This window comes from Calliphora vicina, chromosome 5 (assembly GCF_958450345.1).
Source record: "Calliphora vicina chromosome 5, idCalVici1.1, whole genome shotgun sequence".
In the NCBI taxonomy this organism is placed as follows: domain Eukaryota; kingdom Metazoa; phylum Arthropoda; class Insecta; order Diptera; family Calliphoridae; genus Calliphora; species Calliphora vicina.
In genome coordinates, this window is record NC_088784.1 from 50,514,923 (window position 1) to 50,587,011 (window position 72,089).

The window sequence follows — 72,089 nt, forward strand, 5'->3', positions numbered from 1 at the left end:
TGAAGTTTCAATATTTTTTAGGACTGATTTAGCAGCTTTGCTGTAGATCACTAGACCGTAATCAATTTTCGCCATAATTATTGATTTAACTAGTCTAAGTAGACTGTTAGTGTGCATATAACTCCTTTTCGATGATAGATATTTTATGATATTTAGTCTGTTATTTAAATCTTTTTTGATGCTATTGCAATGAGTCTTAAAACTATATTTACAATCAATGTTTATACCTAAAATCTTACAATAATCTACATTCTTAATATTTATGTTATTGTATACTAAATTAATGTTAGTACAGTTGCGTTTTTTACAGACATGCAAATGACTCGTTTTTTCGAAAGATATATCTGCACCTGAAGTTTTTGACCAATTTTCTATAGAGCAAATAATTTCTGTGAAATCTTGTTCAATTTTTCCAATTTCCTGTTCTTTTGCTATTATGTAAAGGTCGTCGGCATACAAACAATGATCAACCCTGTTATTACTGCTTATAATACGAGATAGATCGTCAAAAGCAATAATGAAGAGGGTTACCGATAATGGAGATCCTTGAGGAATCCCATTATGAAGTGGGAATATATTTGAAAAAGTGTCATTTACACGTACCGTAAACTTTCTGTTAATCAAAAAAGACTTAATAAGATTAAACATTTTGGGTCCAAATGACCAACTTGAGAGTTTCTGAAGAACGATGTGCACGCCAATCTTGTCAAATGCCTTTATAAAGTCAATTGACAGAATAGAGGTATGTTTTTTAGTGGATCGATTTTTACACACTATGTGATCTAAGTACAATAGTGCATCTATTGTACCCAGACCAGATTGGAACCCAACTTGATTGTTTGACAAGAGGTTATGTTTTTTTAAATACCACATTAGGCGTCTAGAAACCATTTTTTCAAGAAGTTTTGATGTGCACGGGAGAAGGGAGATGGGGCGGTAGGAGTCAATGCTTTCCAAAGGTTTGTTATTCTTATGTATGGCCAAAACTGAAGCAATTTTGAAATATTGTGGAATTACTCCAGATTCCAATATATTGTTAAATAAATTTAAAATACGGGTTTTGAAAAAATATGGAAGATTTTTCTACATTGAATATGTTATCTTATCCAGCCCTGGTGTTTTGCCTTTAGAAGTGCTTAGACCATATTCTAATTCTTGCATGTTAAAAGGTTTCTCAAGGCATTTCGATTTAGTGGGACAATTCGTTACATTTAAAGAAGAAATTGTTTGTGATTTTGCGTTTTGAAAATGTTGCGAGAAGTTTTTATCATTGGAATTGTCCGACCAGTACTTTGCAAACGACTCAGATATATAATAAGAATCTGTTATTGTGGTACCATTAGCTGAAATAGACCTAATAACATTTGGTCTATATTTGCCTGATATTTTGCGAATATTTTGCCATAAAATTGCTGTAGTTGTAGACGGGTGAAGTTTCTCAGTAAACTCCTTAAAAGAATTAGCTTTTGCTATTTTTTTCCCCTATTAAATAATGCATTTTTTTTCTTGTATAAAAGAAGGTTTTCCGTCGACATTGTCGACGTCTAAATTGTCTCCATAAAGTTTGTTTTTCGTTTCTAAGTTGTTGTAATTCGGATGACCACCAGGGTAACTGTCTAGTTTTTTTTCTGTTGGAAGAGATAGGAATGCTTTCATTGGCAGCAGATCTTATTACATTTCTTATGGAAGCGGCCTCTTTATTTACATTATCAGATACATTAAACTGTTCATTGTACTGGGATATTTTATTCTGATAAACTGCCCAATTGGCCCTATGTGTATTAAATTTGCTCTGAGTAGGGTGACTAATGTAATTATTATTATTACTATTATTCATTAGAATTTCAGTCATAATAGGGTAATGGTCGCTGTTATGCAGATCATCTATGATGTACCATTTGCATAGAGGTATAATAGAGATGGATGCAATTGTCAAATCAATATGTGAGAATGTATTATGAGTGCTACGATGAGTTGGAGATCCGTCATTTAATGTAGAAAGATTATTATTAAGGAAATATGTTTCTATAATTGAACCCTTAGTGTTTGTAACAGCGGAGCCCCAAATAGGATTCCAAACATTAAAATCCCCAATCAGTAGGAAAGGGTTATTAATGTTTGCCACAAGATCATTAAGGTCTGATGATTGAATTGAATCATGAGGAGGAAAATATATAGAAAAAATTGAAAATTTTATGAATGTATTTATTTCCAGTCCAACTATGTTGAGAGACTGATTTGTGTTGAGAATATTGTGAGGTATACTCTTCCTAATTAATATTGCTGAACCTTGTTTAGAACTTGCATTTGGATTGAAGAAATAACCATTGTATTCCTTCGGGGTAATTGGAGTTATATTGTTTTTGCATTTAGTTTCTTGAAGACAAATTATGTCAGGGTTTTTTTCAGATATAAGTAATTGCAAATTAGTAAAATTGTTCTGATAACCGCGAATATTCCACTGTAGAATATTTAGGATCATCTAAGAGAAGGAAAAATAATGCTCTTAAAACTTTTAAAAAATAAAGAATGAATTGAGAACTCTAGAGAGTCTCTTCATCGTCTGTTGCCATAAACTCTATTCCTTGTGTATCAACGTCAGAACTAGACTCTGATAGATTAACTGTATAGTTGGGAGATTCAGAGAGTAAATTATTTATACTCTGAGAGACAGAGAGAGTGAGTGGGGTTGTTGTTTGATTATTTTTTTTTACAGTTTCAGTAATTAATGATTTTATTTTTGTTTGATTTTGACTATTTTTTGTTTTGAATTGAGTTTTTGTGTTTGAGTGATTTTGGGGACTATTTTCACATTCTTCTTTGTTATTATTTGAAAGAGATCTGATTTTAGGTTCTGAGGTTAATGCAGAAGGAATCTCTTGAATTGTCGATGTTTTTACAATATTGGATTTGGTGGATGATTGTGTGATTGCAGTTGATGAAGTTGTTGGTTTGCTGGAATTATTGATAGTATTTTTATTACTTTGGTTAGTGGATGTAACAGATGAAAAATGGGTTACAGGAAGAGAGGTGTTGCTTTGCTCTCTATAAATTTTAATTGCTTCGAGCATAGGACATTTAAGTTTTGTTTTAATTTTGAGAATTTCTTTTTGTTCAATAAATTGTTTGCATTTATTGGAAGACGAGGGGTGATCTTCTGTGCAATTTGCACAATATGATCTAGTGCATTCTGAATCGGCATGAGGGGGTAGGTTGCAGTTAACATATGCTTCAGCACCTTGGCAGCGTTTTTTTGTGTGGCCCAACAATTTACATTTTTTGCATCTCATTGGGTTAGGAATGTACTCGCGTACTTTTACCTTGTACCATGAGACATCGATAGACTCAGGAAGATTGTATAAATCAAAAGTCAATAGCATAACACCCGAAGGCATGCTTTTCCCATCAGTTGTTTTAATATATTTGTAAACATCCACAACACCTTGGGAGTTGAGTTCATCTACAATTTCCTTTTCTGATATGTTTATAAGACATGGTGCAAAAACAGTACCCTTGACAAAATTTAGGTGATCATGTAATTTACATGTAATTTTGCATATACCAAATAATTCTTTTGAATTCAGAAATTTTTTAGCTGTTGATTGATCTTTGACAAGTAATAGTAAATTACCATCTCTTAGTTGAGAAATGGATATAATTTCTTTGCTAATAAGATTGAGGGCTCTATGGATTGCAAAGCATGAATAGTGAGAAAGTGGTTTCTCTGCATTATCAGCGGCAACAACAATGTACTTTGGGTTGACAGGTTTATGGGTTGGAAGGGGGGGGAAGTCAATGAGAGACTCACCTCTGTTTCGTTTCTTTCTCTTACTTTGAGGACTACGGTCAGCTAGTAAAGCAAACCGGTTATCCCCTAAAAGGGGGGGCCCAGGGGGCATTGTAACACTTACGAGCTTTGTGTTATATTTATTAAATTGTGTAGGTACCTACATATGTAAATAATATTTAGTAAATATAAAAAAAACTTCAAAATTAATTGAGTTGATACCAATTTTTATTAAAACATAAGAAATTTTGTACATATGTATGTATATCCATTCATTTACAGAAGTAAAAAGATTTGCTATTATGTTATTTTCAATATCAAAATTTAAGAGTTCATAATTAAGTTTTGTTATTAGTATATTAGAAAGTGACTTTTTGGATAGTTTTGATCTTAATTTTGTAGTTAACATGTACTGCAAGCGAGTGGTCCTTAAATAAAAAAATATGGAACATTTGAAATAAAAACAAGAGAGCTATATTCGGCTGTGCCGAATCGTATATACCCTTCACCAAATTATACTTAAAAATATTTTTATTTAAACAAAATTAATTTTTTCCAATATTGTTTTTTAAAAAAGTTCTTTCCAATTTTTTTTTTTAAAATTTTTAAAATTTTTTTTTTAATTTTTAAAAAAAATTTTTTGGAAAAAACAATTTATGACAAAAAAATTTTTTGGGTGAAAAAAAAATTTGGGTAAAAAATTATTTTTCCCGATTTTGACCCATTATAGGTCCAACTTACTATAGCCTTATATACATCGTTTCAATGGACTTTGAAATATCTATCATTAGATATCCATATTGTCTATAGTAATGACTTAGTAATCTGCACTGACCTCAATAAATCATACCACAACAATGCAAAACAAAATTAAACGCATTGGCCCATAATCATAGTCAAACACTAAAGTCGGTTCTTTTTAAAAACAACTTTAAAATAAAAACCTGCTTTTTATTAATTTGCAACCATAGTCAAAATTAAAGTATGTTTTAAATTGAACCGACTTTAACTGGCTGCCACCGCAAATGTAGAAAATGTTTTCATACAATATACAACAAAATACAGACAAGTGGCAACTCTGAACAGCTGACATACAAAATTAAAAAAAAAAACAAAAAGGTAAACAATAAAAGTAACCGGGACAACTAAAGAAAAAAATTGTTTGTTGTGGAAAAATGAAATATATAAGATGAATATCATAATTAGAATATTTTGGTACTAATTTTATTGATAACTGTTCAATAATGGCAAAATCTCTACCAATATCTTGTAACTTAAACATTTTTTACTTTCTGCCGAACTTTTTTACTTGGTGAAGAACAGCTGATGCTGTTGTTAAACGAGTTAATAACAGCTTCAGCTAGTTTTATATTCAACGTCAGAAGTATACTTTAACTTGTCTATGATAGACCTAAAGTCCACTCTTGAGTAAAGTCGAGTTTAATTCTCTTAAAGTATTCTTTATTTCTGACTATGATTATGGGCCATTGTTATTTTCTTCATGTATGCAGCTTAAAATAAAAAACATTTTTTGCTTTTGATTTTTGAATGTTAGTGCAAAGTAAAACCTAACATTCAAAAATCTAAAAACCAAAGTAAAAAATGTTTCTCTTATTTTCTCAATTTTGCAAGAAAAAAAACATTACAAATCCTATATTACATGAATGAATAAAGCAAAATATTTCGTGTCTCTTCATACACGAATAGAACACAACAAAAATCAAAATTTTTTTTCATGAACATGAGTGACAATTGAATGACTATTTGGTACTCTGAAATATCCCAGCAGTTTGAAAAGTGCCAATTGGAAACCTTACACTAGCTATATTACTACTTGTACAACACACTAGTTCGCTGTGGCTGGTTAATGGTTATCATTTGCACTACATTTCACCAGCATATTCAGTAATAAACAATAGTCAGATATTTGTCTTTAGTTTTTGAAAATAAGTTCAAGCCGTTTGTGTTTTCATTCTCAGTGATGATGTAGAAAATGAAAAAATAGAGAGTAGACTCACATGTTATTCTTAATATCAATTAGAGAGCAGTACAAATAAGAGCTCAGTCAAAGTAAATTAATAAAGTAGCGACAGTACTACAACAAATACAACATTTACAAAAACCACAAGCAATTTTGTTTTTGGTTTAAGGTCTGAGCTGTCAAAGTTGCCTGTTGTTGTTTTTGCATTTGGGCTTGTTGTATTTTTCGCCACAACAACCACAAGTGAATTGACAGTTCAGACCAAAGTATAAAAAATAGTCAGCTGTTCTACTGAGTCTACTTTATTAATTTACTTTGAGCTCAGTGGTTTAGTGGTTATGCATTAAACACATTCAAGACAGCAGGCTACCAACTTCAATCTGTCAAAAATAAAATGCACACGTTTATATGGAGACGATTATTAATTATAACCATATATATATTTTTACTCAAAATAATTGTTTCAATCTTAATTACTTTGGAATTTTGTACGGTTATTTTTTATTAAAGTGGCACCACTGAATTGTAAATCAGCTGTTTAATTGTAGCTGTCGTCTTTAAAATAATTCAGTAGCTGACACACGACTACAACTGTAACCAGCAGAATTTGTGTTCGTGTAGCCTGTTGTCTTGAATGTGTTTAATGCATAATGCATTTAATAAAAAATAACCATACAAAATTCCAAAGTAATTAAGATTGAAACAATTATTTTGAGTAAAAATATATATATGGTTATAATTAATTATGTACCTGTTATTAATTTATTTCAATATGTTTATCAGAAACTTCTCTTAATTAAGTAAAAAAATATATTTTTTTAAACACTAATTTGATTTACATTTTTTTATTATATTGGCAACACTATTTCTGTTTTGTAGTTGTCAAAAATAGAAATTAGCCTAATTCCGCTACATCGGCATGAGTAGTCGTGTGGCCGTGTAGCTGTGCTGTCGTTAAAATAATCGTCTTCATATAAACGTGTGCGTTTTATTTTTGACAGATTGAAGTTGGTAGCCTGCTGTCTTGAATGTGTTTAATGCATTAGAGCATTTGACTAGAAAACGAGAGGTTATGTGCAGGGTTGTCAGATTTTTTTACCTCCATCGCCAAAATCTAAACTAAAAATCGCCAAATATCGCCAAAATAATTTTTTTGAGTTCTTTTTTGTAAAATACATACATACTTATTTTATGTATTATAAAGACAATTTATTTCGGTTTAAATCTAGTGCATTAGTTATTTATATTGAATTGATATCAAAAGTATATATTGTATTACAATTAAACTTTTGTAACATTTTATCTGTAGGCTGAAATGAACTGCAACAAAATTTATTAACATTCTATAACTTATTATTCTCATCAATGAATCTAAAAGTTCATATTGAATTTTTTACGTAAGCGAGTTTTGGAATAAGTTCTACGCAAGGGTTGCTGGTTGGTAAAATTTACATATTTAGAACGGATAAGTCTTTAATCGGTTAAGTCTTTAATCTAACAAAAATCTAACAAATTTTCTCGGAATTTCAGATCTAAGTCCAATTGATATATGCTAATTTTGACCTCTGCAACTTCATATTTCCCTGCAGATACTTTTGTATTTAAAAATAAAGTTAATGATTTTTTAACTACCAAAAATTTCGGTTCCATTTCAATATTGAAAATCGTTAGCTTAGTACGCAAACGACCCAAGTCCCATTTTTTGAATTTTACAGGAGAGACAAAAAACGTTCTATCTTTTTTTGCTTTCAATATTCTTTAGATCTGTAAACGCAGTTCTCTCCTATGATCTGTTAACATTAAGTATCAGTTGAAAAAATAAAATAATTGAAATAACTTTAGAAACTGAAGCCATTTTTAGGGACTTAGCTCTTTTGATTTTTATGATTTTGTGTTTTTTGGCTGGACTTAGCACATTTTCTTATAATAAATTTTAATTTCTCGTTTTATTATTTTACAAATTGGTTTTATTATTTTATATTATTTAAATACATAACAAAAAACAGTCTTATTTCATTGCTGTAAAACAAAATAACTCAAAATCTTAAATAAATTAGTTTTTTATTAATATTTCTTCAAAATTTATTTTTTTTTATTTTACAGTGAATTGTGTAACCATACCAGTGTTGCCAATTTAGCCCTTTTTGGGCTAAATTTAGCACTTTTCAATCTTGTTTAGCCACAAAAAAATTAATTTAGACTTTTTTATTTTCATTTAGCCATATATATTTACTCTAATGAAAATTATATAGTTAGTCTAATGATATGAAATTTTTGCTGCTGAAAATTAGTAAAATCAGTTCAAAAAAATTGGCAGGGATATTATGACAAAAATTAACTAAAAATGTTGAACCAGTAAACAATTTAATTGTTTGAACCTTCCATACATTAAAAAAATGCCATAACTAATATAGAGAAAATGGACGTTATTTGAATAAAAATTGTTAATAAATATGTTAATGTTTTACGCGCGGGTCCGGGCGTTTATAAAATCATATATAGGGTTAAAGAGAATACTTTAAACTTTATCTGGGCGATGTATTTTTTGATCCTTTTGAAGGTTAGGCTCCTCTAAAATTAAAATTTGATGTAAATATAGTACTTTAACAAAAATTGTATAACACATGCCATGTAGTATACCGTTTTCAAAGACTACAATCCAACCAATTTAGAAAGAAAAATTCAGTTCATTATCGATAATAACTTAGCTATGATCATTTCAAATATACATATCTGATCAAATATAAAAAATTAACTTTTATCCAAATTTAAATTAAATATTTATGTTTACATATTTTAGCTACCTTAGTTTTGATATGTTTACTAACTAATGGCAAAATTTATGTTTTTGCCAATGAAAATCAATTCTGTACGGCGACGTGTATAATTTTTATACCCTTCACCTTCGTGAGAAGGGTATATATAAGTTTGTCATTCCGTTTGTAATTTCTACATTTTTCATTTCCGACCCTATAAAGTATATATATTCTGGATCCTTATAGATAGCGGAGTCGATTAAGCCATGTCTGTCTGTCTGTATGTCTGTCTGTCTGTCTGTCTGTCTGTCTGTCTGTCTGTCTGTCTGTCTGTCTGTCTGTCTGTCTGTCTGTCTGTCTGTCTGTCTGTCTGTCTGTCTGTCTGTCTGTCTGTCTGTCTGTCTGTCTGTCTGTCTGTCTGTCTGTCTGTCTGTCTGTCTGTCTGTCTGTCTGTCTGTCTGTCTGTCTGTCTGTCTGTCTGTCTGTCTGTCTGTCTGTCTGTCTGTCTGTCTGTCTGTCTGTCTGTCTGTCTGTCTGTCTGTCTGTCTGTCTGTCTGTCTGTCTGTCTGTCTGTCTGTCTGTCTGTCTGTCTGTCTGTCTGTCTGTCTGTCTGTCTGTCTGTCTGTCTGTCTGTCTGTCTGTCTGTCTGTCTGTCTGTCTGTCTGTCTGTCTGTCTGTCTGTCTGTCCGTCTGTCTGTCTGTTGAAATCAGTTTTCTGAAGACCCCAGATATCTTCGGGATCCAAATCTTCAATAATTCTGTCAGACATGCTTTCGAGAATTTTGCTATTTAAAATCAGCAAAATCGGTCCACAAATGGCTGAGATATGAGGAAAAAACCAAGACAACCTCGATTTTTGACCTATTTTTTACCTATATCTGGATTACTAAGAGCCAGTTTTTGACTTCGTATTTAAATATGAATTATATTTAAGTTCTATTTAAATGCGAAAATGAGTTTCTCAGTGCTTTTTTAAATGATACTTAAATGGCCGACGTTGGTCATTTAAATTCTATTTAAGTTTCATAAACTACCATATGTTTTTGACAGCTGACTTTTGTTGTTTGTTTTTTTTTTCACTCTATTGTAGTAAAAAAAAAAACAAACAACAGCGTCTTGCTAAAAAAAGCGTCTTGCAAAAACTACAATTCCGATGCGGGGCAATTGGAGCTTCTTTTGTGCATTTTCCTACCAATAATTTTATTGTTTAATAAACTTTTATTTCTTATTGGGCAAAATGTATCAATTTTTGTTTTGGTTGAACAGCTGTTTTAAGCAAAACTATCGATAAATTTTTGATATTTAGTAGTGCTACCATACTTATTTAAATAAGACAAATTATGTAGCACTGAAAAACTCAAACTGTATTTAAATACAACTTAACTTTAAGTTAAAATTAACTAAATACGTATTTAAATAACAAGTCAAAAACTGGGCATAAGACATTAATATAGACAATATGGATATCTAATGATATATATTTCAAAGACATTTGCAACGACGTATATAAGACCATAGTAAGTTGGACCTACAATGGGTCAATATCGGGAAAAAATTTTAACCCGAATTTTTTTTTCAAAAAAAAAAAATTTTTTTAAATTTAAAAAAAAAAAATTTTTAATTTAAAAAAAAAAAAATTTTAAATAACAATCGAAAAATTTTTTTTCCAAAAAATTAAAAAAACAACTGGAAAAAAAATTAAATTTTGTTTACCTAAAAATATTTAAAATTTTGAAGTATGATTTGGTGAAGGGTATATAAGATTCGGCACAGCCTACTATAGCACTCTTACTTGTTAGAATATCTTTTTTTCTGCATTACATGAGAGGCATATTTGCCATATATTCACTTATCAAAATATTCTCCATCGAAGTTATCACAAAGGATTACTTTATACATAATTTGTCTTTCATATAAAAAAATTTTCCTAGGAGCATTTTGCAGGCCAGGTGATAAATACGAGGTGATAACAACATCGGCATATGATATACGTGTGGCCCCATATTACGTTGTTGTTGTTGTAGCAGCATGAACAATTTACAATAATCAATCTGGATGTTCTGGTGGTTCTGCATGTTGTTCAAGTCCAAGAAATTGAGCTACTTCAACAGGATGAGTCCATAAATCCATTGGACTGAGTGAAGTAGGGTTGGCTGAACAGTTAAATATGTGGAGGGTGTCATGAGGACCCTGACCACATGCTGGGCATAAGTTAAGGACGGCACGGTCTATGCGAGACCAAAAGGCATTAAGCCTGTTGCTCCATCCTGATCTAAGTTGTGCCAGAACGACTCTTGTTCCACGCGGCAGAACCTTCTCGGCGTCTGCTATCGGTGGTGGGCGACCTCCAAGTACGACATTCATACGGTATCCTGCTACCGCGGAATTGATGGCGTCTCTGTGAATGTCGTTCAAAGCTGTCATATACGAGCGGCGATCAAATGGATCCTGCACATACCTCTGTATGTTCTCCTCGTATTTCCGAAGGTCCTGTCTGACATGCCTCGGGGGAGATTCCAACTGTGTGATGTTGAAGTTTGGATGACTCCTCCGATGACATCCCAGAAGGAACTGTTGCGTCAACATGACGTTGTGTTCCTTGACCGGTAGAACCTTGGTTTCCTCGTGAAGGTGGTGTTCGGAGGTTATTTGAAGGCAGCCTGTGACGGTCCTTAAGGCTGCGTTTTGACAGCTTTGAATATTTCTCCACTGGGTATCACTCAACGAAGGTGACCACACTGGAGCAGCATAGTTGACCACTGACCGGCCAATCGTTTTGTAGGTAGCAAGCAAGGTTTCTTTGTCCATACCCCAAGTACTGCCGGCTAGTGCTTTGAGGACCTTGTTCCTATTTCGCAGTTTATGCGTGATTGCAGTGGCGTGTGCTGAGGAGGTAAAAAGGCTATCAAAAGTGACACCCAAGATTTTCGGGTGGTTCACTGTCGGAATTTGTACGCCGTCGACCATGATGCCTAAATTCAGTTTTACCTCCTTCGTCCAGGTGGTGAAGAGTGTTGCTGATGACTTCGTTGGTGATAACTGCAGGTTACGTGCAGTGAAGAAATTGTGGATTTCATTGAGATAACCATTTACCATACCGCAAAGCTCATCAACGTTGTGACCTGTTGCCAATATAGTACAGTCGTCCGCATACGAGATTATCTCTACGCCCTGTGGGGGCACTGGGAGTTTAGAGAGGTAGAAGTTAAACAGGAGCGGCGACAGGACCCCGCCCTGAGGGACTCCTTGTTTAACTCTACGGGGTTTTGAGCATTTGTCTCTAAACTCCACGAACGACTGCCTGCCACTCAGATAGTTCACTATCCATCTCTTCGTGTTGTTGGGCATTGTGGACTGCAGGATGTCCTGGAAGAGTGTGGCGTGACTGACAGTGTCGAAGGCTTTCGACAGGTCAAGTGCCACTAGTATAGTTCGTTCACAAGGCCTCTGCTGGTTTAAGCCCTGTGAGATCTGAGTGACTATGGCGGATAATGCTGTGGTGGTACTGTGCATTTTACGGAATCCATGCTGGTGACGAGCAGCTGGTAGTTGACGGGTCAGCTGGGGGAGGAGAAGAGCTTCGAGTGTCTTCGCTACAGGTGACAGGAGGGAAATCGGCCTGTACGATTGTCCCTCACTCGCGATTTTCCCAGGTTTTAGCAATGGGATCACTCGACCCATTTTCCAGACATCGGGTATTGTTAAGCTCCTCACTGACAGATTAAAAACCATTGTCAGGTACTCGACTCCCCGCTCGCCTAGGTGTTTTAGCATCAGCATGGATATCCCATCAGGTCCTATTGCCTTTGAAGGCTTAGCTGTGTTGATGGCTTCTGCAACTTCAGTTGGCGTGTAAAGTTGTGGTGTCCGAGACTGGAAGATCGTGTAGTTTGCGGACAATACTTCTTTTCGCCTTGTCTCTCTCGGGGTGCTCAATGAATTGTCGGCAAAAAGCTCGCGCGCACCGTTTAGGGTCGGATATGGTGGTATCTGCAAACTTAATCGCGACCCTATCATCCTTCTTAGTCGGATTGGAGAGAGACCGAACTGTGGACCACAACTTGCCAACTCCAGAACTTAAGTTGCAGTTCTTCAAATGATCCAACCATTTGTTTCGCTTGTCCTCATTTACCAACCTGCTGATATCGCGGTTCAGCTGGGCGATCCTAGGGTCGTCAGGGTTGGTACTTCGGATGTCATCACGCTCATCTGCGAGTCCCGCTGCTTCTGCTGGGAAGTGCGGTCGCACTACGGATATTCTACCAGCGGGAATGAAGCGAGCGGCTGCTGCTGTGATGGTTTCGCGAAACTTCCTCTCTGCTTTGTGTACGTTGGAGGGAATCGGTAGACCATTGAAGATGCGGTCGGTAAATTCTCTGAAGCCGTGCCAGTCTGCTTTCTTTTGGTTGATGTAAGTTCGGCATTCAGAGACGATGAAATCGTTGGGTCTATCCAGACAAACGATTATGGGTAAATGGTCTGATCCTAGAGAAATAACTGCACGCCAGGTTGTGCAGTTAATCAGACCAGGACTCGCTATGGTGATGTCTGGCGAACTTGCGCAATTACCCATAATCCGTGTGGGGGCATCATCATTTAGTGTGCAGAAGGTGGATTCGTCAATCTGTTCCGCCAGTGACGCTCCTCTCTGGTCTTCCCCAAGACTTGAGTGCCAGAGCTGATGGTGAGCGTTAAAATCCCCTAGGACCAAACGAGTATCACCATCTAGTAAGGTCCTAATGTCGGGATGGTAGCCTGTTGGACAACTGGCTACTGGCGGAATGTAGACATTATAGAGCTCCAACTCCGTATCTCCCGATCTGACCGCAATACCCTGAACTTCAAGATATTGGTCTCTAGAATTCAGATCGAGAGAAAGAGCCCTATACTGCACGGTATTGTGTATAATAAACGCGATGCCTCCACCGTTGCCTCTGGTGCGGTCTTTTCGGAGAACGTTGTATCCGTTGCAACTTTGCAGACTGGAATTACTCGTAAGTTTTGTCTCCTGGACCGCAGCGACCACGATGTTGTGTTGGCGCATAAATCTGGTTATCTCAGTTATTTTCCCTTGGAGGCCATTGCAGTTGAACTGCAATATGGATATCACCCCAGGTCTACGGACTGCAATCGATGGTGTGAGCGGCGATGGTTGTTGCTGCTGCTGTTGTTGTATTTGCTGCTGTTGTTGTGATTGCGGTGGGGAGGGTGGAGGTGTGGCGTAGGATGACGACGATGATGCCGAAGACGCCGATGAACTACGTCCCTGGCAGCATGGGGCAACGTAATTCTCCGACCACTCCCTTTCATGATTTAGTCCGGAACAATTCCTAAGGTGACACCAGCCCAAACAAGAGTTGCACCTTAATTGTGTTGACATGTGGTGCAGTCGGTTCTGGCAAACCGTGCAGAACCATGGTCCGGGATTTACTTCAATTCCGGCACGGACCAGTAGGATGCGGAGCAGCAATTCCGGAAGGTGCAGCTCCGTGATTAAAAATTGTAAAGTTGTTGTTGCTGGGTTGACAGCCCTTGGCCGAGTGAGCTCGGGTCATTCCGGTGCGTAGAACCGGCTGTCGTGGGAATGCCCATATTACGTTATTTGTAGTGGTGTGGTGGTCAGCTGTTTGTTTAAGAATGAACAATTACATGTTGGTCTGCCAATATGTATAGTACAATTATTTAACTTTGGTTTCGACTTACTGTAAGATCGGACTAAGAAACATGTTATTATCTTAGGTGTCTAATAACCTCTAGCTTTGTATGGCATAGTTCCCCAAAAGTTCTGATGAGGTTGCACCTAACAATAGGGTAATGACGGTTACAAATGTAACCAGCTAGAAACGTAAGTTTTTAGTCGAACCAAACAAATAATTATTCATTCTAAAAGCTATGGATTTCACGGGTTTATGACAAGAAAGAAAGATAGTACAGAACCCGATACTGCTCATGATACCTCTATAACCCCGCCACACAGTAATTCATTGCAATTAAATAAGAAAATAATTTCAAGAAAAATATGCGATTAGATCTAGCTAATGACCGCGACGGTACTAAAAACAAAAAAAAAACGTAACATCTTCAAGATAATGTTTTCATTAAATGACCATCACCGTATATGTTTTCGACTTTATTTAACTGAAATAATTTTAAATTCTATATTAATGCTGTTGAGTCATACCACATTTTTTATTTTTGATTTGAATTTGAATTTTTTTAATGAATTAATTATTTTAAATCATTGCTAATTACCCTTGCATTTTGACAATTAACTATCTTTGAATTACCTACTCTAATTGTCAGAATGCTTGGGTAATTTTACTTAAGTGTTATATTGTCAAATAGAATAAGAAACCATTTTTAAAAAATAAATTACTCTTGTACTAATATTGAAAGCCACCGGTTTTGTATTTTTTTACTTTTGCGAAATATTAATTTTTTAATTCAGTTCCGAAAACATTTTGAAAAGTTTGCTAAACCTTAAAAATTTTTAATTAAGTGCAAACGGTCCTTAAAAAATATTAAGGAAGAACATTTTGGCGCCCGAGCAGGGACTGTTTTTTAAAATAAATTCGCTATTTACCGAGACCGTACTTTTTACAAGTTTCCGTGAGTTCGTTAATAAAACAACCCCGTTAACAAGTATATTAAAAAACACATAATAAACATTTAAAAAACTAAATAAACAAACAAACAAACCAACCCACAACACATAAACATCAACCAAGGAATCCATCCATCAAGAAGGAAGACCATACCAGATGCCTAATTGCAACTGCATTTTGTGCCAAAAGGAAAGTGCCGAACGTCAACAAAACCCTAACCAGGTATTTAAGAACAAATAATTGTGTGAGACTTTGCATTTTATTTATCTTTGAAATTAAAAAAAAAAATAATTAATTTGATTGCCAAAGTTATTTCCACACCTAAAATTATTTGCTCTTCTAATAATTTTCTTATAAATCTCTTAAGTAGTGAAACACACAAAAATAGTGATAAAGTGCTTTATTGTTGTTTTTTATTTAAATTCAAATACACAAAACTTAATTATTAAGTTAAAATTAAAAACACCACAATTAAAAAGAAAGTCGCCTCCTCGCTGCAATTGTTAAAATCACTTATCGGTCGTTCTCTTATTTTTTTTAACACTCTCACTGTTTTCTTTGGAAAAATAATTAAAGTTTTATTAAAGTGTAAAAATATTTACATCTTTCCAATTTACCTTTTTTGTGCACTTGTTTCTTTTATTAACTCGATTGTTTATTTTTATCAACTCGCTTGTTAAGTTATTTGACACTTGTTTTGATTTATTTTCTTATTATTCGTTACAATAAATAAAACCGTTTACCAACACTGTTGAGTTGTAATGATCAAAGTGGCAACCGCACTGATCATATGGTAACAGACGGACAAATATAAGAACATAAACAAAAGAAAACAATACAAATAAAGGTGACAAAAAATAAATAAAAGTATATAAGTGAAAATAAATAAAAAGAAGTATATGTATACATATAAATAAAAGAAAATATATAAAAACAAATAAGGAATTATAATTGAGAAATTTTATAAGAAAAAAGTGATAAAATAGTGTAATTAAAAATAAAAATCATAAGAGGTAAAATTATTATTATCGGACGGACATTTATAAAAGTGATCGCGAGTAAATTTAATAATAAAAGAGGCAGTGGTAATTAATTGAACAACAACAATAAAATTAAAGCATTAAAAAATAAAATTGCGATAAATTCAATTGTTTACATTTATTTTCTGTTGCTTGCTTTTATTTAACTCTTATTCTTCTTAATTTGTGATACAACCCAACGAACAATTTATCGAAAATTTGAAATATAAAAATAAAATAATATTTTTTGTTATAATTTATAAAATTTGTTCGGGTACGGAAAAAATTTATTTGCGAACTGGTTTATAACCCAGCAAACAATATTGTTCAGAAAATTTTTCCGAGAATTAATAATTGCTATTAATTTATAAATAAATAAGAATATTGGTAGAAAATAATTTGAATAAAAAGTAGTTGAAACCTTAAAGTCAATTGTTGTTTCTGCAAGTGCATTGAAACCGTAAGTTGATCTCGGAAAGTTTATTTATATTATTCTATTTTGTCTTTACGACAAATTTCCTTGAGATCCTTTTGAAAATTGATTTAAAATACAATTCAAAAAGAATTTAAACTTGGTTTCCTATTTTTCTTAGCAAGTTAGTTATTTAAACCTCGACTACAAAATGGGAGGCGGTAAAAAGCAAAAAAGTTCTACTAGTCTTGAGAGTTTATACCAACAGAAAAATAAAATTTTGAATAACGTTTCGAGAATTAGGCGATCTATTAAGGAAAAAACTATTTCGTTTAATCAAAATGAATTACATTGTCGATTAGAAATTTTGAATTCATATATTGAAGATGTAATGGACATTCAAACTGAAATCGATATTTTAGATCCCTCAAACGATGAAAGGTCCGATTTAGAAAATTTATGCGTTTCCACAAAAAGTATGCTTTTGGGTTATTTAACTCCCAGAGAACATAGTATCGCTGAAACTACTCTTGGTTTCTCAAGTCATCATAGCCGACTTCCAAGTATGAAGTTGCCTAAATTTAGCGGTAAATATGCCGAATATAAGAATTTTATTAGTTTATTCGAGAGTTTGGTAGATAGTGATATAACTTTAACTGAAATTGAGAAATTTAATCATTTAATCTCGTGCCTATCAGATGAAGCTCTGGGAACTGTGAAAGCTTATCAGATAAGTGAACAAAATTACTCCAAGGCTCTACAAAGTTTAAAAAGAGTTTATGACAATCCATGTTTAATATTCTTTGATAATATTACTAAATTGTTTGATTTACCGGAAATGTCTAAACCTTCTGCAACTTCCTTGAGGAGCATGATTGATACAGTTTCTGCCATTTATGGCTCACTTTTATCAATCGGAGATGACAAGGCAATTACTAATGCGATAATAATTCACTTAGTAATGACTAAAGTAGATCCAATCACTAGATCCAAATGGGAAGAGCAACTTGATTATGAAAAGTTGCCCTTATGGAGTGATTGTGAGGTAGCTTTGAACAAAAGATACCAACATATTTCAGCTGAAGAAGCTTCAAGTTCGAGATTAAAACCGAATACCAATTTTACGAGAAAAAATGAAAGTTTTAGTAAAAAGAAGAAATCCTCCTTTTCATGTCAAACTGATAACCAACAATCAGTAGCTAAATGCTTATTTTGTAAAGCAGCGCATTACTTATCGAACTGTCCTTCATTCTCTGCAGTGCCGGTGCAACAGAGATTTGACTTTGTCAAAGGCGTTCCCGCCTGTATTAATTGTTTGAAAAAAGGACATACGGTGACAAAATGTAAATCAACAAAATGTAGAGTTTGTAGTGGTTCCCATCATACATTATTACATAAATATGCTGCAAATGATGCACAACCTGAGAATGTTGCAAATTCTGATCCTAATGTAGCTTCAACTTCAAGAGCTTTTGTAAATCATTCATCTTCGGCGAAAGATAATGTAATTTTAGCAACAGCTTTAGTGCAGATCAAGAATAAATCTGGTCAGTATGTTTTAGCTAGAGCTCTTTTGGATTCCGGTTCACAAATAAATTTTGTAACCGAAGAACTATCTCAGCGATTACAATTGCAAAAACAAGAAAGAAATCTCAGTCTTATTGGTATTGGCAGAACGAATTCGTCTGCAAAACATAAACTTCAGGCTACAGTGAAATCTCGAATGAATTCCCATGAATTTTCTGCAGAATTTTGGATTCTTCGATCGATTTCCAACTATCAACCAGATCGTATAATTTCAACAGCTGGATGGAATTTGCCCGATAATATAGAATTCGCTGATCCATATTTTAATAAACCGCAAAGAATTGATATGTTGATCGGCGCTGAGATTTTCTTTGAATTACTATGCGTCGGTCAAATTAAACTGAATCCCAATATCCCAACACTCCAGAAAACACTTCTAGGATGGATAGTTTCGGGAAAATATAAAGAATTAAAACATTTTAATAAGAATGTATGCCATTTAAGTTCACTAACTGAAAACGAAGATTCATTGGATTCAATAGTTCGTAGATTTTGGGAATTAGAAGAAATTCCTAGAGAGGCAAATGTTCTATCAATTGAGCATCAGGAATGTGAGAAAAGCTTTTCGAAATCTGTTCAGCGATTGCCGTCGGGTAGATTTAAAGTGGCGCTACCTTTTAAAGCAGATCCAAATACACTGGGTCTATCTTTTGAAACAGCTAGAAGACGATTCTTATCGTTAGAACGTCGTCTGTCAAAAGAACCACAAACAAAAGAGATGTACAATTCATTCATGAAAGAGTACATTAATTTGGGTCACATGTCTATTGCAGATAATAAAGTACCCGATGTTTCTCATTATTTTATACCTCATCAATGTGTATTACGCCCGCAAAGTTCTACTACAAAACTTCGGGTAGTTTTCGACGCCTCTTGTAAAACATCTACACAACTTTCTCTTAACGATCTACTAATGATTGGTCCTACCATTCAAGAGGAGTTGTATTCAACACTTCTTCGTTTTCGAATGCATAAATACGCTATTACGGCTGACATTGAAAAAATGTACCGTCAGGTTTTAATTGACGAGGCCGATAGAAATTATCAATTAATATTATGGCGTGAAAATCAGTCTCAAAATATTGAGATTTATAAATTAAATACAGTGACTTATGGCACATCATCAGCTCCATTCTTGGCAATACGTTGCCTTACTTATGTGAGCAAATTATTCGAAAAGTCATTGCCAATTGGCTCTAAAGTCATAAAGAGAGACTTTTATGTCGATGATCTTTTAACTGGTGCTGACTCAATAGAAGATCTAAATATAATAAGGTCCCAAGTCACACAAATATTGCAATCGGCAGGTTTTAATCTGACTAAATGGTTTTCAAATTGTTATGATCAAGACTCGATTACAATTCAAAAATCAGTACAGATAAATCAGGATTTCACTAAAACTTTAGGCACTTATTGGATTCCGAAGAGTGACGTATTTAAATACCACTTGGATGATTTGTTTCAAAACTTGAAAGCAACAAAACGAAATATCTTGTCAGTTTCGGCAAGACTTTTCGATCCGCTCGGACTTTTGTGCCCTTTGATTATCAAGGCAAAAATTCTTCTTCAAGAATTATGGCTAATGCAGCTAGATTGGGATGAGTCTATTCCCACGCGCCTTGATACTTCTTTTACAGATTTTAAAGCCAATTTATTGAAAATTGACATAATAGAAATTCCTAGATTTGTTTTGACCTCATCAAATACTGAATGTCAAATTCATGGGTTTTCTGATGCCTCTATGCGAGCTTATGGCTGTTGCATTTATATCCGGAGTAGAGCTTCTGGTAAGACTTCTTGCCGATTACTAACGGCTAAATCGAAAGTTGCTCCTCTGAAGACCAAGTCTTTACCAAGACTTGAACTATGCGCAGCGCATCTACTAAGCAAGTTATGGTCCAAAATAAAGCATACAATATTATTTAAAGTGGAAAACGTTACATTTTGGACTGATTCAGAAATTACGTTGCACTGGATTCAAACTCATCCTTCTACTCTGGCAACATTCGTATCAAATCGAGTTTCAGAAATACAAGAACTATCGGGCCAGGCCACATGGCGTCATGTTCCAACTAAGGAAAATCCGGCCGATATTGTTTCTAGAGGATGTAATGTTGAAGAATTAGTGGACTCTGTTTGGTTTAATGGCCCAAAGTTTCTACTCGAAGAGACTAATATGTGGCCAGTAAATGAGCATTTCGAATTAACTCCCGAACAAAAGTCACTTGAAACAAGGAAAACTAATGTGTTTTTGGCTGTAGAAGAAAACGAAATTAATCCTATTGCGAAGATTATTGAAAGTTACTCATCATACAACAAAATGATTCGAGTATTTTCGTATGTTTTTCGCTTTCTCGATATTGCTCGAGGAAAGCAATTCCGCAATATAGGTATACCTACAGCGAAAGAGATTAATTGGACTTTTCTCCAGCTAATTGAATTTATTCAAAAAAGAGAATACGCCGAAGAGCTGAAAAAGTTAAGCAAATCACAAGTTTTGCCTTCAAATTTGCAACGATTAAATCCTTTTGTCCACCAATACAAAGATGAATACCGCAGTTTTTCACTACTTAGAGTAGGCGGGCGGTTGCTAAATGCACCAATTGCTCACGATGCAAAATTTCCCCTTTTAATGCCTAAAAAATCATATTTTATGGTCCTATATTTACGACACTTGCATTTGGAACACTGTCATGCTGGAGCGAAAGCCTTGGTAGCCATTTTACGTGATAAAATTTGGCTGATAAATGCCAGAGAAGCATGTTCAAGAGTAGTTCGCAAGTGTATTCATTGTTTTCGCTACAAACCTAAACTAATGAATCAAATAATGGGAAATTTGCCCGCCGATAGGGTGAGAGCTCTACGCCCATTTAAAGTATGTGGTGTAGATTTTTGCGGCCCAGTTAATGTAACACTTAAAATACGTGGCCGTCCACCTGTTAAAATGTACATCGCCATATTTGTGTGTTTTACGTCAAAAGCTGTACATATCGAACTTGTTACTGATTTGTCTTCAAATTCTTTTATTCTCTGTCTTCAAAGGTTCGTCGGCAGGAGAGGGCTCCCAGAGCGCGTATACAGCGACAACGCAACGAATTTTGTCGGTGCCAGTCGAGAGCTGCTCCAGCTCAGAGAAGCAATGGCCAACAATGCCGACGCCATGAAAACGTACGCTGCCAACAAAGGAATAGACTTTGTCTTCATTCCTCCTCGAGCTCCACATTTCGGCGGTCTGTGGGAAGCGGCCGTCAAATCCGCCAAAACACTTCTAACCAAAACCGTAGGCAAGGTGCTGTTGACGGTAGAGGAATTACAAACGGTTCTGGTTCAAATAGAGGCAGTCCTGAACTCCAGACCGATCGCTCCCATCAGCAACGATCCCAACGACGGCGAAGCGTTAACTCCAGCGCATCTACTATTCGGAGAGAGCCTTCTAGCGCTGCCGCCAGAATTGCCTCACGAAGAAGTGGACAGGCTGAGGTACTCCAAGAGATGGCGGCTTACCTGCACTCTCAAGCAGATGTTTTGGCAATCTTGGGAGAAAGATTACGTCCGCAGCCTCCAAGCCAAAACCAAGTGGGCGGAAGAAGAGCCAGATCTCGTCGTCGGCAAGCTCGTCGTCGTTCACGAAGACAACATGGCACCCCTGAAGTGGCTGACAGGCCGAGTATTGGCGGTAACCCCAGGCGCGGACGGCAAAGTGAGAGTAGCGGAAGTGAAGACTAGGAATGGTATTTTGAAGAGGCCAATCCATAAACTTGCGCTACTACCAATGGATTGAAGACCGTAGGTCCTTCAATGGGGCCGGTGTTGAGTCATACCACATTTTTTATTTTTGATTTGAATTTGAATTTTTTTAATGAATTAATTATTTTAAATCATTGCTAATTACCCTTGCATTTTGACAATTAACTATCTTTGAATTACCTACTCTAATTGTCAGAATGCTTGGGTAATTTTACTTAAGTGTTATATTGTCAAATAGAATAAGAAACCATTTTTAAAAAATAAATTACTCTTGTACTAATATTGAAAGCCACCGGTTTTGTATTTTTTTACTTTTGCGAAATATTAATTTTTTAATTCAGTTCCGAAAACATTTTGAAAAGTTTGCTAAACCTTAAAAATTTTTAATTAAGTGCAAACGGTCCTTAAAAAATATTAAGGAAGAACATTTTGGCGCCCGAGCAGGGACTGTTTTTTAAAATAAATTCGCTATTTACCGAGACCGTACTTTTTACAAGTTTCCGTGAGTTCGTTAATAAAACAACCCCGTTAACAAGTATATTAAAAAACACATAATAAACATTTAAAAAACTAAATAAACAAACAAACAAACCAACCCACAACACATAAACATCAACCAAGGAATCCATCCATCAAGAAGGAAGACCATACCAGATGCCTAATTGCAACTGCATTTTGTGCCAAAAGGAAAGTGCCGAACGTCAACAAAACCCTAACCAGGTATTTAAGAACAAATAATTGTGTGAGACTTTGCATTTTATTTATCTTTGAAATTAAAAAAAAAAATAATTAATTTGATTGCCAAAGTTATTTCCACACCTAAAATTATTTGCTCTTCTAATAATTTTCTTATAAATCTCTTAAGTAGTGAAACACACAAAAATAGTGATAAAGTGCTTTATTGTTGTTTTTTATTTAAATTCAAATACACAAAACTTAATTATTAAGTTAAAATTAAAAACACCACAATTAAAAAGAAAGTCGCCTCCTCGCTGCAATTGTTAAAATCACTTATCGGTCGTTCTCTTATTTTTTTTAACACTCTCACTGTTTTCTTTGGAAAAATAATTAAAGTTTTATTAAAGTGTAAAAATATTTACATCTTTCCAATTTACCTTTTTTGTGCACTTGTTTCTTTTATTAACTCGATTGTTTATTTTTATCAACTCGCTTGTTAAGTTATTTGACACTTGTTTTGATTTATTTTCTTATTATTCGTTACAATAAATAAAACCGTTTACCAACACTGTTGAGTTGTAATGATCAAAGTGGCAACCGCACTGATCATATGGTAACAGACGGACAAATATAAGAACATAAACAAAAGAAAACAATACAAATAAAGGTGACAAAAAATAAATAAAAGTATATAAGTGAAAATAAATAAAAAGAAGTATATGTATACATATAAATAAAAGAAAATATATAAAAACAAATAAGGAATTATAATTGAGAAATTTTATAAGAAAAAAGTGATAAAATAGTGTAATTAAAAATAAAAATCATAAGAGGTAAAATTATTATTATCGGACGGACATTTATAAAAGTGATCGCGAGTAAATTTAATAATAAAAGAGGCAGTGGTAATTAATTGAACAACAACAATAAAATTAAAGCATTAAAAAATAAAATTGCGATAAATTCAATTGTTTACATTTATTTTCTGTTGCTTGCTTTTATTTAACTCTTATTCTTCTTAATTTGTGATACAACCCAACGAACAATTTATCGAAAATTTGAAATATAAAAATAAAATAATATTTTTTGTTATAATTTATAAAATTTGTTCGGGTACGGAAAAAATTTATTTGCGAACTGGTTTATAATCCAGCAAACAATATTGTTCAGAAAATTTTTCCGAGAATTAATAATTGCTATTAATTTATAAATAAATAAGAATATTGGTATAAAATAATTTGAATAAAAAGTAGTTGAAACCTTAAAGTCAATTGTTGTTTCTGCAAGTGCATTGAAACCGTAAGTTGATCTCGGAAAGTTTATTTATATTATTCTATTTTGTCTTTACGACAAATTTCCTTGAGATCCTTTTGAAAATTGATTTAAAATACAATTCAAAAAGAATTTAAACTTGGTTTCCTATTTTTCTTAGCAAGTTAGTTATTTAAACCTCGACTACAAAATGGGAGGCGGTAAAAAGCAAAAAAGTTCTACTAGTCTTGAGAGTTTATACCAACAGAAAAATAAAATTTTGAATAACGTTTCGAGAATTAGGCGATCTATTAAGGAAAAAACTATTTCGTTTAATCAAAATGAATTACATTGTCGATTAGAAATTTTGAATTCATATATTGAAGATGTAATGGACATTCAAACTGAAATCGATATTTTAGATCCCTCAAACGATGAAAGGTCCGATTTAGAAAATTTATGCGTTTCCACAAAAAGTATGCTTTTGGGTTATTTAACTCCCAGAGAACATAGTATCGCTGAAACTACTCTTGGTTTCTCAAGTCATCATAGCCGACTTCCAAGTATGAAGTTGCCTAAATTTAGCGGTAAATATGCCGAATATAAGAATTTTATTAGTTTATTCGAGAGTTTGGTAGATAGTGATATAACTTTAACTGAAATTGAGAAATTTAATCATTTAATCTCGTGCCTATCAGATGAAGCTCTGGGAACTGTGAAAGCTTATCAGATAAGTGAACAAAATTACTCCAAGGCTCTACAAAGTTTAAAAAGAGTTTATGACAATCCATGTTTAATATTCTTTGATAATATTACTAAATTGTTTGATTTACCGGAAATGTCTAAACCTTCTGCAACTTCCTTGAGGAGCATGATTGATACAGTTTCTGCCATTTATGGCTCACTTTTATCAATCGGAGATGACAAGGCAATTACTAATGCGATAATAATTCACTTAGTAATGACTAAAGTAGATCCAATCACTAGATCCAAATGGGAAGAGCAACTTGATTATGAAAAGTTGCCCTTATGGAGTGATTGTGAGGTAGCTTTGAACAAAAGATACCAACATATTTCAGCTGAAGAAGCTTCAAGTTCGAGATTAAAACCGAATACCAATTTTACGAGAAAAAATGAAAGTTTTAGTAAAAAGAAGAAATCCTCCTTTTCATGTCAAACTGATAACCAACAATCAGTAGCTAAATGCTTATTTTGTAAAGCAGCGCATTACTTATCGAACTGTCCTTCATTCTCTGCAGTGCCGGTGCAACAGAGATTTGACTTTGTCAAAGGCGTTCCCGCCTGTATTAATTGTTTGAAAAAAGGACATACGGTGACAAAATGTAAATCAACAAAATGTAGAGTTTGTAGTGGTTCCCATCATACATTATTACATAAATATGCTGCAAATGATGCACAACCTGAGAATGTTGCAAATTCTGATCCTAATGTAGCTTCAACTTCAAGAGCTTTTGTAAATCATTCATCTTCGGCGAAAGATAATGTAATTTTAGCAACAGCTTTAGTGCAGATCAAGAATAAATCTGGTCAGTATGTTTTAGCTAGAGCTCTTTTGGATTCCGGTTCACAAATAAATTTTGTAACCGAAGAACTATCTCAGCGATTACAATTGCAAAAACAAGAAAGAAATCTCAGTCTTATTGGTATTGGCAGAACGAATTCGTCTGCAAAACATAAACTTCAGGCTACAGTGAAATCTCGAATGAATTCCCATGAATTTTCTGCAGAATTTTGGATTCTTCGATCGATTTCCAACTATCAACCAGATCGTATAATTTCAACAGCTGGATGGAATTTGCCCGATAATATAGAATTCGCTGATCCATATTTTAATAAACCGCAAAGAATTGATATGTTGATCGGCGCTGAGATTTTCTTTGAATTACTATGCGTCGGTCAAATTAAACTGAATCCCAATATCCCAACACTCCAGAAAACACTTCTAGGATGGATAGTTTCGGGAAAATATAAAGAATTAAAACATTTTAATAAGAATGTATGCCATTTAAGTTCACTAACTGAAAACGAAGATTCATTGGATTCAATAGTTCGTAGATTTTGGGAATTAGAAGAAATTCCTAGAGAGGCAAATGTTCTATCAATTGAGCATCAGGAATGTGAGAAAAGCTTTTCGAAATCTGTTCAGCGATTGCCGTCGGGTAGATTTAAAGTGGCGCTACCTTTTAAAGCAGATCCAAATACACTGGGTCTATCTTTTGAAACAGCTAGAAGACGATTCTTATCGTTAGAACGTCGTCTGTCAAAAGAACCACAAACAAAAGAGATGTACAATTCATTCATGAAAGAGTACATTAATTTGGGTCACATGTCTATTGCAGATAATAAAGTACCCGATGTTTCTCATTATTTTATACCTCATCAATGTGTATTACGCCCGCAAAGTTCTACTACAAAACTTCGGGTAGTTTTCGACGCCTCTTGTAAAACATCTACACAACTTTCTCTTAACGATCTACTAATGATTGGTCCTACCATTCAAGAGGAGTTGTATTCAACACTTCTTCGTTTTCGAATGCATAAATACGCTATTACGGCTGACATTGAAAAAATGTACCGTCAGGTTTTAATTGACGAGGCCGATAGAAATTATCAATTAATATTATGGCGTGAAAATCAGTCTCAAAATATTGAGATTTATAAATTAAATACAGTGACTTATGGCACATCATCAGCTCCATTCTTGGCAATACGTTGCCTTACTTATGTGAGCGAATTATTCGAAAAGTCATTGCCAATTGGCTCTAAAGTCATAAAGAGAGACTTTTATGTCGATGATCTTTTAACTGGTGCTGACTCAATAGAAGATCTAAATATAATAAGGTCCCAAGTCACACAAATATTGCAATCGGCAGGTTTTAATCTGACTAAATGGTTTTCAAATTGTTATGATCAAGACTCGATTACAATTCAAAAATCAGTACAGATAAATCAGGATTTCACTAAAACTTTAGGCACTTATTGGATTCCGAAGAGTGACGTATTTAAATACCACTTGGATGATTTGTTTCAAAACTTGAAAGCAACAAAACGAAATATCTTGTCAGTTTCGGCAAGACTTTTCGATCCGCTCGGACTTTTGTGCCCTTTGATTATCAAGGCAAAAATTCTTCTTCAAGAATTATGGCTAATGCAGCTAGATTGGGATGAGTCTATTCCCACGCGCCTTGATACTTCTTTTACAGATTTTAAAGCCAATTTATTGAAAATTGACATAATAGAAATTCCTAGATTTGTTTTGACCTCATCAAATACTGAATGTCAAATTCATGGGTTTTCTGATGCCTCTATGCGAGCTTATGGCTGTTGCATTTATATCCGGAGTAGAGCTTCTGGTAAGACTTCTTGCCGATTACTAACGGCTAAATCGAAAGTTGCTCCTCTGAAGACCAAGTCTTTACCAAGACTTGAACTATGCGCAGCGCATCTACTAAGCAAGTTATGGTCCAAAATAAAGCATACAATATTATTTAAAGTGGAAAACGTTACATTTTGGACTGATTCAGAAATTACGTTGCACTGGATTCAAACTCATCCTTCTACTCTGGCAACATTCGTATCAAATCGAGTTTCAGAAATACAAGAACTATCGGGCCAGGCCACATGGCGTCATGTTCCAACTAAGGAAAATCCGGCCGATATTGTTTCTAGAGGATGTAATGTTGAAGAATTAGTGGACTCTGTTTGGTTTAATGGCCCAAAGTTTCTACTCGAAGAGACTAATATGTGGCCAGTAAATGAGCATTTCGAATTAACTCCCGAACAAAAGTCACTTGAAACAAGGAAAACTAATGTGTTTTTGGCTGTAGAAGAAAACGAAATTAATCCTATTGCGAAGATTATTGAAAGTTACTCATCATACAACAAAATGATTCGAGTATTTTCGTATGTTTTTCGCTTTCTCGATATTGCTCGAGGAAAGCAATTCCGCAATATAGGTATACCTACAGCGAAAGAGATTAATTGGACTTTTCTCCAGCTAATTGAATTTATTCAAAAAAGAGAATACGCCGAAGAGCTGAAAAAGTTAAGCAAATCACAAGTTTTGCCTTCAAATTTGCAACGATTAAATCCTTTTGTCCACCAATACAAAGATGAATACCGCAGTTTTTCACTACTTAGAGTAGGCGGGCGGTTGCTAAATGCACCAATTGATCACGATGCAAAATTTCCCCTTTTAATGCCTAAAAAATCATATTTTATGGTCCTATATTTACGACACTTGCATTTGGAACACTGTCATGCTGGAGCGAAAGCCTTGGTAGCCATTTTACGTGATAAAATTTGGCTGATAAATGCCAGAGAAGCATGTTCAAGAGTAGTTCGCAAGTGTATTCATTGTTTTCGCTACAAACCTAAACTAATGAATCAAATAATGGGAAATTTGCCCGCCGATAGGGTGAGAGCTCTACGCCCATTTAAAGTATGTGGTGTAGATTTTTGCGGCCCAGTTAATGTAACACTTAAAATACGTGGCCGTCCACCTGTTAAAATGTACATCGCCATATTTGTGTGTTTTACGTCAAAAGCTGTACATATCGAACTTGTTACTGATTTGTCTTCAAATTCTTTTATTCTCTGTCTTCAAAGGTTCGTCGGCAGGAGAGGGCTCCCAGAGCGCGTATACAGCGACAACGCAACGAATTTTGTCGGTGCCAGTCGAGAGCTGCTCCAGCTCAGAGAAGCAATGGCCAACAATGCCGACGCCATGAAAACGTACGCTGCCAACAAAGGAATAGACTTTGTCTTCATTCCTCCTCGAGCTCCACATTTCGGCGGTCTGTGGGAAGCGGCCGTCAAATCCGCCAAAACACTTCTAACCAAAACCGTAGGCAAGGTGCTGTTGACGGTAGAGGAATTACAAACGGTTCTGGTTCAAATAGAGGCAGTCCTGAACTCCAGACCGATCGCTCCCATCAGCAACGATCCCAACGACGGCGAAGCGTTAACTCCAGCGCATCTACTATTCGGAGAGAGCCTTCTAGCGCTGCCGCCAGAATTGCCTCACGAAGAAGTGGACAGGCTGAGGTACTCCAAGAGATGGCGGCTTACCTGCACTCTCAAGCAGATGTTTTGGCAATCTTGGGAGAAAGATTACGTCCGCAGCCTCCAAGCCAAAACCAAGTGGGCGGAAGAAGAGCCAGATCTCGTCGTCGGCAAGCTCGTCGTCGTTCACGAAGACAACATGGCACCCCTGAAGTGGCTGACAGGCCGAGTATTGGCGGTAACCCCAGGCGCGGACGGCAAAGTGAGAGTAGCGGAAGTGAAGACTAGGAATGGTATTTTGAAGAGGCCAATCCATAAACTTGCGCTACTACCAATGGATTGAAGACCGTAGGTCCTTCAATGGGGCCGGTGTTGAGTCATACCACATTTTTTATTTTTGATTTGAATTTGAATTTTTTTAATGAATTAATTATTTTAAATCATTGCTAATTACCCTTGCATTTTGACAATTAACTATCTTTGAATTACCTACTCTAATTGTCAGAATGCTTGGGTAATTTTACTTAAGTGTTATATTGTCAAATAGAATAAGAAACCATTTTTAAAAAATAAATTACTCTTGTACTAATATTGAAAGCCACCGGTTTTGTATTTTTTTACTTTTGCGAAATATTAATTTTTTAATTCAGTTCCGAAAACATTTTGAAAAGTTTGCTAAACCTTAAAAATTTTTAATTAAGTGCAAACGGTCCTTAAAAAATATTAAGGAAGAACAAATGCCTTTTTAATGAGAACATCTAGTATTTCATTATGAAATACTGATGATATAAAACATTTTATTTTGCTACAACTTGCTGTAAGATCGGTCTCAAATGAATGTTACCAATCTAAATGCCTAACAGTTCCTTAATGGCATAGTTCCCCAGGGCGTTACTAAGGAATTGCATTTATAGTTTGGTGACGGTTACAAAAAGTAACCAGTTTAGAAACGTTAGCGTTTAGTTGGCAAAACAATGAAAAAGATTTTTAAAGGCACAGTTCAAAAATTAAAATTATTTCAATAAAACAAAGTTGAATTACATATCAGTCATAAGTTATCAATAAAAACATGAAAAGAAAATGATTTTCTTTTCTAAAACGTACGGACTCTCTTGGACAGAAATGTTAGGACTAGAACCACCAAAGATATTAAAGCTATTGCTTTAGATCTTTGGCGTGAAATACCCCTAACGATTTCCCCTGAAAATCTTCGACCTCATATAAACTGTTACCGACTGGTCTTACAATCCGACATTTGAGAAACTTTCGAGCAAATTTAGCATTAAAATTATTCTTAAAGTCACTTTGTTGGAAGTTGCGACGGTACACTTCCTGACCGGGTACGAATTTAACCTGCCGACAGCGCGTGTTATAAGTTTTCTCGTTTCGAGCGTAGGCCTTATGTAGATTTTCGCGTATCTTTTGCCGGATAAGTTCCATTCTTGCTGGTTTAGGGATAACGTTCATTTCCGCGTCGTTTAAACTTTTGAGTTTACGCGCCAAACTATACACACTACCATGTCCAATCATATTCATGCCAAATAAGGCAAAATATGGCGTTATACCAATCGATGTCTGCACCGAAGATCGTAATGAAAACTCAATTTCTGACAATTGCTTGTCCCATTCGGTGTGGTCACCTTGCAGATACGATCTTACGGCTGCCAGAATCGATTGGTTCACGCGTTCTGACGCATTCGCTTGTGGTGAGTGTATAGCCGTGCGAATATGTTTTACCCCAAAGTTTTTTACCATATCCTCAAATTCCTTGCTCACAAACTGTTTTCCGTTGTCGGATACAATTGTTTCTGGAGTACCGAATTTATAAAAAACCTCCGAAATTAAAAATTTGATGACGTTTTTAGCGTTGGCCTTCGGTAAGGCTTTCAAGAAAACATATTTTGTGAGGTGGTCTAAAACGATAAAAATGTACACGTTTCCGTTTTTAGATCGCGGGTAAGGACCAAGAAAATCTATGAATATACGCTGGAATTAGGGTTGCCAGATAACAAAAGTCAAATAACTGGACCATAAGAAAAATTTAACTGGATTTTTAAAAAATAACTGGACAATTTAAAAATGCTCTTAAATTTAAAAAAGTTAAGTTTTTTTACAAAAATTAAAAAATAACATAAAATATAAAGAAACGTTAAATTCAGTTCTACATATGTACATATCGTCACCTTAAATCCAAAACAACGTATCATCAAAAAATTCGAAATTAATTTTATTATCGATTACGATTCACTACATATGAATATGTATGAATAACCAAAATTCAAACAAAATACCATCAATTGCATGATTTTCTCGAATCAAATAACGTATACGCTTTGAGTAATTTATTAATAGAATTTTAGGTAGTTCCTTATATTTTTTAATAAATTTGTTGCAAGATTTTTTTTGACAAACTTTATGAAAATTTAATAAAGTAAATCTTTTTAATTTAAATAAGTTTCTATACAAACTCCTTTTTTATTTAAGATTTTTTTTTCATACAAATTTATATTGATAATACGTTTTTTTGGTTTTAGAAAACATCAACTCAAAATAGTGTATATTTTTACAAAATATATTTATAGTTTTATTGTAATCCAAATTTGAAAATTTTGTTTCAATATCACAAGTAGTTTTAATTTTATATCGTTTTTGGCTTCTTCTATAAACTTGTAAAAAGTGATGTTACGTTATTTTGAATTTTAGGTAAAGATATATTAATTTAAATTACATAAAAATATAGAACTATTTTATTTGCCACATATATTTTGTATTTTTATTTACAAAATGTACTAACTCTTTTGCTTTTAAATGTTTGCAACTTTTATTAAAATTTAGCCTTATTCAAATTTCAGCCTTTCTTATGAGTATAGATCATTTAAAATACTAATAATTCTTTCAATCCTTTATATATATTGTGTAAGTTATTTTTATGGCATTTAAAAAAAATGGACCATATCATATCAATTGGAATATCTTGCGGCAAATTATCAAAGGCTTCTCGCATGCAGCAAAAGTCATTGTACAACATGCCGTCAATTATATTTGATATTTCTTAAACTTTGTAAGCTCTGATAAGTTATCAAACGATAAAAGTAATTGTTTTAAATTTAATGAAATTTTGAAGTAAAGTGATTCATCTCCAAAATCATATCATTGCTCTAAGTACGTAATATCAAATTTTAAAAATTGATTTGCATCGAATTTTAAAGTTTTTGTTTCGAGAGATAAAATATTTTTTAAAATACCTAATACTTTGCTTCATATTTTAACCAATGAAAAGATTACTCATTGTACAGTTCTATAATAATGCAGGAATAACTTTATAGGGCTAAATTAATGCATTACGTTATACATAAAATACAAATATGCCTCTGACAAACCTTCATCTGTATATACTTCATCATCATTATAACAAATTCAAATGACTTTTACCTCTTTACTGCTGGCCAAGAATATATTAATCGGTCGGTTGCTGGCTAGATACTAATCACAACTGACTATACATTTCACAATTGTATAACTATACAATTTGTATTAATAAAAAATATAATTAATACAAAAAAATATTTTTCTAAATGAAAGAAATTATTTTTTAACTGGACAAATTGTATTTTAGCTGGAAACTGGACAAGACACAAAAAACTGGACAATCCAGGCCATTCCAGGCCGTCTGGCAACCCTAGCTGGAATGGTCTTTCACTTCTTGTTTCGGCACCCATTGGTGACCTAAGCGTTATATTCGCAGGTTTAACTTTCTTACAAGTCTGGCAGTTTTTCACAAATTTCTAACATGCACATTCTGATTTGGCCAATAAAAATATTCTTTTACTCTATACAGAGTCTTACCGACGCCTCCATGCGACGCTTGTGGAGAATCATGACATGCTTTAATGATGTCCTCTGTCAGATCTAACGGTACCCATAACTTCCACGCGAAATCTTCATTCGTAGCTATACCGTCGTAAGGCTTAGTACGTTTGTAAACAAAACCATCGACGACCTTTAAATCCGGCAATTGATCAGCATTTTTCTCGACCGTTTCCATCAGACTTAAATAATCTTCGGACCGAAAAGAAACTGAAGTTAGGTCAATGAGTTTAGGTACGTTTAACGAGATTTCATCCATATCATAGCGAGAGAGGGTATCGGGTACTACATTTTGCTTCCCCTGCCTGTGTTCAATCGTAAAATCGTACGATTGCAGATGTAAACTCCATCTAGCTAAACGACCTGTCAAATCTTTATGACTCATGAGCCACTTCAGACTACTATGGTCCGTAATGACGGTAAAAGGCATTAACTCTATGTAGGGCCTAAACTTCTTAATCGCCAAGACTACAGCTAAACATTCTCGTTCAGTTACAGAATAGTTTTTCTGCGCTGACGTTAGTTTGTGTGAAAAGTAGGCTATTGGGTGCTCTCCATCGGAATCATCCTTCTGGAAAAGTACGGCACCAATACCTACGTCAGACGCATCACACTGAACGAAGAAATGTTTGTTGAAGGCAGGATGATTAAGGAGTGGACTCGAAACTAGAGCTTCCTTGAGACGATCAAACGCGACCTCCGAAAACTTGAATTGTTTACCCTTCTTCAGCGTTTCAAAGATTGGGGCTGCAATGGTAGCATAGTCTGGTATAAATTTCCTATACCAGCCTGTTGCTCCCATGAAGCTCCGCACCTGTCTTGCTGTCTTAGGGTAAGCAAAACGAGTAATGGTTTCTACTTTGGACGGATCAGGTTTCAGTTTGCCACCTCCAACTATGTATCCTAGATATCTTAACTCCTTAAAACAAAATTTAGACTTCGCCACATTGATGGTCAGACCTGCGTTTGCTAAACAGATAGATACGCGTTTCAACAATTCCAGATGTGTCTCGAAATCTGGAGATACAATCAAAAGATCGTCCAGATAGACGAAAACCCTATCACGAAGTGCTGCGGGGATCACTTTATCCATTAGACGGCATAACCTTTGGGCAGCATTACACAACCCAAAAGGCATGACCGTAAAATGGTAAAGAGGTCGTCCTGGCACCGTGAATGCGGTTTTCTCCTTACTAGATGATTCTAGTGGTATCTGCCAGAACACGTCTTTTAGGTCGACACTAGAGATGTATATCGTGTCTCCCAAACGACTGAGCAAACCTTCGATGTGCGGCAATGGATAGGCATCCTTGACTGTCAGTGCATTGAGCTTACGTGCGTCCAGGCACAGCCGGTTTTCTCGCCCCTGCGGACCAGAGTAACCGGATGACTCCATGGACTTTCACTAAGCTCAATCACACCAAGGTCAAGCATCCTATCGAGCTCCGCGTACATCAACTTTTGCACTGCCGGGGAGACAGGATAGTGACGATCTTTAACTGGAATTGCATCTCGAGTATCTATCGTATGCATTTCCAAATTTGTTTTTCCTAAGCCTTTTTTACTGAAGCAGGGTAACATTGATACGACGAAATCTAATCTTTGTCGCTGATCCGGGGTCAGCTTATGGGTCACGACATCTAGGGTACTATCAGCCTCTTCGCAGAGACTAACTCCATTGGTTGTAAGACTCTCGAGACTGGCAAACATTTTAAAAACCTTCATAAAATCGACCCCCAAGAAGAGCTCTCGATTCAGAGTAGGCACTAAATAGAATGTGATAACATTTACCGCCTCACGAAACCTAACTTCAGCCCTAACTCGACCGACTATGGGATGGACCGTTCCATCCGGTGTTTTTATTACCGTTCTGAACTCATTTATCGCGAGACCGGTTTTTGTGACAAACTCCATACAATTACGGCCGAGACAAGTTACCGTAGCCCCACTGTCAAGTAGACCTACGATATCTTGACCACCTATATTGATTTTTGTATAAAGTCGAGAATCTTCACCTTCATAAAGCGAAGCTGACGCGATCTCGTTACGCAGTCTTTTCCTAATTCTGTATCGTTCGCGGGACTTTTTAATCTTATTTGATACTTTGCCGAATATTCTATTTTTGGCCTCATTATACTCTCGAATTCGAATATGTAGAGGTTTGAGTTCCCTAAGATCTCGTTACGCAGTCTTTTCATAATTCTGTATCGTTCGCGGGACTTTTTAATCTTATTTGATACTTTGCCGAATATTCTATTTTTGGCCTCATTATACTCTCGAATTCGAATATGTAGAGGTTTGAGTTCCCTAAGCCGAGGCTGCGGTTTTGGCTCAAACTCCGACCTATTCGAATTCTTTAAAACCCTTATTTCCGCTCTCACTTGTTGTTGCTGTTGTTGTAGACCTACTTCTACTGGGCCTACACATCGGTGGACCTCGCCTCCCCAGTTCGAGACGGGTTCCTGGGTCGGTTTCCCTGGCATTTTGGACATTTAGGGGCCACCACATTTTCCCTACCACACCTAAAACAAAATGTCCTAGTTATGGGTTCGGGACAATCCATAAAGCTATGGCCAACGACCTTGCAATTCCAGCAAGTGTAATGACTGGTTGACCGAATACCATCTACCTCCAAGTCTATCAACGACTGCTCAGCTTCCACACAGTACAAATCGTTTACCCGTTGAGCTGACCGTTGATACATTTGTCTCTGGTTGGCTAACAAGTTCTCAGCTCGCCTTACTTCTCTGCAGAATTCTGACAGAGTTTTCAACCTCACTGAGAACATCATCTGCGCCAGCGATGGTTTTAGATTGCCTCTCATGATCTCTACAATCTGCTCTTCAACATATGGATATTGCTGCTGATTTCGCAATTTTATCACAGCATTATAGAACTCCTCGAAGGTTTCTTGTGGCAGCTGCCGGCGATTTAAAATGCGCATTTGTATTTCATGTTCTTGCTCGAACCGACGATACTGTGCCAATAGAGATCTCTCTAGTTCCTCCCAGGTGTTTATATGGACGATTTTTCGGTAGTCCCAGTACCAATCCAGGGCTGGACCTTCCAGCAGTAGATGGAAACTGCGTAGGATCTCGTTGTCTGTGCAGCTGTAATCTCTTCTCAGCGCTCCCACTCTAAAGATAAATTCCTGCACATTCATAGTTTTATTTGTGCCATTAAACTTCACACCCCATTTAGCCAATTTAAATTTGTCTAGTGGCTCAGGTTGTCTTCGCATAGACATTGCCAAGTTGTAGCTTTGTGGTTGTTGTGGCGGTGGTTGAGCTGCTGACCCAGACCAGGCGTCCTGTGGATACCTAGGCTGGGTGTTCTCATACCTTTGATACCCTTGGTATGGAGCTTGGGTTTGTGACGGCGGTAACTGTGGTGGCTGGACATACGTTGGAGCTGGTGGTCGTTGATATGGCAGAGGATTTTGCTGCTGCAGAAGTGACTGTTGATGTTGGTATTGCGTTACTGCTGGTGTTTGGCGTGTATATGCCTCAACCAACTGTGGTGCATGTTGCCCTATTGGTACGCAATTTGGTGCTGGTATCAGTGGTGGTGGCTGGGCATAACTTTGTTGCACATGTGGTACCTCTGGCTGCACATATGGTACCTCAGGATGCACATACCTCGATGTGTTAGCTTCCCGCAAGGTTCCTGATGCCTCAAGTGGTGGTAAATCATCATTTACTCGAGAAGTAGGCGTTTGTATTTGGTTCTGAGCGGACAGAGATAAAATGAGCTGTTTGACGTCATTGAGTGCCTTTTGTATCTTATCGTCCACTTCTTTCATCAGTTGTATTTGTTGCAAACCGACCGAAGCACTCAGAATATTTTGCACGTCTCTCACCTGTAGTGCCTGTTCCGCTCGTTGGTTACCTTCTCTCACTTCTCTGCGTATGTTCTGAGCTGTCTCACTCAAGAACGTCGGGGAAATCACAGTCTGATCTGCCTCAGAACTGATGGACAGATCATGTGATGCTTGTGTGCTGAGTACTGGGTTGGTCATACTGAATGCCGTGGTAGTAATCGTACTGACTGCAGGATTACTAACAGTAGCGATAGACTCGGTGGTAGGAGTATTGGTGGAACTAGTCGTAGCTATGGCGTTGTTGTGCTGTAACCGACTCGCACTACGTGTTACAACCATGAAATCGAAAACTTTAAATTATATCTGAATAATTTTTAGTGAAAAGGTTTTTAAAATATAATCAAATTTCGCACCAAATTCAAACACACAGAATCTTTTGCCGAAAAATAAAAAAGGTATATTAAAAAAACAATTTTGCCTTTTCATGGAAGGAAAAGCTAAACTAAAATGAAAAAATTCAAAAAAAATAAAATAATAAAAAAATCAAAATAACTAAAAATTCAAGCAAAATAATTCAAGAAAAATATAAAAATCAAAATAATATGGAATAAAATCAAAACCAATAAAAAATTCAAATAAAAAATACGATAATTAAATAAAAATTCAAAATAGCAAAAAAAAATCAAAAAAATAAAAAATCAAATATTAATCAAATAAATATTAAATAAAAATCAATAAAAAAAAAAAAAAATAGTGAATCAATGATATGCGGGCGGCTTTTTCGGGAAAATAAAGCTTGCAGGTAAGGATTTCACAATTTACATTGCTGATTTGTGTATAAATATGACCTAATCCTTTTCTTATCTGGTTTCAGGAGATGCAGTAATAAAAAAAGGAATTCAAAAGGATTTATATGCAAAATGGATTTGCACCGCGTGATTCTTAGGGTGCAGCTAAAAATTTGGATTATCACCCTAGCACAATTAGGACTACCCTAATCATCTTGCGGTGGACAAAAAGGTAATTATTAAAGCAAACTATTATCATTTATGGCTGGTATAGCTATCCTTCCCTCACAACTCGAGCAAATCTACCTTTGGTTAACTATTGATATAACTCTTATGAGAGCCTCAAGCTGTTAGGAAAGGATAGGCTGATGAATCCATAATGCTACATGACTATATTGCCCACACCATACGTCGCAACGCGAATTAGACTATATTGTCCAAATATTCGGGACTTACGTTGATGTGAACAATATTGGTCATGCACCATTAAGGATTCATACCTATGGAGATGTAAACAAAACTTAAAAAAAAACAAGTAAGAGTGCTATATTCGGCTATGCCGAATCTTATATACCCTTCACCTTTGTTGTGGATGCATTATTATTTTTTATAATTAGTATATATGTATGTACATTGCCCACTTTCAGCGTACAGCATCCTAAATTTATCAAGAACACAAAAAACCACAACAACGCCAAACGAAACAAAACACCAAAAGAAAAAAATACGCAAGCCAATGAAACCAACACACATCCAAACATACGTTTAATTGTATAAAAAACAACAACGCCAAAAGAAACAAAACACAAAAGAAAAACAAAATACGCAAAGCCTGCACATCCAAACATACGATTTGTTGCTTTTTTGTCAAAAAAAACAACACACAACCAAACAAACGTTTAGTTGTATAAAAAACAACAACAACGCCAAAAGAAACAAAACACAAAAAAAAACAAAATACGCAAAGCATGCACAACCAAGCATACGTTTTGTTGTTTTTTTGTCAAAGCATGCAATACATTGTGTTTTTTGATGAAATTTTCAGAGGTTGTCTCGGATTTTTGCTCATATCTCCGTTATTTATGGACGGATTTTGCTGATTTTAAATAGCAAAATTCTCGAAAGTATGTCTGACAGAATTGTTGAAGATTTGGATCCCGGAGATATCTGGGGCCTTCAGAAAATTGATTTCAACAGACAGACAGACAGACAGACGGACAGACAGACAGACAGACAGACAGACAGACAGACAGACAGACAGACAGACAGACAGACAGACAGACAGACAGACAGACAGACAGACAGACAGACAGACAGACAGACAGACAGACAGACAGACAGACAGACAGACAGACAGACAGACAGACAGACAGACAGACAGACAGACAGACAGACAGACAGACAGACAGACAGACAGACAGACAGACAGACAGACAGACAGACAGACAGACAGACAGACGGACATGGCTTAATCGACTCCGCTATCTATAAGGATCCAGAATATATATACTTTATAGGGTCGGAAATGAAAAATGTAGAAATTACAAACGGAATGACAAACTTATATATACCCTTCTCACGAAGCTGAAGGGTATAATAATCTCTCAAGTTATTTGCCCCACTGCGTCGCTACAGCTTAGGGACTCTTGGTATTAACCTAACTGGTCTTACGCAGGGGAGACAAACAAATTTCGAACAAAATGAAAAAGTTAAAATAATCAGGCTATTGTCTTACTTCGGGCCCCACGTTGGGCGCCATTTATGTAGTGGTGTGGTGGTCAGCTGTTTGTTTAAAAGAAGACAAACAGAAAACAAAATAAACAAAAAGGGACTGAGTGGCCAGATTGCTAGCGGCGCTGGTATGCCCGCGTATTGCGCGACTAAAGCTCGCCGGATGGGGTGGTTCTTGCCGGCAATCTGGACCACGGACACACACTGACACAAAATTCATACCAGCATTTGGGGTATTTAATAGAAAAAAGGGCCAAAAGTAGTCCTGCATCTCCCTACGGTCATACCTATACACAAATTATGACCCTACCTCTCGAGGATTCATCCTCGCCATGACGTCATCTTCCTCGACGTCCCAGATCTTCCCTGCAAACATTTAGTCACCCTACTTACCGCCGATTATTAAAAATTTACCACATCATATTAATGACAAAGCTTTACAAATTCATTTAAACATTATAAAAGGTTTTGTTTATTTAAAATAAGAGATTTAACAAAGTTTCATTAGGATTTAATTTTAAGGTTATCAAATTTTAAGTTTTAATTATTCACAAATTTTAGTTTTAAGTTTTAGCAAATTTAGTTTTCTTTTTGTTATATTTGCAAAATTTAATTCCAAGATTTTAGAAAACTTTAGTTTTATGATTTTAGATTTAAGATTTTAACAACATTTAGTTTTCAAGTTTTAACAAAATTTAGTTTTTAGCTTTTGGCAAATTTAGTTTTTAGTAACTTTAGTTTTTAGCAAATTTAGTTTTTAGTTTTAAGATTTTAACAAACTTTAGTTTTTAAATTTTGTGTTTCAAGTTCCATTTAAGTATTTTTTTTCTATTTCAAGTTTTCCATTTTATTTCAGGTTCACGATATATAGCTAGCTGGACTGATCTCCCAAGGATGGAAGTTTATCGACGACAGGTGGTTGCAGGATGGTTTTCTGTCCGTCCGTTTTATAGTTTGTTCGGGTATTTCAGGTGAGTAACAAAAAAAATATATTATAATTACCTTTTAAATAATTTGTTATTTTTTTTTCTCTGTATATACTGGTTTCCGGCAACATATGAGTTCATATCTACTGCGGGATTATTCTTAACTAGGCCTGAGCTCAATCCTATCTTTCTCGCGCACGCTTGGACCAATTTCATCCAGCGGACTGGCTTCGAGCAACTAACGTAAGGTATGCCTATAAACGAATATATAGCTAGATATATATTTCCCCTTTTTTTTTTGTTTACTAAATTTTTTTTTTATATATAGAAATTATCTAAAAGGACAGGTTCTGTTCGTCCTGTCGTTCGGGTAAGAGGTACACTTACTAGGTCGAAAACCTTAATACCTGGGCACCACAGGACTGATGGTGCGGATCTGCCAAAGTAGTCCCACGATGGATGGAGCGGGCGATGGCGTGGCTCAGCGTTGGCTGATTTAGTTTTAAGTTTCTGTTTTATTTAGCTTTAAGTTTAACTTTATTTAGTTTTAAGTTTTATTTTAAGTTTTGTTTTAAATTTGTAAGTTATTAAATGAATAAAAAAAAATATTCAATTTAAATTCATATATTGCTTTTGCTGACGGCCACGGGCTCCACCTTCTTCTTAGGCAGGAACAAATTAAAAAGGACCGGCATTTTAGCTTTTAGGGACCGAGAAACCTCGGTTGCCAATATGGTTCCCAATATATTCTTTTAATTTCAGCCATTTGCAGTATAGTTCTTTGTTTTTGTTTATATTTTCCAGCTGTCAAATTGTTTACATCCCCGCGTTGCCAACTTTCTTTTCGTCTTCTTCTTTTTAAATTTTGCCCTACTACAGGGTGCACACGACAAACCGTACCATTCTGTAATCCATTTATGGATACAGAATGGGGTGGAAACATTTGCGCCCTGAAATTATGAATGTCCCTAATTTAAAATTTTTTTTTTTTGGAATATTGGCCATTTTTTTTACTAACAAAAAATTGCAATATGGCAACCCTTATTCCATTCCAAACAAAAGTGCGACTCTGTACCGCCGTTAAAACTGGTCGTGCGGCGACGTACTCTGATTTTACTACACAGCTGTTTGAATGAAATGGAAAGGGTGGAGAGGGAATGCAAAAATACGCATTTACTAATATTTTCAATGGCGGTGATCAACAATGGTAAGTACTTTTTAATGAAATTTTTATTTTTGAACTTATTTAATTTTATTTAGAAATTTTAATACAAATTTATGCCAAAATACTAATTTAATTTTTTTTTTATATTTTCTTTTCAGGAAAAGATGCTGCAGATTCTGGTGGAATATTGGTAAGTAGAAATTTATTTAATTCATTCATGGTGAACAAAAATTCTTTTCTTGCATTTTTTGTTTGTTTGTCTTTCAGGAATGTGGCTACAGTTAGCTATTGGGTAGGTGCTGATGTAATTTCTGGAGTTGGACATGTGCAAGTAAGTGAAAATGAATTTTAAGTGTAAAATTTAAAATAAAGTGTTTTTTTAGTAAAAGTGCTATTAGGAATTTTTGGAAACTACAGTGAGTGTGAAAAGTGTGTGTGAAAAAAATTAAATAAAAGTGTTTTAAGTGATTGTAATGTGTTATTGTGATTAAAAAAATAAAATTTTGAAAATACAGTGAGTACAAAAAGTGCCCGGATAAAAATAAAATATATTGTGTGAAATTTTAATGTTTTAGAAAATACAGTGAGTGTAAAAAGTGGTAAAGAAAAATAAAATGTGATAAAAAATTCATGAATAGTGAACTAGATTTCGTATCGGGATAAGGATAAAACTAAAAATTATTTTCCAGAAATTACAGTGTGGTACAAAAGTGATGTGTACAACAACATTTTTTATTGAAAATTTAGTGATATGTTTACTGTGTAAAACAAAAAAAAATAATAATAAAATTTTACAGTGATCGTAAAAAAAACAAGTGAATTAAAAAAAAAAAAATATTTACACTGAAAAACAAAAGTGGTGTGACAAAAATTAATTTTTAATAATTTAAGTAAAAAAAACGTGTGTGATGTGATTGTGTGAAAACATAAAAAAAAAATTTAATTACAGTGAAAATCAAAAATACTAAAAATTTATAATATTTTGAGGTGAAAGTGTATTATTAAGCAAATTTTCCGAGAATTGATTTTACAGTGGATAACCAAAACTGTTAAAAATTTAAAGGTGACTATTGTGCAGTGTCTTTGATTTAATTCTTGAAAAATACTTGGAAACTAAAACTAACAAAATGCAATGAATCACACTTATTTCCATGTGAAATCTAAAAGTGACAAAAAAAAAAGATTTTTAAGTGTGTATAAAAAAAATTAATTGTGTAAATAAAAATTATTTGAAAAATTTTTTTTTTTTATAAAATCAATCTACCAAAATACCAAAAGCCATAAACGTGATGTTCGTTACCAAATGTGTAAAATTAAAAATTCTAGTTAAAATAAATCTAAAGAAGAATTTGGATTCATAAATTTGTCTAAAACTTTTTACTAATATATTAGCTTCATTTAAAAATTCATTTTACATGTTTAGAAAAATTTATTGAAGCAAATAAAGTGATAAAAAGAATAAAGACTATGTATATATAAAAAAAAAATTTTTTCTTTTTTTTTTTCTTTTACTAAAATTTTTGTATTTTACTTCTCTTTCTTTCAGATTCAGATCCTTACATTCAGGGAGAAGAAAAAAAATTGGCTGAAATTACAGGATTCCAGAAAATGTAAAAGAAAAGGTAAGTAAATGAGTTTTCCCTAGTTTCTAAAAGTAACTTTTAGGCAAATTGAAGAGAGACAAGGACTAAGTCCACCAAAATCTAATAGTCTTTGGCGGGAAATACCCCTTGTTTCTCTCTGAAAAATGTAAAAAAAAATTATAATATATATGTATGTATATTAAATATAAAACGTAAGATATTCTACAAGTCGAATACTAAAGTAAATAGTAAAAATTCAAAAAAATCAACTTTTAGAACATTTAATTTTGTTAATTTTTGAAATAAATAACGAATTTCCTTTTATTTACAGGCTTTAAGAATTTCATTTGAAGTGCCAAAGGAAAAAGGAGTTTGTTGTACTAAAGGTAAACAATTTATATATATTTTTACTTTAAACTTATTTTCTCTTTTACAGGTCATACCCATTCATGGACCTCATTCAACTTCTTTTTGAGAAGAGAAAAATAAAAAGCAAAATATATACTAATAAAATAAAATAATTATAATGAGTCTAATTTGTTTATAAATTAGTCTCATTCATAAAGGTGAGGACGAATTACAAGGACTAAAATCACCAGAGGTTTTTATATCTCTGACGGGTAGAACCCCCTGCAATTCTCCGAAAAATAGTAAACTAATTCAATTGTTATTAAACTTTCCCTATATAATAATTCTTTGTGGTTATAAAATATAATAAATTTTAACTTTTTCACAGGTTATGGGAATTCAAATGGCTAGAACCAAACAATTTTTGGCACCACCAACAGTGAAAGTCTTGACGACTGGCAAGTATAAAATTTTAAAATATTTATCGAATTACATACATCATATATTAGCATATATACTAATTCAATTTTTCGATTCATTTTCAGGCTTCAATTACTCAACAAATGAGTATCACAACAAAAGGAAACTACAAGATATCTACATCAACAACGACGACAGCAACAAATGTGAGCAGAAATATCTGGGTGAGTAAAACAAAGCAAAATATAAAATACTAGCAGACCCGGTGCGCTTCGCCACCCCAATTAGAAGAAAGAAATAGTACTATTAAGTCTCCGTTTGTGAATCTAATTGTAAATGTCTAATTTCATATTTCTGGGTCCATTATTACAGAAAATGCAAAATGTGTTCCTAATTTAAAATTTTTATGTTTATTATTATAAAATATTCAAAAAGTACCATTGCAATAAGGAAATAGTACCATTGATTATCACTTTTAAATTCGCATTCACTAAACCATAACCCGTCAAGTTTGAATTTTAGATTTGTATATCATTTCCTATATTATCAACTAATTTTGTTTCTATAATACTTAAGATTTAATAAATTATCACAAAACCGAAACCGATCGGTTTTTATTTTTTTAAACCGAAACCGCGGTTTTGAAATTCTTCGATTTTTTGGAAACTCTAGGTCTATTATTATAGGAAATTCAAAAAAGTACCATTAGAATATATAAAAAGTACCAAAAATCCCCCACTTGTGGTTTCCCACTCACTCCGGTCCATATAAGCTTAATTTCATGTTTTTAGGTTCATTGGTGAAGAAATTACAAAAAGTACCATTCGAATAAAGAAAAAGTACCAAAAAGTCTCCCCTAGAATTCTAACTCACTTAGGACCATGTAGTATGCTTAATTTCATGTTTTAAGTCCATTGCTATAGAAAATTAAAAAAAGTATCATTAGAATAAACAAAAAGTACCATGAAGTATCCGCATGAATTTTCAATCACTTAGGACCATATACGCTTAATTTCATATTTCTAGGTCCATTATATTATAGAAAATTCAAAAAGTACCATTAGAATATGGAAAAAGTACCAAAAAGCACCCACTTGTAGTTTCCCACTCACTCGGTTCCATATAAGCTTTATTTCATGTTTCTAGGTTCATTGGTGAAGAAATTACAAAAAGTACCAATCGAATAAAGAAAAAGTACCACAAAGTCTCCCCATAGAATTCTCACTTACTTAGGACCATATATGCTTAATTTCATGTTTCTAAGTTCATTGTTATAGAAAATTCAAAAAAGTACTATTAGAATAAACAAAAAGTACCAAAAAGTCTCCCCCTAGAATTCTCACTCACTTAGGACCATATATGCTTAACTTCATATTTCTATGTCCATTATTACAGAAAATTCAAAAAGTACCATTCGAATATAGCAAAAGTACCAAAAAGCAGTCACTCCGGTCTTAATTTCATGTTTTTAGGTTCATTGGTGAAGAAGTTACAAAAAGTACCATTCGAATAAAGAAAAAGTACCAAAAAGTCTCCCCCTAGAATTCTCACTCACTTAGGACCATATATGCTTAATTTCATGTCTCTAAGTCCATTGTTAAAGAAAATTCAAAAAAGTACCATTAGAATATAGAAAAAGGACCAAAAAGCCCAAACTTGTGGTTTCCCACTCACTCGGTTCCATATAAGCTTTATTTCATGTTTCTAGGTTCATTGGTGAAGAAATTACAAAAAGTACCAATCGAATAAAGAAAAAGTACCAAAAAGACTCCCCCTAGAATTATCACTTACTTAGGACCATATATGCTTAATTTCATGTTTCTAAGTCCATAGTTATAGAAAATTCAAAAAAGTACCATTAGAATATAGAAAAAGTACCAAAAAACCCACACTTGTGGTTTCCCACTCACTCGGTTTATATATAAGCTTTATTTCATGTTTCTAGGTTCATTGGTGAAGAAATTACAAAAAGTACCATTCCAATAAAGAAAAAAGTACCAAAAAGTCTCCCCCTAGAATTCTCACTCACTTAGGACCATATGTGTTTAATTTCATGTTTCTAAGTCCATTATTATAGAAATTTTAAAAAGTACCATTAGATGAACAAAAAAGTACCTATAGTACAGTTCACACATTTTGGTACCTAAATATTATCCCCTATTCCTAACACTAACTTCACTCAAATACATATCAGCTAACTTTAATGTCGATAACTGAAATAATTTAAATTTTAAAAAAGTACCATTAGGAGAAAAGTACCAATTTCCCTCTTCTTACTTGAACTCCCCTCAAGTTTGAAATTTAAAAATATTCCATTTTGCCAAAATTGTTTATGCTACAGGCATGTATCAAAAAATTAAAATCTGTGTTAATGTGCCCAAGAATAAATATGTTTTAAAAAAAGTACCAAACTGTTTACCCGGATTTGGCCCTTGGTACTCGAGTTCCAAATAACACCCTGTTAGTTAATTTTTGTATGAATCCAGGAACCAACGTTAAAAAAAATTATCAAAATTGGCTTAATAATTTCAAATATAATGTATTTTCCCGATTTTATCCCCTTTTGGTACCTTTTTTATCCCCATTGAGGTGGTACAATTTCATTGAAATAAATTTCTGTAACGTGGTGGGAGCTCATAATAAAATATTCGAATGTCTATGTCAAATTATAGAAAAACATATTTTATGAAAAAGTACCAAAAATTAACACAATTTTTGTCCCTTAAAGGTTCGAATTTCCAAAAAGTACCAAACTTATATTTTTTATTTTTTGTTAATTAAAGAATACGATTTAAAATTTGTTTCTATGTTTATTGGTTTAAAAGATACATAGGGTGCAAAAAAAGTACCAAAATACAGTTTTTACCCGTTTTCTCCCCTAAAAGTTTCGAATTTCCAAAAAGTACGAAACACCTGTCAGCTTATTTTTTAAATGGAGTAACATGCTATTTTAAGTTTTTTTATATCTTTATTAGTTTTGAAGATATAAGGTTACCGAATTTACCCGTTTTTACCCTTTTTTACCCCCTAAACGTTCGAATTTCCAAAAATCCCTTCTTATCGGATCGTTTTGGGGAGGGAGGAACCCACAGTTAAAATTTCGTGATTCTAGCTTCAGCCGTTTGGGCTGTGCGATGATGAATCAGTCAGTCAGTCAGTCAGTCAGTCAGTCAGTCAGTCAGTAACGTTACTCTTTTATATATATAGATTAACAAAGTAGATAGTAGTGCTAGTATGAATAAGATTCGATAAGGCATATTATTTTTTCCATTAATGCCGAATTCTGTGGTAATAACACATATTTAGTTACCTATAATTGCAAGGTCCTTAAATAACTTGTTATTATCACGGAATTCTAATGAATTGTGTTTAGCTTGGTTATAGATTGTATCATGGTCAAAACTGGTGTTTCTGTACAATCAATCATTCGTATCATAGCCCAGGAGAATCTGCTTTAAGAATGAACAATTACATGTTGGTCTGCCAATATGTATAGTACAATTATTTAACTTTGGTTTCGACTTACTGTAAGATCGGACTAAGAAACATGTTATTATCTTAGGTGTCTAATAACCTCTAGCTTTGTATGGCATAGTTCCCCAAAAGTTCTGATGAGGTTGCACCTAACAATAGGGTAATGACGGTTACAAATGTAACCAGCTAGAAACGTAAGTTTTTAGTCGAACCAAACAAATAATTATTCATTCTAAAAGCTATGGATTTCACGGGTTTATGACAAGAAAGAAAGATAGTACAGAACCCGATACTGCTCATGATACCTCTATAACCCCGCCACACAGTAATTCATTGCAATTAAATAAGAAAATAATTTCAAGAAAAATATGCGATTAGATCTAGCTAATGACCGCGACGGTACTAAAACCAAAAAAAAAACGTAACATCTTCAAGATAATGTTTTCATTAAATGACCATCACCGTATATGTTTTCGACTTTATTTAACTGAAATAACTTTAAATTCTATATTAATGCCTTTTTAATGAGAACATCTAGTATTTCATTATGAAATACTGATGATATAAAACATTTTATTTTGCTACAACTTGCTGTAAGATCGGTCTCAAATGAATGTTACCAATCTAAATGCCTAACAGTTCCTTAATGGCATAGTTCCCCAGGGCGTTACTAAGGAATTGCATTTATAGTTTGGTGACGGTTACAAAAAGTAACCAGTTTAGAAACGTTAGCGTTTAGTTGGCAAAACAATGAAAAAGATTTTTAAAGGCATAGTTCAAAAATTAAAATTATTTCAATAAAACAAAGTTGAATTACATATCAGTCATAAGTTATCAATAAAAACATGAAAAGAAAATGATTTTCTTTTCTAAAACGTACGGACTCTCTTGGACAGAAATGTTAGGACTAGAACCACCAAAGATATTAAAGCTATTGCTTTAGATCTTTGGCGTGAAATACCCCTAACGATTTCCCCTGAAAATCTTCGACCTCATATAAACTGTTACCGACTGGTCTTACAATCCGACATTTGAGAAACTTTCGAGCAAATTTAGCATTAAAATTATTCTTAAAGTCACTTTGTTGGAAGTTGCGACGGTACACTTCCTGACCGGGTACGAATTTAACCTGCCGACAGCGCGTGTTATAAGTTTTCTCGTTTCGAGCGTAGGCCTTATGTAGATTTTCGCGTATCTTTTGCCGGATAAGTTCCATTCTTGCTTGTTTATGGATAACGTTCATTTCCGCGTCGTTTAAACTTTTGAGTTTACGCGCCAAACTATACACACTACCATGTCCAATCATATTCATGCCAAATAAGGCAAAATATGGCGTTATACCAATCGATGTCTGCACCGAAGATCGTAATGAAAACTCAATTTCTGACAATTTCTTACGGCTGCCAGAATCGATTGGTTCACGCGTTCTGACGCATTCGCTTGTGGTGAGTGTATAGCCGTGCGAATATGTTTTAACCCAAAGTTTTTTACCATATCCTCAAATTCCTTGCTCACAAACTGTTTTCCGTTGTCGGATACAATTGTTTCTGGAGTACCGAATTTATAAAAAACCTCCGAAATTAAAAATTTGATGACGTTTTTAGCGTTGGCCTTCGGTAAGGCTTTCAAGAAAACATATTTTGTGAGGTGGTCTAAAACGATAAAAATGTACACGTTTCCGTTTTTAGATCGCGGGTAAGGACCAAGAAAATCTATGAATATACGCTGGAATGGTCTTTCACTTCTTGTTTCGGCACCCATTGGTGACCTAAGCGTTATATTCGCAGGTTTAACTTTCTTACAAGTCTGGCAGTTTTTCACAAATTTCTAACATGCACTTTCTGATTTGGCCAATAAAAATATTCTTTTACTCTATACAGAGTCTTACCGACGCCTCCATGCGACGCTTGTGGAGAATCATGACATGCTTTAATGATGTCCTCTGTCAGATCTAACGGTACCCATAACTTCCACGCGAAATCTTCATTCGTAGCTATACCGTCGTAAGGCTTAGTACGTTTGTAAACAAAACCATCGACGACCTTTAAATCCGGCAATTGATCAGCATTTTTCTCGACCGTTTCCATCAGACTTAAATAATCTTCGGACCGAAAAGAAACTGAAGTTAGGTCAATGAGTTTAGGTACGTTTAACGAGATTTCATCCATATCATAGCGATAGAGGGTATCGGGTACTACATTTTGCTTCCCCTGCCTGTGTTCAATCGTAAAATCGTACGATTGCAGATGTAAACTCCATCTAGCTAAACGACCTGTCAAATCTTTATGACTCATGAGCCACTTCAGACTACTATGGTCCGTAATGACGGTAAAAGGCATTAACTCTATGTAGGGCCTAAACTTCTTAATCGCCAAGACTACAGCTAAACATTCTCGTTCAGTTACAGAATAGTTTTTCTGCGCTGACGTTAGTTTGTGTGAAAAGTAGGCTATTGGGTGCTCTCCATCGGAATCATCCTTCTGGAAAAGTACGGCACCAATACCTACGTCAGAAGGATCACACTGAACGAAGAAATGTTTGTTGAAGGCAGGATGATTAAGGAGTGGACTCGAAACTAGAGCTTCCTTGAGACGATCAAACGCGACCTCCGAAAACTTGAATTGTTTACCCTTCTTCAGCGTTTCAAAGATTGGGGCTGCAATGGTAGCATAGTCTGGTATAAATTTCCTATACCAGCCTGTTGCTCCCATGAAGCTCCGCACCTGTCTTGCTGTCTTAGGGTAAGCAAAACGAGTAATGGTTTCTACTTTGGACGGATCAGGTTTCAGTTTGCCACCTCCAACTATGTATCCTAGATATCTTAACTCCTTAAAACAAAATTTAGACTTCGCCACATTGATGGTCAGACCTGCGTTTGCTAAACAGATAGATACGCGTTTCAACAATTCCAGATGTGTCTCGAAATCTGGAGATACAATCAAAAGATCGTCCAGATAGACGAAAACCCTATCACGAAGTGCTGCGGGGATCACTTTATCCATTAGACGGCATAACCTTTGGGCAGCATTACACAACCCAAAAGGCATGACCGTAAAATGGTAAAGAGGTCGTCCTGGCACCGTGAATGCGGTTTTCTCCTTACTAGATGATTCTAGTGGTATCTGCCAGAACACGTCTTTTAGGTCGACACTAGAGATGTATATCGTGTCTCCCAAACGACTGAGCAAACCTTCGATGTGCGGCAATGGATAGGCATCCTTGACTGTCAGTGCATTGAGCTTACGTGCGTCCAGGCACAGCCGGTTTTTCTCGCCCCTGCGGACCAGAGTAACCGGATGACTCCATGGACTTTCACTAAGCTCAATCACACCAAGGTCAAGCATCCTATCGAGCTCCGCGTACATCAACTTTTGCACTGCCGGGGAGACAGGATAGTGACGATCTTTAACTGGAATTGCATCTCGAGTATCTATCGTATGCATTTCCAAATTTGTTTTTCCTAAGCCTTTTTTACTGAAGCAGGGTAACATTGATACGACGAAATCTAATCTTTGTCGCTGATCCGGGGTCAGCTTATGGGTCACGACATCTAGGGTACTATCAGCCTCTTCGCAGAGACTAACTCCATTGGTTGTAAGACTCTCGAGACTGGCAAACATTTTAAAAACCTTCATAAAATCGACCCCCAAGAAGAGCTCTCGATTCAGAGTAGGCACTAAATAGAATGTGATAACATTTACCGCCTCACGAAACCTAACTTCAGCCCTAACTCGACCGACTATGGGATGGACCGTTCCATCCGGTGTTTTTATTACCGTTCTGAACTCATTTATCGCGAGACCGGTTTTTGTGACAAACTCCATACAATTACGGCCGAGACAAGTTACCGTAGCCCCACTGTCAAGTAGACCTACGATATCTTGACCACCTATATTGATTTTTGTATAAAGTCGAGAATCTTCACCTTCGTAAAGCGAAGCTGACGCGATCTCGTTACGCAGTCTTTTCCTAATTCTGTATCGTTCGCGGGACTTTTTAATCTTATTTGATACTTTGCCGAATATTCTATTTTTGGCCTCATTATACTCTCGAATTCGAATATGTAGAGGTTTGAGTTCCCTAAGATCTCGTTACGCAGTCTTTTCCTAATTCTGTATCGTTCGCGGGACTTTTTAATCTTATTTGATACTTTGCCGAATATTCTATTTTTGGCCTCATTATACTCTCGAATTCGAATATGTAGAATATGGCTCAAACTCCGACCTATTCGAATTCTTTAAAACCCTTATTTCCGCTCTCACTTGTTGTTGCTGTTGTTGTAGACCTACTTCTACTGGGCCTACACATCGGTGGACCTCGCCTCCCCAGTTCGAGACGGGTTCCTGGGTCGGTTTCCCTGGCATTTTGGACATTTAGGGGCCACCACATTTTCCCTACCACACCTAAAACAAAATGTCCTAGTTATGGGTTCGGGACAATCCATAAAGCTATGGCCAACGACATTGCAATTCCAGCAAGTGTAATGACTGGTTGACCGAATACCATCTACCTCCAAGTCTATCAACGACTGCTCAGCTTCCACACAGTACAAATCGTTTACCCGTTGAGCTGACCGTTGATACATTTGTCTCTGGTTGGCTAGCAAGTTCTCAGCTCGCCTTACTTCTCTGCAGAATTCTGACAGAGTTTTCAACCTCACTGAGAACATCATCTGCGCCAGCGATGGTTTTAGATTGCCTCTCATGATCTCTACAATCTGCTCTTCAACATATGGATATTGCTGCTGATTTCGCAATTTTATCACAGCATTATAGAACTCCTCGAAGGTTTCTTGTGGCAGCTGCCGGCGATTTAAAATGCGCATTTGTATTTCATGTTCTTGCTCGAACCGACGATACTGTGCCAATAGAGCTCTCTCTAGTTCCTCCCAGGTGTTTATATGGACGATTTTTCGGTAGTCCCAGTACCAATCCAGGGCTGGACCTTCCAGCAGTAGATGGAAACTGCGTAGGATCTCGTTGTCTGTGCAGCTGTAATCTCTTCTCAGCGCTCCCACTCTAAAGATAAATTCCTGCACATTCATAGTTTTATTTGTGCCATTAAACTTCACACCCCATTTAGCCAATTTAAATTTGTCTAGTGGCTCAGGTTGTCTTCGCATAGACATTGCCAAGTTGTAGCTTTGTGGTTGTTGTGGCGGTGGTTGAGCTGCTGACCCAGACCAGGCGTCCTGTGGATACCTAGGCTGGGTGTTCTCATACCTTTGATACCCTTGGTATGGAGCTTGGGTTTGTGACGGCGGTAACTGTGGTGGCTGGACATACGTTGGAGCTGGTGGTCGTTGATATGGCAGAGGATTTTGCTGCTGCAGAAGTGACTGTTGATGTTGGTATTGCGTTACTGCTGGTGTTTGGCGTGTATATGCCTCAACCAACTGTGGTGCATGTTGCCCTATTGGTACGCAATTTGGTGCTGGTATCAGTGGTGGTGGCTGGGCATAACTTTGTTGCACATGTGGTACCTCTGGCTGCACATATGGTACCTCAGGATGCACATACCTCGATGTGTTAGCTTCCCGCAAGGTTCCTGATGCCTCAAGTGGTGGTAAATCATCATTTACTCGAGAAGTAGGCGTTTGTATTTGGTTCTGAGCGGACAGAGATAAAATGAGCTGTTTGACGTCATTGAGTGCCTTTTGTATCTTATCGTCCACTTCTTTCATCAGTTGTATTTGTTGCAAACCGACCGAAGCACTCAGAATATTTTGCACGTCTCTCACCTGTAGTGCCTGTTCCGCTCGTTGGTTACCTTCTCTCACTTCTCTGCGTATGTTCTGAGCTGTCTCACTCAAGAACGTCGGGGAAATCACAGTCTGATCTGCCTCAGAACTGATGGACAGATCATGTGATGCTTGTGTGCTGAGTACTGGGTTGGTCATACTGAATGCCGTGGTAGTAATCGTACTGACTGCAGGATTACTAACAGTAGCGATAGACTCGGTGGTAGGAGTATTGGTGGAACTAGTCGTAGCTATGGCGTTGTTGTGCTGTAACCGACTCGCACTACGTGTTACAACCATGAAATCGAAAACTTTAAATTATATCTGAATAATTTTTAGTGAAAAGGTTTTTAAAATATAATCAAATTTCGCACCAAATTCAAACACACAGAATCTTTTGCCGAAAAATAAAAAAAGGTATATTAAAAAAACAATTTTGCCTTTTCATGGAAGGAAAAGCTAAACTAAAATGAAAAAATTCAAAAAAAATAAAATTATCAAATAATAAAAAAATCAAAATAACTAAAAATTCAAGCAAAATAATTCAAGAAAAATATAAAAATCAAAATAATATGGAATAAAATCAAAACCAATAAAAAATTCAAATAAAAAATACGATAATTAAATAAAAATTCAAAATAGCAAAAAAAAATCAAATATTAATCAAATAAATATTAAATAAAAATCAATCAAAAAAAAAAAAATAGTGAATCAATGATATGCGGGCGGCTTTTTCGGGAAAATAAAGCTTGCAGGTAAGGATTTCACAATTTACATTGCTGATTTGTGTATAAATATGACCTAATCCTTTTCTTATCTGGTTTCAGGAGATGCAGTAATAAAAAAAGGAATTCAAAAGGATTTATATGCAAAATGGATTTGCACCGCGTGATTCTTAGGGTGCAGCTAAAAATTTGGATTATCACCCTAGCACAATTAGGACTACCCTAATCATCTTGCGGTGGACAAAAAGGTAATTATTAAAGCAAACTATTATCATTTATGGCTGGTATAGCTATCCTTCCCTCACAACTCGAGCAAATCTACCTTTGGTTAACTATTGATATAACTCTTATGAGAGCCTCAAGCTGTTAGGAAAGGATAGGCTGATGAATCCATAATGCTACATGACTATATTGCCCACACCATACGTCGCAACGCGAATTAGACTATATTGTCCAAATATTCGGGACTTACGTTGATGTGAACAATATTGGTCATGCACCATTAAGGATTCATACCTATGGAGATGTAAACAAAACTTAAAAAAAAAAACAAGTAAGAGTGCTATATTCGGCTATGCCGAATCTTATATACCCTTCACCTTTGTTGTGGATGCATTATTATTTTTTATAATTAGTATATATGTATGTACATTGCCCACTTTCAGCGTACAGCATCCTAAATTTATCAAGAACACAAAAAACCACAACAACGCCAAACGAAACAAAACACCAAAAGAAAAAAATACGCAAGCCAATGAAACCAACACACATCCAAACATACGTTTAATTGTATAAAAAACAACAACGCCAAAAGAAACAAAACACAAAAGAAAAACAAAATACGCAAAGCCTGCACATCCAAACATACGATTTGTTGCTTTTTTGTCAAAAAAAACAACACACAACCAAACAAACGTTTAGTTGTATAAAAAACAACAACAACGCCAAAAGAAACAAAACACAAAAAAAAACAAAATACGCAAAGCATGCACAACCAAGCATACGTTTTGTTGTTTTTTTGTCAAAGCATGCAATACATTGTGTTTTTTGATGAAATTTTCAGAGGTTGTCTCGGATTTTTGCTCATATCTCCGTTATTTATGGACGGATTTTGCTGATTTTAAATAGCAAAATTCTCGAAAGTATGTCTGACAGAATTGTTGAAGATTTGGATCCCGGAGATATCTGGGGCCTTCAGAAAATTGATTTCAACAGACAGACAGACAGACGGACAGACAGACAGACAGACAGACAGACAGACAGACAGACAGACAGACAGACGGACATGGCTTAATCGACTCCGCTATCTATAAGGATCCAGAATATATGTATATACTTTATAGGGTCGGAAATGAAAAATGTAGAAATTACAAACGGAATGACAAACTTATATATACCCTTCTCACGAAGCTGAAGGGTATAATAATCTCTCAAGTTATTTGCCCCACTGCGTCGCTACAGCTTAGGGACTCTTGGTATTAACCTAACTGGTCTTACGCAGGGGAGACAAACAAATTTCGAACAAAATGATAAAGTTAAAATAATCAGGCTATTGTCTTACTTCGGGCCCCACGTTGGGCGCCATTTATGTAGTGGTGTGGTGGTCAGCTGTTTGTTTAAAAGAAGACAAACAGAAAACAAAATAAACAAAAAGGGACTGAGTGGCCAGATTGCTAGCGGCGCTGGTATGCCCGCGTATTGCGCGACTAAAGCTCGCCGGATGGGGTGGTTCTTGCCGGCAATCTGGACCACGGACACACACTGACACAAAATTCATACCAGCATTTGGGGTATTTAATAGAAAAAAGGGCCAAAAGTAGTCCTGCATCTCCCTACGGTCATACCTATACACAAATTATGACCCTCCCTCTCGAGGATTCATCCCTCTCGAGGATTGTTAAAATCTTTTAAGATTTTAACAAACTTTAGTTTTTAAATTTTGTGTTTCAAGTTCCATTTAAGTTTTTTTTTTTCTATTTCAAGTTTTCCCTTTTATTTCAGGTTCACGATATATAGCTAGCTGGACTGATCTCCCAAGGATGGAAGTTTATCGACGACAGGTGGTTGCAGGATGGTTTTCTGTCCGTCCGTTTTATAGTTTGTTCGGGTATTTCAGGTGAGTAACAAAAAAAATATATTATAATTACCTTTTAAATAATTTGTTATTTTTTTTTCTCTGTATATACTGGTTTCCGGCAACCTATGAGTTCATATCTACCGCGGGATTATTCTTAACTAGGCCTGAGCTCAATCCTATCTTTCTCGCGCACGCTTGGACCAATTTCATCCAGCGGACTGGCTTCGAGCAACTAACGTAAGGTATGCCTATAAACGAATATATAGCTAGATATATATTTCCCCTTTTTTTTTGTTTACTAAATTTTTTTTATTTTTTTTTTTTATATATAGAAATTATCTAAAAGGACAGGTTCTGTTCGTCCTGTCGTTCGGGTAAGAGGTACACTTACTAGGTCGAAAACCTTAATACCTGGGCACCACAGGACTGATGGTGCGGATCTGCCAAAGTAGTCCCACGATGGATGGAACTGGCGATGGCGTGGCTCAGCGTTGGCTGATTTAGTTTTAAGTTTCTGTTTTATTTAGCTTTAAGTTTAACTTTATTTAGTTTTAAGTTTTATTTTAAGTTTTGTTTTAAATTTGTAAGTTATTAAATGAATAAAAAAAAATATTCAATTTAAATTCAGATATTGCTTTTGCTGACGGCCACGGGCTCCACCTTCTTCTTAGGCAGGAAAAAATGAAAAAGGACAGCATTTTAGCTTTTAGGGACCGAGAAACCTCGGTTGCCAATATGGTTCCCAATATATTCTTTTAATTTCAGCCATTTGCAGTGTAGTTCTTTGTTTTTGTTTATATTTTCCAGCTGTCAAATTGTTTACATCCCCGCGTTGCCAACTTTCTTTTCGTATTCTTCTTTTTAAATTTTGCCCTACTACAGGGTGCACACGACATATTTGAAAGTTAAGGATCAACATACAGGAATAAATATTCTTATTTTCGCATTTGAACGTGTGTTATATTCATACAATTTTGTTTGTCTATTCGGCATAGCCAAATGTAACATTCTAAGTAGTTTTTTGTGTCAAACGTATGTATTTTTTAAATTAAAAATGTTAGCCATTTTTTAACCACTTTTTAGCCCTTTTTTAGCCTTTTTTTCTAAGTATTTAGCCCTTTTTGTTCACCATGAATTGGCAACACTGAACCATACTATAGTGATTACATCGAAAAATGTTAATCTTCAAAGTATTATAGCAAATAGTATTGAAAAAGTAGATTTAAATATCATATTCAATGTTTTTTTGCTGGACTTAGCATGTTTTCTTATTATTATTTTTTTTGTGGAGTTAGCACTTTTGCGTAGCACTGAAAATCACCAGTTAGAAACAAAATAACAATATTTTTTATTTCAAAATATGTATCTTATGTTTTACTATCTTTCTGCATCAAAATCTTAATTTCAATCAAAAGTGGACTTGTTACGTTTGCGTACTAAGCTAGCGAAATTCATTATATACTATAGAAAAAGTTACATATATTTTCTCTTAACCGTTTAAGTATTTCTTTTAAAAGATTTTTAAGTACAAAAAACTATTTTCTTGAAAAGTTTCTACATCATATTCCTCCATTTTTATATTTTGTAATTCCATTTCAAATTCTGTGCCAAAATCGATAGATTTCGGATTCCAAAGAATCCTTCATTTTTAATGAGCATATTAAATTATCAATATTTCCATTATTATTTAAAAATGACAACTTGACATTTTAGAAGAAAAATTAAATATTGTTGAAACTATTTGATCATGTATGCTACCTGCATCTATATGATCAGATTATAAATGATTCATTTATTCCAATGACTATTGGGTTAATAAATATCAAAGAAATTATTTTAAGAAAAACAAATAATTTGTTAAAAAATAGCCAAGCAAATCGCCAACTAGTCTGTCAATCGCCAAAAAATCGCCATTTCACCAATTGGAAATTTTGGTCGCCAAAGGCAATGAAAAATCGCCACGTTTGGCGAGAAATCGCCACATCTGACAGCCCTGGTTATGTGTTCAACCCCGCTCTCAGAAAACTTTATTTTTTCTTTTTTTCTCAAATACTGGAGTATTTTCACTATTGAATTTAATAGTGAAGTGTTATGCAGAGTGTGCCAATCGGCCACTTGCAATGACATCCCCGTGTTAAATTCACCAGTCAATAACGTTGCGAGTGGGTTGAAAATTCACTAGTAGTAGTTCTTAGTGGCCAACTAATTCGACGTAGCGGAACTAGTGCAATGAAATACAAAAACTAAAAAAGTGAATAGAAAATATACATTCGGTTTCAATAAACAATTTGACAATAGATAAAAACAATCAGGGCCAAATTCATTTCATACTACAAGCTAATTGGGAGCCTAGTTTTCGCCGCAAGTTTAGCCTAAAACATTAAAAAATTAAATATAATCAGTTTAAACTATTATTTTTGTCTTTAAAATGTTGTAATATGATCTAAATATTTTCACATAGTAACATTTTATTGTTTTCTTCTATTCAAATCATATTGAAAAAAAGTTTTAAGGGTTTTTGTGTTTTCAGTCGTTTCAGTTTAAAGCGAAAATGTTTATTTATAAAATATTTCCGCCACATATATGGAAATATTTCGCCGCATATAGTCATTGAGTAGAAAAATGTGAAAAAAAACTATGAAGTTGATTTGGGTGTACAAAATAAAAAATTGTATTGAAATGTGTGAATAAAAAATTTTAGTGCAATAAAATAGAAGTTTTTTATACCCTTGTTGATGCAGCTAAGTAGATGATTTGTCTGCTGTAGCTGGACTAGGACTATTGCGGACATTAAAAAAAATTGTTAAATCGGTCCAGGCGTCCTGCGATTTTAGATATATCAGCCGTTTTTCGATATTAGATAAATCGAAAAAAGTGGACGTAAAAGTGCGCGTGGTCAATTTTTTACTTCGTAAAAACCTAAGTTGGACTATGACCAACATTTTAAAAACAAATTTGTCTAAATCGGTCCGGTGGCAGGCCTTCTCTTATCTAATAGAATTGAGTATTCGAGTCCTTGTGTATGCAAACAAGTAAGAGTGCTATATTCGGCTATGCCGAATCTTATATACCCTTCACCTTTGTTGTGGATGCATTATTATTTTTTATAATTAGTATATGGGGCATTTCACGTCAAGTGAACCAACTTTTGAAATCGATGAATCCGATCGCTATGAAATTTGCACCAATGTTAGTTCTATTGGATAGTAATTCGGACACCATTTTTCAACAAGATCGGTCAAGAACTCTCTGAGTTATAGGAGGTCAAAATTTGACATTTTGGCCAAACAGGTGTTTTTTTTTATCCATATAACTTATTACCTATTGTTCTTAGCAAAATGTGTCCCAAATAGTTTAGATAGCTATTTATGCAATCTTTCGAAAAAAAAAATTAAAAAAATTTAATAAAATATTTTTGATTATTTTTTTTTAAATCAAAAATATTTTTGACTTTTTTTTTCAAAATGGGCCCTTTTTATTTTATTATTTTATTAAAATAGACTTTTTTTATTAATTTTTTTTTCTCAAAAGAAAGCTTAGGTCTTTTCCTTTAAAACCTTTTTGGTCGCTTAGTGGGATGCGAGTGGGATATCTATCAAAATAAATGTTTTGTAACTCAAGACAAATGTTTTTAAATCGATTTTTTTCATATTTGTGTGTAAGTGTTTCTAAAACCTTAAAAATAAAAACCACAACAACTGACCGATAATAGCCACTGGAGGGGTGCAATATGAGGCCGACCGCTATTAATTTTCCACCCCCAAAATTTGTCTGAGTTTTGTATCTTGCGGCTTTTTTAGTCAATCCTAGAGGTAGTTTTCAGCGCACGTGATTTTCATTGTTAAAATATCAGGTGCCCCAGAAACAAATTTTTGGAATCAAGTGGAAATATTTTATGGCCCTTCTCCGAAGTACCAGTTTATTTATTATTTTATGACATTTGACTTTAAGAAGTGGGTGGAGAGGTAGAAGTTGACAGGTAGGTTATTTATATGGTGGTTTATTTTTATTATTATTTGTAACATTTGGTTAAACTAGGTACTTTAGTATGTAAGCCCTTCTTGACCCTAATAAAAGATTTTAGACTCATTCATTAAAACGTACTACCTATATGATCTTAAAAAACTATTTATTGTCATTCTGAAGACATACGGAAATCAGTTTTTTAAAAACAGCGTTAAAGTTAAGACGTGTGTTATTTACATAAATACTTACAAAATTCAAAATGTCTACGACTTCTAAAAAGGCTAAGGTTGAAAATGAAATTTATTCGTCTTTTTGTTTTAATCCCTTTAACAAAATGAAGCACAGATCATCAGATATGCGAAATATTTCCGACGGCTTATTAAAAAAATTCCCTACGCTGTCAAAACGATTGAAAATTTGAGGATCATGCAGGAAAGAGCTCGGAAAGTTGAACGAATTACCGAATTTGAATAGTAATGAGCCTTGCGTTGAAGTTATTCCAGATGAAGACAAAAGTAATTCCGAGAATGAAGACAGAACTGTTGATGATGATGGTTATTCTAACTTTTCAAATTCAACGAATGAGTGTCGAAACCAATACCATAAGGATGCAGTAGAAGTTCTTGAACAAATAAAAGAGAAATACAAAACGTCACAGAGTGAAGCTGAAAGAATTCAACTTCTCACGCTTGCTCCAAGAACATGGAGGTCTGCAAAAACAATGACTGAGTTTGGAACGTCTCAATGAAAAGAAAGAATTGCTAAACAATTGGTTGCTGAGCATGGGATTCTCACACTCCCAAACAAAAAGAAGGGAAAAACTTTGGAGTGCGATACTAAATCTCTAATAACTCAGTTTTATCAGCGAGATGATATGAGTCGCCTGATGCCAGGGATGAAAGACTGGATGTCTGTACGAATCGATGGCAAGAAAGTTCAAATGCAGAAGAGAATGGTTCTCTGTAACCTGAATGAATTATTCGCAACATTTCAATCTGAATACGAGGATGTCAAAATTGGATTCACAAAATTTACACAACTGAGGCCAAAACATTGCGTTTTGGCAGGAAGCAGCGGAACTCACACAGTATGTGTTTGTATTTACCATGAAAATGTTAAATTGATGTTGAAGGAAATCAACTTAAATTACTTAAAAGATGATTCATCAGAAGATTTACACCATTACCGCGATTGCCTTAAATTGACTATGTGCCCTAATGCTACAACTTCTTGCCACTTAGGTGAATGTTCGAATTGCCCGGAAACCACATCCATCAAAGAAAATTTAATCAACTCTTTTGATCGAGAATGTATTGAGGAGTTAAAATTTGAATCTTGGCTTCAGACTGAAAGATGCACACTGAAAACCATAATTTTAAATGTTGATGATTTTGTGGAAGAACTATGTAGAGGATTGCTAAATTTGAGAACCCATGACTTTTTAGTCAAAGAGCAGTGGTCATTCTTCAAGGACTTTAAAACACATTTGAAGTCTGGTGAATTCATTATTTCATTTGATTTCGCAGAGAACTATAAATATGTTCTTCAGGATTCCATACAAGCATTCCACTTTAATAACGACCAATCAACTATATTCACAGTAGTTATTTACTACATGAAAGAAGAAAACCTGGAACACAAAAGTATGGCAATCATATCCGACGATTTAAAACATGACACCGTTGCAGTTTATGAGTACCAGAAGATAATACTAAATTATCTAAAATCAAAATTTACAGTAGAAAAGGTATACTACGTTTCGGACGGAGCTCGTCAACATTTTAAAAACAAAAGTAGCTTCGCAAATCTTACAGCTCATGAAAAAGATTTTGGAATGCCAGCTGAGTTGCATTTTCATCCTCCTGCTCATGGTAAAGGAGCATGTGATGGTATTGGAGCAAACCTCAAAAGAAATGCAGCGAAGTATAGCCTCCAGTGCTCTCATCAAGATCGCATCTTAGATGCGACTGCTTTATTCCATTGGGCAAAGAATTATTGTAAAGAAACTAAAATAGTTTTTAGTAGCAAAGAGGATCATGAGGAAACATTGAAAACACTAAAGAGCAGATTCGATGCTGCGGTAACAATCGATGGCACTGCTCAATACCATGCTTTCATACCGCTTGTCGATGGAATACTCAAATTAAAAAAGTTTTCTGCATCTACTCAATGCGATTTCTTTCCAAAGCCAAAAAAGAAGCCAGCAGCGAAATCAGTAGCTGAATCTAATAACGCCAAGAAAGGATTGACAAAAAAAAAGCAGCTAATAAAGGTGACAAATAAGGAGGATAAAAGTATGGATATTTGAAAATTTAAAAACTTCATAAATTAAGTGTAAAAATAGTTATTATATAAATTGATCTATTGTGATTAAGATTAAATTTTACTAAATTATTCATCTTTTTATTATTATTATTATTATATATTAAATTAATTATTATTACAAATAAATAACAAAATTAAATTATTCAACATTTCCATAGAAAAAAAGTGATTTTTATTCCTGAGGTTAACATATTATGGGTATTACAGTATCGAGGCTATGAAATTTTAGTTGGGTATGTTACATACCATCGGAAAGGTTAATGTGTCTAGTTTCTCTGCGTAAGTTTAATTTTTAAGGTTTACACACAAATATGAAAAAAATTAAAATAGTGCAAATTTAAAAACCTTTGTCTTGAGTTACAAAACATTTATTTTGATAGATATCCCACTCGCATCCCACTAAGCGACCATATAGGTCGCTTAGGAAAAGACCTAAGCTTTCTTAAAAAAAATAAAAAAAAAAAATAAAAAGGGCCCATTTTGAAAAAAAAAGTCAAAAATATTTTTGATTTAAAAAAAAATAATCAAAAATATTTTATTAAATTTTTTTAATTTTTTTTTCGAAAGATTGCATAAATAGCTATCTAAACTATTTGGGACACATTTTGCTAAGAACAATAGGTAATAAGTTATATGGATAAAAAAAACACCTGTTTGGCCAAAATGTCAAATTTTGACCTCCTATAACTCAGAGAGTTCTTGACCGATCTTGTTGAAAAATGGTGTCCGAATTACTATCCAATAGAACTAACATTGGTTGGTTCACTTGACGTGAAATGCCCCATGTATATAAGTGATGTTATTAACCGCGTACGTAAGTGTTGCAAAATATTTCATAAATCGAATGATAAAGACAAACATTGCAAACTAACGTTTTGTTTGCAAGTAAAGCATGGAGTTCGTCTTATACATGATTTTGACCATAGTTGAATATCTTTGTCTAACATGGTAATAAACTTGTTGCGTATTTGTAAATGCGTCAATCATGCACTGCCTGACTTCAAGTTAGCCACGTTCAATGACAATGACATGAAACTTTGGACAGATTCCCTTTATTGTGTAATTCCCCAAGACCACTTTATTAAACAAAGATTCGGCAAAGTTGATAGAGCTTGATGTATAATACAATTTGTTATAAATAATTTAGAAATAGTGAATAATTAATTTACTAAAGAATTAGTTACTCAATTTAAACCCCGAATTAATAAACGACATAAAAAAGTTCTTAATGCGTTTATATTGTATAAAGCATAGCTCCAAAACGGACACTAAAGGGTTTGCTAGTCAATTTTTTGTAGATTGTTCGGGAGTTAAGGTCCAACTATAATATGCATAAACTAGCTTAAGTCAGCTTAAGCAACTGTGCGAATACATATAAAATGTATGTGACAAACTATAATGTACTTAAGAGAGTTTCGTCAAATTTTATTTGCTTAAGCAAAGTGCGAAGCTGGTCGCACATTCCGTACGGAATCAGCTGTTTGTTTATTTTATACAAAGAAAATAGAGAAATAAATGAAAAGGATGAAGAAAATTAATTTATTTTGATAAAATAATAAGAAATACGTATTTTTTTAATTGCATGTTGCACATAAATGTGCAAATGGAGCTAAATTGCTTTGAATGCACGTAAGTACATTATGGTCATCTAAAAGTTTCTTCGGATTTCCTTAAGCATTTGACAGACTTTTCGTTCGGTTATGACATTACCTTAAGCTAGCTTATGCATATTATAGTTCGGCCTTTAATCTGATCAGAATATTTCTGTTAAAATTTAATGATGGACTTTGTGTTTTTTAACATTATCAATACTTGAATTCTTAACTTTAACGTTATTTTTTGTTTTTCTTTAACAATAAAATGTTAAACAAGTAAGAATGCTATATTCGGCTATGCCCTTCACTTCACCTTTGTTGTGGATGCATTATTATTTTTTATAATTAGTATATACGTATGTATGTACATTGCCCACTTTCAGCGTACAGCATCCTAAATTTATCAAGAACACAAAAAACAACAACGCCAAACGAAACAAAACACCAAAAAAAAAACAAGTAAGAGTGCTATATTCGGCTGTGCCGAAACTTATATACCCTTCACCAAATTATACTTCAAACTTTTAAATATTTTTAGGTAAACAAAATTTAATTGTTTTAAAGTTTTTTTTTCATTTTTTGAAAAAAAAAATTTTTCGATTGTTATTTTAATTTTTTTTTTGTAAATTTTAATTTTTTTTTAAATTTTAATTTTTTTTTTTTTAAATTTCAAATGTCTTTGAAATATCTATCATTAGATATCCATATTGTCTATATTAATGTCTTAGTAATCCAGATATAGGTAAAAAATATGTCAAAAATCGAGGTTGTCTCGGTTTTTTCCTCATATCTCAGCCATTTGTGGACCGATTTTGCTGATTTTAAATAGCAAAATTCTCGAAAGCATGTCTGACAGAATTATTGAAGATTTGGATCCCGAAGATATCTGGGGTCTTCAGAAAATTGATTTCAACAGACAGACGGACATGGCTTAATCGACTCCGCTATCTATAAGGATCCAGAATATATATACTTTATAGGGTTGGAAATGAAAAATGTAGAAATTACAAACGGAATGACAAACTTATATTTACCCTTCTCACGAAGGTGAAGGGTATAAAAACCGAAACCAAAACTTCATTCTTTACTTTTTAAAAAAAAATTAAATTATTCGAATAATTCGATTAATTTTAAACGTGTGATCGAATTATTCGAACAAGTTAAAATCTCTTATTCGAATTATTCTATTTATTCGAACAAGAGAAAAATCGAATAATTCGAATACCCTAGTAATTACTCAAAGCGTATACGTTATTTTGTTTAAGAAAATCATATACTTGATGATATTTTAGTTTAAATTTTGGTTATAACTTGGTTATTTTTGATAGTAAAATTTTGTACACATATGTAATATGATGTAGTGAATCGTAATCAATAATAAAATCAATTTCGAATTTTATGATGATACGTTGTTTTGCATTTTAGGTGACGATATATAGATTAAACGTTTATGAATACAGTTAAGTTATTATGAATTAGACCGTAAATAAATAAAAAGTTGTTACAATTTTAAACTACTAAACGGCTTTTAATTGCAATCAAAAGTATCCGGTTTATTAAAGGAAATAAACTACGCTTTCAAAAGGTAATAAATAACGTAACAATATTTACATTTTTTATTAAAATAGCGATAAGTTTCTCTATATTTTTTATGGCATTTTATTTATTTTACCTGTGCACTATTCCACAAAACACCTTTTCACTTTGCACTTTTTGGTCAATTTACAAAACTTTATGTTCCTCAAACTATAAAATTTGATAAGTAATAAGTTGAAATTGATAAGTGTAATTTGCAAAGTTTTTGCAATTTTTATATTCTCTTTGCAATTTCTGTTCCACGTACGTTCAAAGTGCAAAGTTAATATTAAAAGTGTAATTTGCAAAGATTTTGCAAATAATTATGCTGTTTCGTTCCACAAAAACTGTAAATTTTATTTTTGCAAAGCAAATTTTGATAAGTTTGTCAAAAATTAGCTATGTAAACGATCGCTTTACAAATTCATATTGTTATAAAGCTTTAAAAACGTTAACACGTGAATTTTTGTTCAACGATAGTGAAGACGCGGTTATAACAAGAAATTATAGAGACCGAATTAATTTTTCATGACTACAAAACTTTAATTTGAAAAAAAAAATAAAAATGAAAAAAAAAATTGGAAAAATATTAAAAAATTAATTTTGAAAAATTTTTGGAATAAAATATCACTAAAAATTTTTAGCATAAAATATTTGTCAGCAAAATAATTAAAAACATTATGAAATGAAAACTAAAAAAAAAAATTTGTTTACCTAAAAATATTTAAAATTTTTATTTCAAAGTATAATTTGGTGAAGGGTATATACAGGTATAGCAAAGCAGAGTGAAATGTATTAAGACAGAAATGCTTTGTAGAACACTTTGCACAGAGAGTGCAAAGACTTTACAAAGAGTGCAACGACTTTGCAAAAATTTATTGCAAAGTGAGATTTGCAAAAAATATTGTGGCACAGAAACACTTATCACTTTGCCAAAAAATTAAATTTGGTAAGTGCAAAGTAGTTTGTGGAATAGGGCCCTGCTTATATTTATGAGTCTAATATACGTATATTAGAAGTATAATATATTAGCCTATTTTGACATGTTTAAGAACTTTTTAATCGGTATAGCATAGTGTTTATGACCATTCAATAAGTTATTTTTGTCATAATATTCCTGCCAATTTTTTAAATTAATTTTACTAACTTTCAACAGCAAACATTTTAGATCAATAGATTAAATATATAAGTTAATTTTTGTCATAATATTCCTGCCAATTTTTTTTAACCAATCAATAGAGTAAATAGAGTAAATATTAGGGTATTCAATCGATTAACCGTTAATCGGTTAACCGATTAATTTTGGACGGTTAACTGTTCGAATAATTTAAAATTGCCGATTTTCAAATAACAAATAAACCGATTAATTTTTGTCGATTAACCGATTAACCGAAATTCCTTTTTTTTTGCATTTTAAAATTTTTTTTGTATTTATTTTTCCCTTTCAATTCAAATACAAATTTCAAATTAAAATTAGATATTTTTGAACATCTAATAAACATGATTAGTGAGTTTGTATAACAACTGACATATTTAATTTAAATGTCTTTGAAACTTTGTTTGTATTTACATGTATAGACAATTTTTTTTTGAAATTAGTCTTTTATCATAACTAAACGAAACTATTAAATTAATCAAAATCTAAAACAATCCAAAAAGGAATATTTTTAATCATGCTTTTGATTTCTGAAACATATAAAATCAGCGAGAGAGTTTATTTCCAAGAAAAGTTTTATTAAATCTAAAGAAAAAAAATCGTTTAAATTATATTATTTTTATAAAATATTATTTCAGAAGATCTCACTAAAACCCTAAAAACTCACACATCGCTCATTTGCTGCAACAACGTCATAATTAAAAAAAAGTCGTTTCGAGAAAAACGTCTTTGAATGTTTTATGATATTTTATTTCTTAAATAAATTTTCAACAAATCATGCGATTTCAAAAATATAAATAGTAGATGTTAATATCTTTCTACTCTTTATTTAACCCAAATTTTTACTTATCAATTATACGAGAAAACATTAATTTTAATTTTGAAAACTGATAAAAATATATGAAAGATTATATTTTGTATTACTCAGTTCAAAAAACACGGATTTTGAGTTATGGCGTTGTTGCAAATAGGCGATATGTTTACAAAAATGATCTCAAATGCCATATTTGGTGTTTTTTATGTTTTTGTACACAAAATTCGTTGTTGTATTTTCAATTTAAAATTAAAATAGAAATTATTCGGTTAATCGAATAATTTTAAATTAACCGATTATTAACCGAATAAATCTAAACCTCGATTAATTATTTGCTCGATTAACTGATTAAACCAGAAACCCGATTAATTGAATACCCTAGTAAATATATAAATTTTGATTTAGCCATAAAAACGGCTAAAAAAAGCTAATGGCAAAATTATTTTTTACTGGCTAAATTGGCAACACTGCTTGTGGTGAATACGAAAAATGTTGAGCCAATTGGTTAATGTTAACCAATTATAAAGGGCGTGTGTGAAATGATAGTAAAGTACTGCTCTAAAAAATATATCCCTATGGGGAACAATTTTCATATTTCTGCTTTGTGAAGATAACTTTTTTGCTCCCTACTAAAATGCTAAAACATTTTTTTTGTCAAAATATAATTGAATATAATACATACATGTATCTTAATTTTTTTACTTTTCTATTTATGACCAATGATGTTGACAAATTTATAAAAACGTTGGGTAAAGAATAAAAATTAAATAAATCATGAATGGAGACAACAAAATAACAAAAATGCATTTGAGGTTGTCAGCAATGTCATTTAAAAAAATTGTTAACTACATTCCAAAAAAACATCACGGTTGGTCTGTGGAGTATGAAGTGACGTGTTTTCTTTACTGGATGGCATGCGGATGTAGTTATCGAGTGGTTGCAAGTTTTTTGGGTTTGAGCCGATATACTGCCCGAAGCATTGTACAAAAAATGCTGAACGAGGTGCTTGCCATGCGTATGCTCATAAATCATGGAAATGCGGAGGACTATGAAAGACACGGTATCAAATTCTGCGGAAAGACGAGATCGAATGCTTTTAGACATTTTGTTGGTGCCATAGACGGTACACACATTCGAATAAAATGTCCTGTAAAAAAGCATGATGAATACATCAACCATAAAAAGTTTTATTCTATTCAAGCACAAGCAGTTGTTGATAGTGAATATAAATTTACGGATGTTTTTGTTGGATATCCTGGATCGGTACATGACACAAGGGTATTCGTCAATAGCCCACTATATGCAAAGGGAGATTATCCACCACAAGGTTGGCTTTTGTTCGGTGATAAGGGTTATCCATGCCAAACATCTCCAGTGGCTGTTATCACCCCATTTAAGGATCCTTTGACAGAAAACCAGGCAAAATAATTGTAGAATCTACATTTGGCATCTTAAAAAATCGATGGAGAAATATTTTTAATAGATATCTTGAATTAAAACTTGAAAATTGCATAAAAACCGTATTCGCAGCCTTATACTCCATAACATTTGTATGCTTCAAAATGATTTTGACCCGTCCACCTTAATAAATGAAGAAACGCCTTTACAAGTTGACCTTTCCGAAATTCATAGGGAAATAAATGACTCCGAGAGTGGCATAAGGAAAAGGAATGAAATTTTTAATGAGTTCCTTCAAAACCTATAAATTTGTAAAAATATATAAGTACGTATGTATGTATTTCGTTAAATAAATTATTGTCATATCATTTATTTGATTGCATTTTTAATTAACATTTTTAAATAATAAAAAAACAACAGTACATGAGATTAAGTTATTAAATAATATTCAATAAATGTAATTCACTAAGGGCCATTATTAAAACTTGCCGTTATAGTTAAAGGTAACTTTAAGCAATAGAAAAAGGTACCCTTAAATGTAACTTTAACTATAACGGTAAGTTGTAATAATGGCCCTAAGAGAAATAATAATAAAATAAAAGGCATTGCAGGTTAGAACACAAAATATACATTTTTTGTTAGTTCGAGTCCGAGTCCGATATGTGGGTAATCGGTTTGTACCATTTGACCAAATACAGCTAAAAGCGACGATATCTTTTTTTAAGCGTAAAAACTCATTCCGTACTTTCAACGTACCTGATGATGTCGAAGTTGACGGTGATGAGCTTTCAAGTATAGTGAAAGCAGATGACGAACTCTCAGCTTCAGTACAAGATCGGGAAACATTGCTGTTACACTGCATCGACAAAACCCCATCGCAACTATCAATTAAAAACGGCGGGTGATAATTATCCTTTTTAGCCGCATATGCATGGATTTTATCAAAGAAGTCCCGCTCCTTAGCTTCTTCAGTCATTGCCTCTTCTCCAATTCCTTCACCGGAAAGCCGATGACGAACTCTCATCTTCAGTACAAGATCGGGAAACATTGCTGTTACACTGCATCGACAAAACCCCATCGCAACTATCAATTAAAAACGGCGGGTGATAATTATCCTTTTTAGCCGCATATGCATGGATTTTATCAAAGAAGTCCCACTCCTTAGCTTCTTCAGCCATTGCCTCTTCTCCAGTTCCTTCACCGGACCGATATTTAAAAAAAAACTTTTGTATTTTTTTATTAACGCTTTCCATTGGGTCTTACATGACGTTGCATCTTTTTCCTGCGTAAGATTACCTTGAAGTTCTGCTGCGATTTTTCTGAAAGTAGTGAATTTAACATTAAATGCAATATTATTTTTTAATGCACCTACTTCCAGCCTTCATTGCTGTTTGCGTTCTTCCCAGTGAACCAAATATCTCTTTCAATGCGTTTATCCACCAATTTATGACGCTCTGAATTGCTCCCTAAAAAATGCTAAAAACTTGTTTTTCTCCAAATATAATTAAACATAATACTTACATGTAACATAATTTTTTTTTAATTTTTTTGCAGGTGGATCGCTTTCCATTTTTTTAATTAAAAGTTATTTCAATTGATTATAATTTTTCAATTTAAACTTTGAATTTGCTGCTTGCCAGAAATGTTAAATCAAATGTCAAAGATTCTACTAGCCCCTAGGGCTAGTGAAATTTTATTCACCTCAGAACTGTCAAAATTTTACTTACTACAGTACTTTGCTACCGTTTCACACACGCCCAAATGTTGAAATAGCCCGTAAGATTGGAATTATAACATTTGTTTGCAGGTGTCTTGCTTTCCATTTTTTTGTTTACAAATTATTTTAATTTTTCAATTTAAACTTATAATTTGCTGCTTATCAGAAATGTTAAATCAAATGTGAAAAATTCTACTAGACCAGTAGAAAATTTTAGGAAAATTTTATTCACCTCAAATTTTATTCACCAAATTTTTCTTACTACAATACTTTGCTATAGTACTTTGCTACCGTTTCACCCTAAGTATGTATATAAATTGTTAAATGTCATGCGTTATAATATTAATAGAGGAAAAACTCTGTTGAAATCATATCTAATTCTCATTATATATAAGATTCGGCTTCTTATCGATCTATTTTTTTGTTTTTAGATATGGCGAGCGTACGTAGGGACGACATTTTTGTAAAGTAAAATTTGGCTTACTTAAACGGACATAGTCCCCGCCACACCTATCACCTTGATCCAAGGATCCCGTGAAATCCTCATTGTAACTAGCATATCCCCCTATTTGCTTTTCGTATTTTAATGTTTGAAACAATTTATGTCACATTCTATTCTATTCTACTTTTCCATCAACCCAATCATGAATAAAAAATACTTTGGAGTTTTTTCCTTTTCCCATTTTTAACACTGAATTCATGATTGGGCTGTATATATTTTTTATACTTCATCAAAATTTTTGAGTTTTTAGATAGAAATCCCTATTATTAAATATCTTAAGCAACTTCTTGTTACAAATTTGCACATTACACAAAACTTAAGCTATTTTCTTAGAAAGTATGTACATATTTTAATTTTCAAAAATTTAATTTATCATACTATGTACAAATATACTTTTGACTTTATTTGTTTTTCGTTCTCCAATGCTCAAAACATGTAAATTCTATTAAAATTAAAGAATTTTAGTCTACGCGAAAATTTCACAATTCTCCAATATCAGGAAAAAGCAATAATGAAAAATAAAGTGTTTATATATATTTTTTAAACTTTATCGAAATTTGGAAATTTTTCAGTTTTCAGAAGGAAAAAACTTGTTATTAAATACCTGAAATATATTAAATTTATGGCCAGTTTTTGACTTCGTATTTAAATACTTATTTAGTTAATTTTTACTTAAAATTAATTGGTATTTAAATACAGTTTGAGTTTTTCAGTGTTATATAATTTTTCTTATTTAAATAAGATAAAAGTATGGTAGCATTACTAAATATCAAAAATTTATCGATAGTTTTGCATAAAACCAGCTGTGCAACCAAAACAAAAATTGACACATTTTGCCCAATAAGAAGAAAAAGGTTATTAAACAACCTAGATGCTGTAAAAAAATACAGCACTACAATAGAGTGAAAAAAACTGACAACAAAAGTCAGTTGTAAAAAACATATGGTAGTTTATGAAACTAAAATAGAATTTATATGGCCAACGTTGGCCATTTAAGTATCATTTAAAAAAGCACTGAAAAACTCATTTTCGTATTTAAATAGAAGTTAAATATATTTCATATTTAAATACGAAGTCAAAAATTGGCCCTTCTTAGTGAATTAAACGACATACTATCATACACTACACAAAATTTAAGCTATTTTTCAAGAAAGCTATGTGTTTTGATTTTCAAAACTATTATTGGTCTTACTACACATTACTTTAGCTGCGTTCGAACAAATTATTTTTAAAATTATTATTATTTCTTAAATGAATTTTTATAGTCTTTACTATAATAAAAACAAAGATTCTTTCAATTCCAATAAAGTTCTTTTATTTTAGCTTGTTTACTGTGCAAGAATGAACAAGAATGTATCAAGCGTTAATTTTAAACAAGTGTCAAATCAATTGTAATCAGCATTGTTTTTTCACGTATTAAGCTGTCACAATGTAAAAGTGTCGTATTTTATCGTACTAATAGGGTAAAGTTGCTACAGCTACTCTCCCCCCAAATTTGTGGTAGGAGTACTAGGTGTATTCTGAGCGAA

General features: G+C 34.0%; 3 protein-coding genes and 1 long non-coding RNA gene across 4 annotated transcripts; 3 read left to right on the top strand and 1 right to left on the bottom strand.

Annotated features, from left to right (window-relative positions):
- Positions 1 to 12,365: 12,365 nt before the first annotated feature.
- On the bottom strand, positions 12,366 to 15,260 carry LOC135961240 (uncharacterized). Its single transcript, XM_065512734.1, has 2 exons — positions 15,228 to 15,260; positions 12,366 to 14,009 (listed from the first exon to the last, which is right to left on the bottom strand). The coding sequence occupies exons 1-2, from the start codon at positions 15,258 to 15,260 to the stop codon at positions 12,366 to 12,368; spliced, it is 1,677 nt and encodes a 558-aa protein (XP_065368806.1).
- Positions 15,261 to 16,771: 1,511 nt separating this feature from the next.
- Positions 16,772 to 21,873, top strand: LOC135961241 (uncharacterized). The gene is made up of 2 exons (XM_065512735.1): positions 16,772 to 20,998; positions 21,190 to 21,873. The coding sequence occupies exons 1-2, from the start codon at positions 16,772 to 16,774 to the stop codon at positions 21,871 to 21,873; spliced, it is 4,911 nt and encodes a 1,636-aa protein (XP_065368807.1).
- A 2,161-nt stretch (positions 21,874 to 24,034) lies between these two features.
- LOC135961242 (uncharacterized) lies at positions 24,035 to 29,136 on the top strand. Its single transcript, XM_065512736.1, has 2 exons — positions 24,035 to 28,261; positions 28,453 to 29,136. The coding sequence occupies exons 1-2, from the start codon at positions 24,035 to 24,037 to the stop codon at positions 29,134 to 29,136; spliced, it is 4,911 nt and encodes a 1,636-aa protein (XP_065368808.1).
- Positions 29,137 to 51,206: 22,070 nt separating this feature from the next.
- LOC135962126 (uncharacterized) lies at positions 51,207 to 56,135 on the top strand. The gene is made up of 2 exons (XR_010576627.1): positions 51,207 to 53,683; positions 55,437 to 56,135. It is a non-coding gene; the product is annotated as an uncharacterized LOC135962126 (long non-coding RNA).
- The last annotated feature ends 15,954 nt before the right edge of the window (positions 56,136 to 72,089 follow it).

Coding starts and splice junctions, on each gene's coding strand:
- LOC135961240 (XM_065512734.1), bottom strand. CDS start 15,260: ATGGATTCCTTGGTTGATGTTTATGTGTTGTGG. Junction 14,010..15,227: donor TTGATGTTTATGTGTTGTGG/GTTGGTTTGTTT, acceptor TTAATCACGGAG/CTGCACCTTCCGGAATTGCT.
- LOC135961242 (XM_065512736.1), top strand. CDS start 24,035: ATGGGAGGCGGTAAAAAGCAAAAAAGTTCTACTAGTCTTGAGAGTTTA. Junction 28,262..28,452: donor GAAATTTGCCCGCCGATAGG/GTGAGAGCTCTA, acceptor CTGTCTTCAAAG/GTTCGTCGGCAGGAGAGGGC.
- LOC135961241 (XM_065512735.1), top strand. CDS start 16,772: ATGGGAGGCGGTAAAAAGCAAAAAAGTTCTACTAGTCTTGAGAGTTTA. Junction 20,999..21,189: donor GAAATTTGCCCGCCGATAGG/GTGAGAGCTCTA, acceptor CTGTCTTCAAAG/GTTCGTCGGCAGGAGAGGGC.